The sequence below is a fragment of the Chinchilla lanigera genome, unplaced genomic scaffold, assembly GCF_000276665.1.
Source record: "Chinchilla lanigera isolate Chin_1 unplaced genomic scaffold, ChiLan1.0 scaffold00013, whole genome shotgun sequence".
Taxonomy (NCBI): Eukaryota; Metazoa; Chordata; class Mammalia; order Rodentia; family Chinchillidae; genus Chinchilla; species Chinchilla lanigera.
In genome coordinates, this window is record NW_004955414.1 from 21,383,874 (window position 1) to 21,437,911 (window position 54,038).

At 43.1% G+C, this 54,038-nt stretch overlaps 4 protein-coding genes across 4 annotated transcripts; 1 reads left to right on the forward strand and 3 right to left on the reverse strand.

The window, feature by feature from the left end:
• The first annotated feature begins 11,944 nt into the window (after nucleotides 1-11,944).
• On the forward strand, nucleotides 11,945-12,910 carry LOC102006333 (olfactory receptor 52D1). The gene has a single exon (XM_005380089.2). It carries the CDS (start codon nucleotides 11,954-11,956, stop codon nucleotides 12,908-12,910), a length of 957 nt encoding a protein of 318 aa, XP_005380146.1. The 5' UTR covers nucleotides 11,945-11,953.
• A 7,816-nt stretch (nucleotides 12,911-20,726) lies between these two features.
• Nucleotides 20,727-22,647, reverse strand: Ubqln3 (ubiquilin 3). The gene has a single exon (XM_005380090.1). It carries the CDS (start codon nucleotides 22,421-22,423, stop codon nucleotides 20,882-20,884), a length of 1,542 nt encoding a protein of 513 aa, XP_005380147.1. The 5' UTR covers nucleotides 22,424-22,647; the 3' UTR covers nucleotides 20,727-20,881.
• A 6,327-nt stretch (nucleotides 22,648-28,974) lies between these two features.
• Nucleotides 28,975-31,692, reverse strand: LOC102007003 (ubiquilin-3). The gene is made up of 2 exons (XM_005380091.1): nucleotides 31,526-31,692; nucleotides 28,975-31,262 (listed from the first exon to the last, which is right to left on the reverse strand). The coding sequence occupies exon 2, from the start codon at nucleotides 31,223-31,225 to the stop codon at nucleotides 29,267-29,269; it is 1,959 nt and encodes a 652-aa protein (XP_005380148.1). The 5' UTR covers nucleotides 31,226-31,262; nucleotides 31,526-31,692; the 3' UTR covers nucleotides 28,975-29,266.
• Nucleotides 31,693-36,789: 5,097 nt separating this feature from the next.
• On the reverse strand, nucleotides 36,790-39,095 carry Ubqlnl (ubiquilin-like). The gene is given in 4 exon segments (XM_005415254.1): nucleotides 36,790-37,241; nucleotides 37,244-37,426; nucleotides 37,429-38,050; nucleotides 38,052-39,095. Coding segments are annotated over 4 exon segments (1,830 nt in total). The 5' UTR covers nucleotides 38,826-39,095; the 3' UTR covers nucleotides 36,790-36,990.
• Between the last annotated feature and the right edge of the window lie 14,943 nt (nucleotides 39,096-54,038).

Consider the following 54,038-nt stretch of genomic DNA (forward strand, 5'->3'; position numbering starts at 1 on the left):
TGCCAGGCAGGCGCTTTTGCCGCTGACAACAGCTCATGTTTGATGGAGTTCAGCCCAATGATCCTTTGGTTACTTATGCTTTGAGTGTCATTAAAAAACACACACGCACAGTTTAATATAAGAATAGAAAAGAAGGAAGGGAGAAAAAACAAAAAATATATATATATAAGACAGCTAAGATAACTGCACTACTAATTTCTATTAGTTCATTGCCAAGAACAGCTAGTGCTTATATTGTTTGATCAATTTTGTATGCCTATATCTGGTAATCTGAGCAACTACTTTGAAGATAACAATATGCAATATAATAACCATCGTTAAGTTCCTATCATCTTGTTTTCAAATTCTGTATCATTTTTATTGTTTTTTTATTCTCTTTAAAATAAATAAATAAATAAGTGAAAAATAGATTTACACCTAAGTGTTATGTGAAAAGTGTTATACTTTTACTTCTTATGTTAGGTCTTCAATCTCTTTTAGGTTGATTTTTGTATGTAGTTTAAGGGAGTGGTCCAACTTCATTCTTTCACATGTTTAGATCCCATTAAGCCTAAAAACATCTGTAAAAATATGACTTTTTCCCCATTAAACAGTCTTGACACTGCCATATTTGACAAAATGGTTTTGGGATCAAAATGAAGTCAGTCACTTAACAGTCATGAACTCTTAAGGAACAATCTAAAGCTCAGTTATCTCAATTTTGAACTAGAAGTAGCAACATTTTAGACTTATTGGGTAGTTGTATTGAAAGGATATTTTCTGGTACTAGAGAGGAATACAGGGGCGCTCTGCCATTGACCTAAATCCATGTCTTAGTTACTTCTCTCCTTGCTGAAACAAAATACCTGACACCCAAAGTTAAAGGAGAAAAGGTTTATTTGGCTCACAGTTTGTAAAGATTTCAGTCCATAGTCGGCTGGCTCCAAAGGCAGTATGGCATGACAGGGGGGCATCGCAGAGGAGAAATAGTCCTCTGGCAGGCAGGCAGGCAAGGCACATTAGCCCTCTTTCTGCCCTTTATGTATTTTATCTAACCTATAAACTGGCTGCTTTAAAGTGATTTAGGGCAGGTTCCAAATCAATTAATGGACTAATTTAGTAATCATATACCTTTAGTGTATATGATCCTAGTACCCTTAATCTTAGCACTGCACCATGAATCAATCCCAGCAACCCACACTCTAGATCCAGCCACCTCTGAAAAAGCCCCACCTATGACAGCATGAGGCTTTGGGGAGACATGTAAACACAAGCCATACAATCTCTAGTTCCTTTAACATTTTATTTGGAAGCAAAGTCTCACAAAGTGGTGTAGTTTGGACTAGAACTTTCGGGAGCTTCATGCTTTTGGCCTTGAGAGTTGGCAGAAATGTCATAAATGTTACTAACCTTCCTTCATCTTTTTTTTCAGTAATAAGAAAGGAACTACAGGGTGAAAATCTGAAACACTGTGTCCAGTCAGTAGAGGGGCTGAGATGACAGCTTAGACATGGACACTGGAGAGCTGAAAATATTTTCTGATTTCTCTGGGGAAAGAAGGACAAAGGGCCAAACTCTTCTCTCCATGCTTTCTCATCAGAAGCACTTACATTACCAGCTATGGCTGAAAGCTTCGCATTTTTAACTATTTTCTCTCAATTATGATGTCCAGCTCTGCCACATGTTGTAACATTTCTTCAAATGATTTTGTCAGATGTCTCCTGAAATTCAGAGATTTACCCTCTAACTACCAAAGCAGACTCACAAAGGGTCCCTGTACCAGATCTCAAGCACTTAATCATCCCTCACTTCCATGAACAAAATGATTGTTAGCAATGAAAATCTTCTTGCTGATACTTCTCAGACAAATTGGCTTTTATTTAAAAATCTAAAGGAATGAAACTTATCTCTGTGCTTCCGTCCTATCAGCTTTTCAGTTGACACACCTACTCTCTTTGGTTCCTCCAGTTTTACATGGAGGAGTTCATCTCCTACGCCTAGGGTGAGTCACTGTGCAGTGGCCTGTTCACAGCTGAGTTCTTCCACAAATAGGTGTATGCTTAATAATTTGTGAAATTAAAGTGCTATAGTTTGCTTTCATCAATCCAGTGGCAGGACTGTGAGGGGTTCTGGCCAGAAGACTGATGAAATGTGATACTGTCACCCTTCAGGGTTTGCTTCAAGGGCGTGAAACCTCCAACAGCACAGGGACCCGGTCTCAAAAGAGTCCTGAGTTTGATGCAATGTTCTGCTGCCATGTTCTTATAAAATCTTAATAATTTTTTAAATGTGTTTTGTGCAGTAAAGGCTAACGTGCTTATTTCTTGCCACCCATTTTACGTATAGCAGTAGCTTTGCCCTACGTTCGTAGACAATCATGTGGAAGAAATGTATTCCCTAGTGAGATTTTAATTTTTTGTTCAAGTATTCTATGCATTCTAAAGTAAGTGTAAATGCAATGCAACAGAATTAATTTTCCGCTTGTTCAGGGCCTCCAGATAACCAGAGGGAAGGGGCACAGGGCCTGCTCTGACATTTTCTGGGGATAGGTGAGGTGCTAAACCTGCACATGGCTTTCTGTACACCCATGGATATATCAAAAATGCCCAAACCTTATATACATATTTTATTCCTCAGTTTTTCCTTTTCAGCTTTTTGGTTAGTTTCTTGTTTGTTCTGATAGGTATCTACTTTATCCAGCAGCTGCAAGGTGAATCGTGTATAACTGCTTTCAACAGTCACTCATGGGAAGAAGCTATACACACTCACTGAGATCTACATGAGCTCACATTTAGACAGAATTGAAAATGTGATGGAGACCACTGTGAAGCAGACCTGAGCAGGACTTAAATTAATCAGTTGGCTTTTCATGTCCACTTGTGAATCTGTCCAAGGCCTAGGACTTGTCTGGAAACGGACGGTAGACTCATAATAAGGGAACCTCTGTGAGTCACTAATCCCTACTAAGGCCTGTAATGGCAGATGAAGCTTGAAAAACTCAAAGGATAAGACAAGATCACAGCCAAGGACACCTGGATCCCATTTCAACTAGATAAAGACTCAGGCATCTCACTCCTGGGTGGATCAACTTAATACCTTACTTGGAGAAGTCTTTGAGCAATTCCGCCCTTCCTGAGTTCTCCCCTCCCTTCTTCTGATAACTAAATAAATACAGGCCACCCAGAGAAGGTCTTGGTCTTAGCCCTGAGAGCATCTCAAAATCTGAGAGGGCTTTGGTCCCCCTGGAGCCCTGAAATCATACCACTTTCCTCTTTCTATTTAGCCTTCACTGTACACTCATTCAGGAGATTGTGAATCTGATCAGCCCGCAATAACTGAGGAATATTACTAACCCAATAAAAATGGTGTTCTCAGAGAAACCCACTAGACCAGACAAAGAATGACAGTCTCTGAAAGGATATTTTTAAAAGTGTTCCAAGCCCAGGCTTGTCCCTCAGGATGCTACTGGGTTAAAAGTTTTCACTGTGACAGAGAGATGCTACTTCATGCATTGGCAGAGCTAGAGAGTAGCAAATGGGATCAGGGCAAGTTTCAGTGACTCAAAGCCACTGATTTTACCAGCATGCAGCCATTATTAATAAAGGCTCCCTGGATGAATGTCAATCTTTGTTTCCATAGCTAACATTCTGGAATAATTTATTTAGGCAATGTCTTGCTAGTTTTCTCATTGCTTTAATGGAAGAGAAGTTTTTCAGAGGTCTTTGCCCTCGTTACTAGGATCACCATCCTACTCTATACTATTTTGTTTGGTGGCAGATATAGAGGTTAAGTAATTTATTAAGAAAAGGAAAGAAATGTGCTAAATTAGGGAAACTAGCTTTTCGATCACACTTATAAGTACCAAGTTAGAGATTTATCAGGTATATGAGCCTAAACAATAACCTAAACTCTAGTCTGCTCAATCTTTAAAATAGAAATGATAATAGCTTACATACTACTTTCTGACTGGAAGTTGTCAGTACAAGTGGGTTTTTTACCTACCTCAGTACATGGCAACAATGCAATAAATGATATTTCTCTTTCTTTGCCAGATTCTACTAGCTTTTCAATTAAAAGGACCAGGCAGCGCCTGCCATAGGCTCTGTTTCAGTTGGGGGGAACCAAGACAATAATGCTAGGGCCAGAAGGAGCCCTCTGACAGTCCTGAGAATACTTAGGCGTTACCCATACGTTCCCTTTTATCTTGTCTCATAAAGGTATTACCATGTTTAACCCTGGACTGAAGATTTTTATTAATCTTTGACTATTTTCTCTCATCCTTGATGTCCAAGTATTTGCCAAGGCTTATCCTATTTCTTCAAACTGTTTTCCACTTTGTTGATATTGTTATGCCTAAATTTAGATCTTTAAGAGAAGCAACTTGCTAATTGTTCCTTGCACCAACTCAGCTAGACTGCATCAATTTCTTCCCTTTGTCAATGGATTATTCTAAAACCCAACTGTCCTGCCTTCAGTTCTTCAAAACATAAATATTAGCCTTTGCTTAAAACCTAAGTAGTGACCAGACAAGTTTCATCCTTCAGGAATTGCTCTGAACTCATCTCTCTAATTCTAGATGCATTGATTTTTTGGCTGGAACTCTTAAGCTTCTCATCCATTCCTTGAGAAAGAAAGAGGTAAACCTATTACAGCTGGCATCAATCAAGAACTTGCTTGTTGACCATCTGCTTTATTGAGGGCTTCTCACCTATTTCTCATTTGCCCCTAAATGTGTTTTGGTGCTATCACACTGCATACTTTCCATATTCGCCACTGAACTTGATGTAAATGAACACTGTGGAGTGCTACGAGTATTGACATGGAAGCTTTATTTCTTGATGATTCTTGAATCAGTAATATTATGCTTTCCTTGCTTTCCCCCATCTGCATTTCAACCCTTTTATCTTTACAAATGACTCTTATTCCTCCTCTCTCTCCTAAATATTAACATTCTTTATAGCTTTGAATCCTGTTTCAATTTTGATTCCATCTACTGAATGACTTTGAAAAATATTAGATTCTTCACTGTGACACTGTAATCACTCAAATTTCACTACCACTGATGATTCTCAAATGTATACCTTTAACTGTATACACTTTTGTTCTTTCCAAATGGCTACTTGAAACCTATGATAGGCTGTTTCTAGAAACTTTATCATCAACATGTCCAAAATGTGGATGTAAACGTCTTCTTTCTAGTTTCCCTTTCTTAATGAGTGGCATGATTTTGACAGCTCACTAAACAAAACTCTGGGTGTCATTCTGCATTTCTGTCATCAATCCAGCACATCCACATAAGTAGCACAAATCCTAAGTATTCTACATACTGGGTACATGTAGTGCAAGAGAGCTGCATGGGAACAATGGATGTTTGACAAAGGCACTGAGAGGAATGATAGAGAAAACTAGGGGCTGGGGATTTAGCTCAGCGGCAAAGTGCCTGCCTGGCAAGTGCAAGGCCGTGAGTTCGGTTCCCAGTACCGGAGAAAAACCAAAAAAAAAAGAAAAGAAAACTAATCAGAGCAAGGGGACTGACTCTTGGTTAAACTAAGATTTCAAGCCATGGATTTACATTATGGTAATTTGTGTATATTTATGTATATTATGTTTTGCTACATAGTATTTGCTACACATTGAATTTTATCATTTTCTGCCTAGTTTATCTGTTGAAGCCCTAACCCCCAAGGTGACTATATTTGAATACAGAGTCTTTAAGTAATTGAAGTTGAAGAAAGTCATAAAGGTAGGACACAAATTTAACAGAATTATTGCCCTTATAAGAAGAGATATCAGAGAGCTCATCCCCTCCCAACAAAAGAAATCCAATATGAGAATACAGTGACCTTCTGCAAGCCAAGAAGAGATCCTCAGTCAGAAAGTCTACTGTTCCAGAACTTGATTTTAGACCTCTAGCCACCAGCTACAACAGCCAGAAATTTCTGCTGTTTAGGTCATTCAGACTATAACGTTTTAATACAGTAGCCCTAACTCACTAACACAGTATTCAATAATACCAGTGACGGGAGCATAAAAGCTACACGGTGAGATATATACAGGATAGAAGTGAAAGCACTACTACAAAAGGAGAACAAACCCTACACCACCAAATAAAGAGATTAGTGTCTCTAACTCTTGATTTATTAAGATTGTGATTACAGGCGTAGGTATAAAAATTCTGAGGTCTTAAAAAATAATTTATATTTCCTGTATCTTACAAATTTTCTCATCTAGTGCATTACTCCTACAAGGCAGAAAGGAAAGGAGCAATTCCAATTCTTGATTTACTGCAGGCTACTTCACCATACACTTGTATAAGCCTTGCTTTCCTTGTCTTATATACATATATATATAATTTTTTTTTAAGAGTAACGTGTACCTAGACCACAGTATTAGTCTGCCAATGTTTGGAGGTTCTCCATTTAGATATATTTTTGTTGTTGTTGTTTGTTGTTGTTGTTGTTGTTGTTTTCCAGTACCAGGAATCGAACTCACGACCTCGTGCTTGCCAGGCAGGTGCTATGCCGCTGAGCTAAATCCCCAGCCCCATTTAGATATATTTTAGACAAGGTTTTGCCTCTCTGTGTGTTCTAAGTTGAATAAGTCAAAGCTATAAACGATAATTTCATGAAAGAAAAATAAAGATTCAAACATTGATAATTATTTTGTCACACATTTTACAAAGGACACTTTGTAGTTAAAATAAAAAATTATTAGTAGCTTATGTTGTTATTAGAAAAATACCCTGAACAGTTGAAGCTTTACATTAAGTAGTTGTAAATATTTTTTATTTTAAAGAAAAAGAATAAAAACAGACACAAATGAAACAACTAAAAATAATACAGAATTTCAAAACAAGGTAATAGGAAATTAAAGACCATACTCATAAGTGAAACAAATCAGACTCACATGTGTAAACATCGTATTACCTCCCTAGCTTAAGAACCTGAAAAAGTAAATAAAATCAGAAAAGTTGTAAATATTTTAATGTTTTAAAAACTATCATACTTCTCAAAACTTACTGGATGACTCTTTAGGGAAAAAAATTATGCCACATTTATATGATTATGTTTCTTTTTAGAGAATATATGCAAAAAAGATATTTATTATTCAATAAAAATTACTTTTATCAAGTGATATGAAATAGGTCCAAGTTTTAACGTGGCTTAATCTTGTAAAATGTTTCCCACTAATATATAGCTTTCCCTTACACTAAATAAAAAAGCAAAATACTTTGTGAGGCCTAACAAGATGAATTTCTGACTTTTTCACATTCATTCAATCCCCAAATACCTCACAAGTGGCAGTACACAGATGTACATGTATGTACTAAAAGATTACTGCGATGAATATTAAGCTGTTATTTTTGAGCCCCAGAACCAACGTCTGTGGTCTGCTTACAATGCAGACCCTGGAACCTCATTTTTCCTTTGCGAGTCAGCTGCTTCTTGGCTCTGCCAACAAGAAAGTATTAGAAGGTATTAGAAAGTATTAGAAAGTATTAGAAGCAGACTAGAAAACTGAAAGAGGGGTACTCATATTTTATTTTTGTCAATATCACTCATGCCTCTATTTTTTCCTTGGCAACAGCAGTTGGTTCATATAGAAACAGTTGGTTTCAAGTTGCATTTTTTTATTTGTTCCTTAGTTTTAATCAACCTTATCACATCCGTCAGATATACAAGCACCACCTCTCCTCAGGGCTCTAGATGCTGGCTGTGAGTGTACCCTCCTCTCAGATTCAGACACGCCAGAACACCTTGTTTAACAGTGTTGCTATTCAGAGCAATTACTTTCAAATAGAGCAATGGATAAAAAAGATGTGGTGTTTTTATACAATGGAGTATTACTCAGCTATAAAGAAAGATAAATTCAAGGCTTTTATAGGTAAATGGATGCCACTCGAGACCATACTCGTAAGTGAAATAAGTCGGACACACATGTGTAAACACCACATTTTCCCTAGCGTAAGAACCTAAAAAAGTAAGTAAAATATGAAAGGTGCAATAGATATTGTGAAAGCGAAAGAAACTGCTTAAAAGGAAAGAAAAAATGGGATGAGGGAAAGGAGAAAAGAAAGGAAGAAGGAAGGGAGGGAAGGAAGGGAAATTACATATATATGTGTATATATATATATACACACACACACACACACACACGATAGCTAAGATAATTGTACTACTAATTTCTATTGGTTTAGAAAGGAACAGTTAATGTTTAATATTTTTGACCAGTTTTGCATGCTTATTTCTGGTAATCTGAACAACTACTCTGAAGCTAACAATATGCAATATAACAACCAGGGTTCAATTCATATCATCTTGTTTTGTTTTGTTTTGTTTTTGAAATTCTGTATTGCCCCTAATTTTTTATTCTCTTTAAAGTTAGAAAAAAAAATAGGGCTGGGGATATAGCTCAGTGGCACAAGCCCATGCCTGGCAAGCATAAGGTCCTGAGTTCGATTCCCAGTACAAAAATTAATTAATTAAAATTTTAAAATACAAAAAAACTATTTAAAGCTGTCACTTATGAAAATAACTGCTTAGTTTACTTTTGTATAACACAAGCAAGAATAACTGAATGTAACCTATCTTATTCCATTAATGTTGGCTTTTTGATACACAAAGTGGAAGTTAAAAGAAAATTCTATCAAATTCATCAAAGTAAATATTTCCACCTAAATTGGACCTTTGTTTAATAATTTATGAAATTTAAAAATTTTCATATTGCTTTGTAATATTTCTAAGAAAATATTTTAATATATACACCCTTTTGTAGGAAATAAAGCAAATAAATTTATATATATATAGCATTATAAATAGATACTGAGATATTTAAGCAAAAAATATGAGATAATGGATAAACTTCAAGGAGACAAAGCAATAATATCATACTTCTGACAGCTAAGAAAACTTTTTCATATATTTTAAGTAAATAGTAGTCCATTGGAAATACTTAAGGTATAAAAATTCCATTGGATATTTTTTAAATCATGATATAATGTGAGTTTTACTTAATGTCAATGTTCATATATACGTAAAATTACATTCTTTTGCTACTATTTAAACTTTTAATGATAAATTTTAGATATCAACTAAAAGTGCTTGAAAGGGCATATATATTTTGAAAATTCTTTTAGAAAATACTGACATAAAGACTTTGAACACCACTGGTTTGAAACAATTTAAGAACAGACGTGTCACAGGGGAAGAGAAGGCAGTGCTCTCAAGTAAAGAAGGAGGAATTAATTACTTCTGGAAGAAGGCTTTGGTGGAAGTTAATTCTGAGGCAAGGCTCTGATGGCTGGATGACGAATAGCATGAAATATAGGAATCCGGCCAGAACACTGGTGTTATTCCCTAACAGGATTGCTTCGCAGGCATTCACCCTGGGCAGTTGCAGTGGGACATGCTCAGATAGGTCATTGTCTGTGCATGGTGTTCTGCTGGCACTGTGAGAAATCCTTAATAATTTTAAGTCTGAACACGCATTGTATGAATAAATTTGGATGGCCTGATGGTATGTGTATGTGTCCAGGGCCACTTTGTGCTACGCCACTCACATAAATGGTGTCCCGTGGGCACAGAATTCTGGTGGTTCCACAGTAAGTGAGAATCCAGGAAGACTCACAGAACAGAAGCAGAGAGAAAAAGGAGACAAAGAAGAGAGGAAGTAAGAGATCCAAATGACAATAAGACAGTAAATATTTAATTTGCACTTTGCTTGTAAAGTTACCAAAATTTTTTTCCTCACTCATTCTCCATTTGCTGACTAGTTATTTTCTTTTTCCCTCAGCAGATACACTAAGATCAAATCCCTAGAGGAAGGAGGCCACAGGGGTTTGCACACCTGAGCATCACAGACACCGTCAATAAATAACCTCACTGGCCCGGCCCCCGCACCAAGAGAGGCTGAAATACAGAGATGAGCTGAAGATATTCAGACAACGGACAGTTCAACACAAATTACACATTTAGTCCTTCCATTCTCCCATACCAAACCCATCTGGGCTTGTAAAGTAACATGGCTTTTACTTTCCTCAACCAAACTTTATTTTCAAGTGCACACCTGTTACCCAAGCCATTCCATTACCACTTTCTCTCCCACGAAGCTTTGCACCATACAATACACCTTTACTCAGAGCTCCAAAACGCAGCATCCTCCGCATGAAAATGTGTGACTCTCACACAGGTAAGTCCTTGAAATAGACTGTGTTCTGTGAGCAAACTCAGGGTTAATTGTTGTAGGTAAGTCTAGGTCTGATAGTGGGATTTCAAAAATCCTGTCATCATGGAGACTCAGAGCCATGATGCCGAGCAAGTGTAAGAAGGTGCTCCGTTGTGAAACGGAGTGGTATCCAGCTGTTTCCCAAATGAGTTAAAAGGAAGCTTGATCTTAGCCCAATCTTTCTGATCCTCACAATTGAACAGCTTACAGAGAGCAGATGCCTTACAAAGCCACTGAAATCTTCCACAGGGGCAATGATAAGCCAGGAAGGGAGAAGATAAGATGTAGTCACTCCAACTCTCCAAACTCTACCATCCAAGCTTTTTCCCCTAGTGTTGTAGGCCTGGTATAAAGGCTGAGCCCCAAATCATCCGCTGTCACCACTGAAAATCTCAATGCACATAAGAAGAGGGCTTCTTAGTTCTCTTTATCCTCTTTAGAGTGTGGTTAATGAATCCAGTCATTGTAGCACTAGGAATAAATAAAATGGTTTCTTTTAAAGAGATACAAATTCAAGTATTGACCATATTAATAGCCAGTAAGGTTAAATAAAACACCAAACTCCAGATCTGAAGATATGACACCTCATTTGAGTAGCAAAGGCTGTGGAAGAAACTGCATAAAGACATAGTCCCAGGCTTAAAGGATTTTGTAACATAGTGGAGGAATAAAAAAATCAAAGTTTAATAATTACTAAAGATCAGATTAGAAAAAGAAAGATCCCCGGAAGGCAAGAAAATTTGCCCTGAAAGGAAATGAAAATGTAAATACTAGGTGCAAGGGAAATAAAGGAGACTCCCAACATATGGGAAAAGACATGAATGAAAGATGATTTATCTTATATAAGACACCTAAGATAAAAACCAATTAAAGAGCAAAATAAAAAATAATAGGAAACATGGAGATAGATCCTTTGCAAAAAGGAAGGAGATCAAGAGATGGAGGAAGGGAAAGAGAAGGAAGGGAAAGGGGATGAAAAAAAGAATTAAGAGGTATTATATACATGTACCAACTCCCCATCATCGATGTAACCATTGTATACCGCAAACTTGTACCAAAAATATAAATGAATAAATAAATATCCCCAAAAGTAGACAGTGCAGTGGTCAGTAAATGATATAAAGGGTGTAGGAAGAGCTGTGTGAGAAGGTTCAAGTTGGGTGGACAAATAAACACCTGAGTCAATGCTTTGAATACAGAATGGAGAACTTCATATATCATGTTGAACACTATCACATCAAAGCTTTTTGGTGGTGGTAGTAGTGGGGTTTTTTGGTTGTTTTGTGGGGGCTTTGTTTGGTTATTTGTTGTTATTGTTGTTGTGGTTTGGGGGGGTTGTTTTTGTTTCCTTTCGTTTGGTTTGGTTTGGTTTGGTTTGGTTTGGTTTGGTTTGGTTTGGGGTTTTTTGTCTGTTAAAGACAGGATTTCACTACAGAGTTCAGGCTTGCCTTGAACTCATTATGTAGCCCAGGCTGGCCTCGCCTTGTAGCGATCCTCCTGCCTCAGTCCCCTGGAGTGCCAAGATTACAGATGTGCCTCACCACACCTGGCATCATACCCAAGTTTTAAGACTAAATTTTATGTGAAAGATTCTTTTTAGATGTTTGAACAAATGAGTTTTTAAAACCTCATCTAAAAAAAGATGCCTTTATAGACAAATCATCATTTTGCATGAATCAACCATGTACCTAATGTTGCAGGGCAGCCGGGCCATCCCCCCTTGGACAGAACCTTTCATCTGCCAAGAAGGATGTCAGCTTTCAACATCAGTGACGACAGACTCCCAGCCGCTTTCTTCCTGACCGGGATCCCAGGGCTGGAGTCCTTCCACAGATGGATTGCTGTCCCATTTTGTGCCATGTACCTGGTAGCCCTTGCTGGCAACGCTGCCCTCATCCTTGTCATTGGGACGGACAGTGCTCTCCATGCACCTATGTATCTCTTCCTTTGCCTTCTCTCACTCACTGATCTGGCCCTCAGCTCTACCACTGTGCCCAAAATGCTCTCCATCTTGTGGCTCCATGCTGGTGAGATTTCCTTTGGTGGCTGCCTAGCCCAGATGTTCTGTGTCCATTCTATCTATGCTCTGGAGTCCTCGGTTCTTCTAGCTATGGCCTTTGATAGATACGTGGCTATCTGCAACCCACTGAGGTACACAACCATTCTCAATCACACTGTCATAGGCCAAATTGTCTTTGTTGGGATCTTCCGTAGTGTGGCTATTGTCTCCCCCTTCATCTTCTTGCTGAGGCGACTGCCCTACTGTGGTCATCACGTCATGGCGCACACATACTGTGAGCACATGGGCATCGCTCGACTGGCCTGTGCCAACATCACGGTCAATGTTGTCTACGGGCTGACTGTGGCTCTGCTGGCCATGGGTCTGGATTCCATCCTCATTGCCATCTCTTATGGCTTCATCCTCCGTGCTGTCTTTCACCTTCCATCTCGTGATGCCCAGCACAAGGCTCTCAGTACTTGTGGCTCCCACCTCGGTGTCATTCTGGTGTTTTATATCCCTGCCTTCTTCTCCTTTCTCACCCATCGCTTTGGTCACAACCGAGTTCCCAAGCATGTACACATCTTTCTGGCCAATCTCTATGTGCTGGTGCCTCCCGTGCTCAACCCTGTCATCTATGGGGCAAGAACCAAGGAGATTAGGAGTCGACTTCTAAGGCTACTTCACTTGGGGAAGATCTCCATATGAATTCTGAACAGGAGGTGGAGAAACATAAATGGGTATGATATCCATCTAGACGCAAGTACATAGATAGAGACTCCTGGTATGAAAGGACTGGGTTTATGTGGTTAGAAAAGAGAAGATAAAAGGCAGACCTTTCATCATCACTTAAACATAATATTTTCCTTAGTCTCCTTGAAGAACTTTGAATAGCCCAGAAAGGTGATGATTTTTTCACTCGTCTCAAAAGTGCTAAGACATTCTAAGGAGCAAGTCAGTTGCTTATCGTAAGTGGATGCTGGATTCCATGATAGGAATACTTTCCTGGCAGTCCAAGTGGAAAAGAAAAATACACCGGGCAGCAGTTAAGGGCACAAAGAATAAAGTCAGGCAGTCTGAGTTTGGGACCCTGTGGGTGTCGCTAAATGTTTCTGTGCCTCCATTTGTCCAATTGTACAATAGAGACAATAATAACATCTAACGCTTGATACTCTGATAGCAAACATGTAAGTTAATAAATGCAGTAAAGACAGTGCCTTACATGTAAAGTGTTCAACAATAAATGAGAAAGTTGGGTATTCTCTTGAAACATTATCAGGCAAGATAACTTAGCTAAGACTTAAGATACTATCTCACTTCACAGAATTATGTGATAACTATGTTATATCACTGCTCTATAATATTTAAATTAAAAAGGCTATTATTATTAGTGTTTAGTGAAACTGCAGTTTCTCCCAATCTTCTTCCAGTCCTCCATTTCTTTTCATTTTAGCCATAAAATTATGCCTTATGAAGAACTCAGAGGGGCAGCTCCGAATCCAAATTCTTATTTTTTAATACTGCTGCAGTGCTTTAGTAATCTCCATTCCAAAATACACAAATCCACTGATCATTATCCAAACTCTTCAAAAGAAAAATTGTTATTTGCATTTTAGATGAAGTGCCTGTAATCCAGAGAAACCTACAGTTTAAAATTATGCCTATGATAATGACAACATATCAGACATTATCTGTCATTTGACAATGGAAAAAATATGAGGTCTGGATCCAGATGACCATGGTCTCACATCTCAGTTTCCTCTTTCATTACCTGCATGAATTAGGACGTCCTACTTAACCATCTCCAGCATTAGAAAATGCTTCCTATAGTATTTGAAGCAAAGCATTCAGTAGGGTTTGGAGTAATTGTCAATATTTAGTTAACAAACCTTAAACAATAATCCTTAAGTGTATGTCTCAATATTTGTGTGATTAAAAATAATCTGTAATAGTTATCTGTTTCTTGATTATTAGTCTAAAACCTCATCACACATTTAATGGATGCCTTACACGTATGTCAAAAGTACTCAATAAATACTCTGAAAAATTATGACTCATGCTGGTGTGTCTAATATTCTTTGTTGAATTAATAAATGAATGCATTTCATTCTACTGTTGTGATTGAGTAATGAAAACTTATGTCTAACCTAGTGTCTGGCCAATAGTAGATATTTACCCATTTGATTCTTATTTGTTTATATTACGTTAAAACTATTCAGATGGAGGCACCTCAGATGGATTTAAGGCAGAGTTTTTGCACAGGAAAGCAAACAGCAGAAATAATATCTCAGGGTCTATTGATGAGACAAGGAAAAAAGTATACAGGGAGCTCCAACTTGAGCTGTAGAGACAAATTCACACCCAAGGAGCAGTCTCAGGCCAGGGCTAGCTGATTGGCACAGAGGAGCTCGCAAGAGAAAGATGAGAGTTGGAGCGGAAATGGAAAGAGAAAGAACAGAACGACGATGCAAAAAAGGAGACAGCAGAGGGGCTTCCTGCTTAACAAAGATGGGTAAGATTAGATTTCTAGGTTTATTGGGAGTCTCAAAGGCCAGGTGCAGAACAGAGATATGGGCAGTGCTTAGAAGTTTTCTGAATCAGTCTACGCAGAAGCAGTGACAGACTGATCTCATGTGTAAGTAAAGTGTGAACTGAGGTTGGTGGTTAACAAAATAAAATAAAATTCCCTGACTGACCAGTATTCACATCAGCCTTCCCTTGGGAGGCATATATGTTGTTTATGTATGTACTCAGAAGAAATTCAACCTCTGAGAAAGGTGATTATTATAGCAAAGGATGGAAACCAGCTGGGCGTGGGGGCACATGCCTGTAATCCTAGCACTTAGGAGGCTGAGGCAGGAGGATTGTTGTGAGTTCGAGACCAGCCAGGGCTACAAAGCGAGCTCACGGATGGCCTGAACTGCACAGCGAGACCCTGTCTCAAAAAGACCAGAAAAAAAAAGGATGGAAACCAAGGGGCAGGGAGAGGGAAAGGCAATGCGGCTCACCAGGGCAAAAATGATCTGAGTATACAGTCTGCATGTATGAAACTGCCAACATGGGTGTCACTAATCTGTATAACTCTGCACTAATAAAAGAAAGAATTCAGCTTTGCAGGGTGGACAAAAGTCACCAGTGCTACAGCATGTGCAAATCCCTCAACCTGGCCCTACTAGATGAGTAAGAAACCCTTCTCCTGGACTACTTCGAGAAGTGTGCTCATACTGTTCTACCTCTAATCAGTGAAATACAGTAAGCCTTACCTTGGAACCTTGCTTTCTTGGGTACGCTTGTTTCTTCTTGTTTAAGTCTGGCTCTTTGAATTTGTGCTATGGGAAACCTCTGAAATCAATCTTAACCGATTCAGCCCTGATGGAGGCATCAAAGTTTTCCTACCAACTACTCTCAGTGACGTAGCCCATGCTGTACCCCACCACCCCCAAGTCTGTCTGTCTCTCTTACAAAACACACATAAGGCACATACACAGCTCACACACCATCACCCCGCAGTACACACTCATTTTCTTATGTATGTACAATTTGAAATGAAAAACAAATTCTTTTCTCTGATCCCAGAGGAAATTCCCACTATTATCTCTCTTCCTTCCACCCCACAGTGACATTATTTTGTTTTGTTTTCACACAGTAACAGTGATTCTCAGCAGCAGGGAGAAATTCAGTTCGCTCTATTACAAACACATAGATAACGTCTTCACTGTGATCTGGATTACTCTCTGAGGTTCTCCTCTCTGTATGAAACCTGAAACTTCTGAAGAGCTGGAAGTAATTTGCTCTTTCTTCTCTACCTGCTCCAGGCAGGATACACTTTCTGATCACTAATTCAGAGAAACTCATGCTAGCTGAGAAGCAGCATAAAGTTAACAGCACAGACTCCGGAATCCGAGAGTTTGGATGCCTGTGTCTCTGTCAATCACAAAGTGTGCAATGCTGGAAAATTATAGACCTTCTCTCTGCTTGCTTCTTCACCTTTACAGCCTTATGTCATGTCTCTTACTGTTAAAAGGGGCTAATGTAGCTGCTATGCTGAGTATATACAGAAAGATGAAGGGAAAGATAGCGGCACTATCTGGAGTGCCGTCGCAGTGGTACTGGTGGAAGGTGTTAATATCAGTATGATGTCGTGTGTGTCAAACCCAAATAATATAGAATCCAGATGTAAGAAGGGAAAGAACTCTGCACACACACCCACGATAAGGTCTATTACAAATTCCCCAAAGGGCTCATATGCACACATGCTTGTCTGCAAAGCAAGAACTTTTCAAAATGCAGCTTAGTACATGACTCACAAGGCAAAACCTAGATGCCCAAGGACACTGGCCTGACAGACTCTAATGAATTTATGTCAGCTTTTGAGATCAGCCCCTAGAGCAAATGTTTCCTTTGGCTGGAAACAACTTAGTGAGCCCTCCTTCTTTTACCTTTAAAAGCATTTGTCTTCCTCTGTATCCCTGAATATACCCATGGTTGTTCACTACAACATATGCATTCCTGTACAATGCTCTGATATTCTAATTGAACTTATCTTCAGAGAATCAGTTTATTATTTAATTTGAAAATAGTGGTTTTGGCAGAGTAATAGAAATGGTAAAAATCAGTTAAATGCTGAGTATATTTTGAAGCATCCATGGGGTTTTATAATATACTGACTCTTAGCAGGGAGAAAAAGAAGTCAAAGGTACTTGCAAGGATTTTGATCAGACTAATTAAAGAGGTGAACATATCATTCTCTATGTTTATTTTCCACTGAGGGGGAGATAAAACCAAAAAATGGAAAAGAGGATAAATTTATGAGAGAAAGTAATGAGTTCGCTATCTCTAATGTGTCCTAGAGAAATCTCAGAGGTTTGCTGTACACATCTGGGATTCTGATGGTACATGGTACTTAAAGCCAAGCAACTCGGTGAAAACCCTAAAGAAGCGAAAATAAGTAAACAAGGACTCCAAAGTTAAGATGTTAGGGAAAGGGACTGGGGGTTTAGTTCAGCAGCACAGCGCCTGCCTGGCAAGCACAAGGTCGTGAGTTCAATTCCCGGTAATGGAAAAAAAAAAAAGAACAAAAACAAAAGATGTTAGGGAAATGAGAAATAACCAACAGAAGAAACAAGAAAACCTCTCTGCAAGAAGTATTATGATGGAACTATAAGTCCAAAAATACAAGAGAATGTGTCGCAAGGTAAATATGTGATCTACTGCCATACACAAAAGTCACTCAAATATGACTGTGGCTAGTTGGATGATCGCTGAGGAATGATGACAGGATTCAGCAACAGAGCTCTTAAACTAGCTGACAAAAAAGGAGGCCAACTTTGAAGTAATATGCAAAGGCTTATTTATAGTAAATCTAGAAAGAGAACAAGGAAAGTGATGTCAATATGAACAACTCCTTTGAGGACCTACTTTTCCAAGAGAGATGAAAAAAAAAGAATATAATGGTAGATAGAGGGATGAGTTTCTTTCCTGTACGTTAGTGTGGTTTTTTTGTGATATATCAGAGAATAAACCACTAAAAAAGGAAATGTGGAGCCAGAAAGAGAGGGAGGGGAAAGTTAGGAATCAAGTATTTTAGTGGAAGCACTAAATTGAGGACGAACATGATTTAGCCATAGCAAGAGAAAAAAAGGTGGAACATATTACACAGAAGTACATAAGTGGGTAAATATGTATGAATAGACAGAAACTAGTAGATGTTCTATCTCAATAATTTTTTCTCAATTCTTTCTTACCGACATCAGAAATAAAGTCTTCAGGCAAATATAAGAATAGGAAAGGAGGTGTTATGAGTTAGATCTCAAATGTTCCCCCAAATTCTCATGTGTTCATAGGTAGGGCTTGGTTGGAAGAGACAGGCCACTGGGGTATGACCTAGAAGGGTGTGTTCTTGACCCTGGATTTCCCTTCTTTCATTGCTTCCCGGCTGCTGGGGGTGAGTGGTTTTCTTCTACCATATCTTCCCACCATGCCGTTTCTCCTTTGATAGCAGGCAGTCATGGACTGTGCCCACTGATACCATGTGCCAAAATAAACTTCCCCTATTTTCAGTTATGAATGTCAGGTATTTTGTCCTAGCAATGAGAAAGTGACTAATACAGGAGGTGTTATCATTCTGCTAAGCCAGAGAAAAAAATAATATGAGATTACTCAGGGAATGCAGTGTATATTAGAAAGTGAAAACAGATATATAGGATTTGTCAATGAAGAAACAACTGCTGACTTTAGCAAGCGTGATTCCATGGAAAAGGAAGGCAAATCCAGAAGCAGAAGGAGCTAGTTAGTTAGTGTAGAGAAACACTTCTAAAATTTCAATGGGAAGAAAAGAGTTCCTACGCAGAAGGAAGAAGGATGAGGAAGGTCTTATTTACTTCAAGATTACAAGGGATGGAAGGTACTGTATGCTCTAATCTTACCCAGCCTGCCTCCCAAACATACTGAACCTGGTCCCTCCCAGGCTACCACAGTCCTCTGGGGCTGCAGTGCTCCTCCTTCCAGGAAAAAAGTAAGCAGAGCACAGCTTCATTATTGACATATCTACTGCAACTGCAACTGATGTATCTACTACTAAGTGCAAATGATTTAATCTCTGTGCCTCTACCTTTAATATTATTAATTTATGCCTATGGCTATCACAGTTTCTACAGTATAGTAACTTCCAGTGGGCCTATTTTATATGCTCCATGCTATCTAAGTTCTTCTTTATGATACTATTGTAGGTCCCAGTGACCTTTTCTTATAGTGTGTAATAATACAGCTTGATGCATGCGCATGTGGGTATTGTGGGATTCAGCCCACCCATTCTTCCCAACATCCTTCTCCCTTTCCTAGATCCTACTCCAGTGGTGATACTGCTGAACGGACTGGTTTTAGCATAGATCAACTCTCTTCTACAATTCCGGCTTTTTCAGCAGCTCCTCACCACTGCTAGTCCTGCTAGACAGATAATCAGGAATATAGGGACCACACAGTTTCTAATGTCTTGCGGGATCTGGGTACATCCTGGACCCTGTGCTGACATCCTGTGGATATAACTCAGGGTGGTTCTTCTCAGCAGTGTCCAAGTGCCAACCAAAGCATGCTTGTTAATTGTCTGTGACTTGAGTGAAAACTGACTAGCAGGTTAGGAAATCTCTGTGGACTCTGATGCAGAAGATTCACACATTTCAGTATAGCCCCGGCAATGCAGCAACTTTGTCACTGTCTCAAAATTTTAAAAAATAGTCATTTAAAGGGCAAGGGATGAAGAAGGAGGTCAGAGAGAAAGCCCTGTGTTCCATCACCACTAAGACCAAACAAAATAAAACCCACTGATAATGTCTTCTACCTTGCTCTAGGGACATGGAAATCTACTTCTAGAGTCCCAGAATACTTCACATTCATCCTCTTCACTCCACCCCACGGACTGTCACTCCTCCCTGGGACCAAACATGGGCAACTGATCTCAGAAATTCTGACCAACATCTTAATGCTAGAGGAAAATAAAGAGTGAGCTGTACCAGGCTCATTTCTGTGAAGTGAGGCCATAGAGATATTTGATCTACAGTCCCTAAGCTGCACAACCTCGGGTCTCTAAGTTCATGGAGCACCACGGAGTTTCAGTGTCTGCCTCAGTGGTATTCATCCTCCCTAGGCCCAAGGAAGCATGAGATTCAGCTGTTCATCACCCAAATGTCACTAACTCCCAAGGCTGTCTCTGATGGTATAATTGTTTCCCCTTATGGAACTTCTCCAATGTGCTCCTCCGGCCTGATTGTTTCATCAGCCTTTATCCCACTACATGGCTGCATTAAGCCACACTTGTACTCTGAAGCATGCTCACCTGCCTAGAAGACCGGAAGTTCACAGTAGAAGTGGTCAGGTGGACAGAGAAATCAATTTTTTTATTGATGACTTTCACCAAGTTGTAAGAAACATGCAACTCTGAGTAGAATTGAGCCAGGAGAAAAATTCTGAAACGTATTTAGAAATGCTGAGCAAAAGATTTGCAAAGAAAAGGCCAGTGGACACAATACAAGTATTAGACTAAGAGATTTGAGAACTCTGGGTATAGAAGTCAGAGCTGGGGCTTCTGCTGTGAAAAACCACCAGATCCTCCGAGAGCGGAATAAAGAGTTGGGAATATATAAAAAGTAAAACAAGGGAAGCATCTTCAGAAAGCAGGAGTCAGTAGGTGAGATTCCATATAAAAATTTTGGAAGATGAGGCATGAGAAAGTTTTGAGAAAGCCTCTCCACTCTTCTGAGGTAATTAACTGCAGAGGATGGTGAAACATTGCCTCTAATGGAAGGAAGGAAGGAAGGAGGGAGGGAAGGAAGGGAGGAAGGAAGGAAGCAAGGAAGGAAGGAAGGAAGGAAAAAAACCCTCATTTTTTTTCCATCTCATTTTTTAAAATTTAAGAAGACTCTGAGGTTCTAGGAATGAGATGAAGCAAGCTCCCAAAATCATGTAACATCAGTCCCTTTCCAGGTAATATTCTATTTGCCAGCCAACTGAATTTACATCACACACGAGATCCAAGCAATCTTTTTTAATGTGGAACAGGCTGGGGCAGTGGGGGAGGGGCTGCCCAAACATACTCATGACTTGAGTAAGAGGATTCCCTAAAATAAGTGACTTCTTTCCCCCTCCCCTCCCTGGTGGTGCACTGTAAGCATCTGTTGAGGGGACCTAGGCCTGTGGCTCCCCCAGCAGCCTCTCAATGGCAGCATGGATGTCTCCATTTGTGGCTATCAGGGCCTGCAGGTTGGCACTGCGATTGGCAAAACCCAGGGCCTTCAGCTGCTCAAGTTCTTGCTGGTAGCGACTTTCTGTGAGGAAGGATGAGAATAATGGTGATTGGGTAGACTGGGAACAAGCGCTGGCCAGTTCATGGAGAAACTGAAGAATAGCCAGGGTGGAGTGCACAGGGTCTTCTCTATGCCCTTGTCTTCCAGCCCTAGATTCTGGAACTCTTCTGGCTCCACGTGGTCTAGCTGAGTCCTGTAAGAATGGTCTCAGACCAGGTACCTCCCTGGACAGTATCTGTAGACCCTGTTCTATCTGTATCAATGCCTGAAGTGCTCGTGGATTTGTCAGGATGGAAAGTAGTGGTATATGATGCCGCAGGGGGCTGCTACTCAGCTGGTGTAGCAGAGTTGGATTCTGCTGTAGGACATGCAAGGCTTGGCACAAAAGAGAAGGTAAAGGTCTTAGCTGATTTGTCAGAGAGGCTTTCTCTACAGGTTGCTGACTATCCTGGGAGGGAAGATCTTGGCCTGAGTGTAAGACTGGCACACCACTCTTACATCCCAAACTGGCCTGATTTGAGGTCATGCCCCTGCCCTGTGTAAATGCTCCCACACTGACCTCTTGTACCACTGGTCTGGCAGGTGCAGAAGTGGTGGTCGTATCAGGATAGCTGGGCACATTGGCTTCCCCTCTGCAAGAATCTGAACCTGAGATGTAGTCTTTGGAGGCAATCAATAAGGCCAGAGTAGAAAGCATGAGCTGTTGGATATCCGAGGAGACTGGACGCATAGCATTGTCCCCACACGGCACTGCCTTCAAGGCCTCCAGCCTCTGCTTGCTTGCTTCCAAGAGCTCCTGGTGCCGGGCTGGCTTCTGCAAGGTTTCCAGAGTCCTGAGAGCCAAGTCATGTTTCTGTGCTGGCCTTGAGGGCTCAGGAACGTGGCTAGCAATGGCTGGTTTCTCACTTGCTAGTCCTTGAATTAGAGGGTCTTCCAAGAACTGCACCACAGACTCTGGGGCAGTCATCAGGAGTTGTGCCAGTTGGCCAAAGAGGTCAGCGAGCTCAGGTGAGGTCCGGGCCAGCCGGCCCAGCCTAGCTAGCATCCCAGCAGCCTCAGAGGCTGATGGCTCAGAACGATGGGTGCAGTGGTCTGAGGCATTCGGCAGAGTAGCAGAACTGGCTAATGCTTTCAAACGAGTCCTTACCACCAAGTGCACTGTGGCACCATCATGGATGCCACGCTGGCTTAGTATGTCTTGATCCCGGAGGATCTTTCCAGTGAAGATGAGCACCAGTCTGTCAGTGTCACAGTGAAGGCGTTTGGAGATCTGTTTCTTAAAGTGGCGGACACTGCTATTTTCAGCTAGCAAAAATTCCTGGCAATCCTGTGGCGTCTTGACAGACACTCTGATGACGCGCGATGGTGGCTCCCGACCAGATACCAGCTGGCTATCCCCTGCTTCTTCCCTAGCCCGTGCCATTTTAAGAACAGAATGCAGAGCCACCCGAGGACACTGTTGGGCACAGACGTCTAGGATCCTAGATGAGGCACTGAGCACCTCTGGGTGCAGGGACCAATAGGTGTCCAACGATGCCCTTTCACCCGCGTCCTGCAGACGCCACCTCCCAGTGGAGCCCTGCAGTCACCTGGCTCCCATAGAGGGGGCAGCTGCTCTTCTCCTAGGCCAGCCTCAGGCGACATCAGTGATGAGGTCACAGTTGAAGGCGGACCTGAATGGAGGGAGGGTAGAGTTCACAACTACCTACCTGAGCTTGGGCTGTCTCTATGATTTGATATGACATCAATAGAAAAAAATCTTAGCGTCTCTACAGTTGAAAATCCTATCTAGAGTTAGAAATCCTAGTAGAGTTTGATAAATGAATATGCCTGAGTAAGAAAGGCAGTAGTCTAAGCCTTAGTTTAGGATTTAGTACTGATTCTGGTCATTAATCTTTCACTAAACTCCTGTACACTAACCACGGCCCAGCCAAGGGCTCAAGTCCCTGTGTCTATATGCACAGAATGAGGATGTGTGTAAATAGTCCATATAGTCTCACAGAAGTCTATAGACATCTGGTACTCTGAGACCCTTCAGCTTGAGTAGCCTACCTATAATACATGGTTCCAAAGACATCAGACCTGTAAGGTAGGTAGTTCTCAGAGAAATAAACCATGATCTCAGACTGAAAGGATCAAAGCTGAGAAAGAGAAATTATAGGAAAGTAACAACTTGAATCTAAATCAATATGATTTAACAACTATTCAAACGCAGGTAGTAACATATTTAAAGAGGAGTCTTGTAACTTGAGAGGAGAAATATTTCAACTGTAAAAGAAGGTAAGGCACAGTTCAGACCCAACCAGGCAGGAAGAGCGCTAGGTTAAAATCTAATCCCTGCAACAATTATTGGTTACTGTGGAAGGTGGATGAATCAGACCACTTTCAGTTTGTATCATTAGCCTTTGCCATTTTATATTTGATATTTTCCTCATTCTAAAATTTTCAAAGCTGGGCATGGTGGTGCATGCCTGTAATCCCAGAACTTGGAGGCTGAGGCAGGAGGATCATTGTGAGTTTGAGACCAGAACTGCTTAGCAAGACCCTGTCTCAAAAAAGACAACAAAATAAAATAAAATAAAATAAAATAAAATAAAATAAAATAAAGGACTACAAAATTAGAATTTGGCTACCTACAATGCTGCCTCCAGAAGAAACTGCTAGATGTAACATCTAGACCTTCTGCAACCACATTATTTACCATGTAGCAAGATATGTCCTTAAAGTCTGATTTGTTTAAACCAGTATCTCCAGTGTCCAATACATCCCAAGATGTGATAGGTTGCAATTTCTTTTTTTAATATAATTAAGTTTACTGGTACATTTTAGATATACATAAAGATCTTATTCATCATAGGGAAACTGTACCTGTGCAGGATATATTGTGATTCCTCATTTTCCCATTTAAAAAGCTTTGCTTCCATTTTATCCTTTTTAAAATCATTTTTCCCCTTTTCCTTTCCTTCCTTTCCTCTTCCACTACCCTAGTTTTTTCATTTTAAACACTTTCTTCCCATTTCACAGTTGCCATTTCTGAGTTTGAAAGAACTTCCTACTGCGGGGCCTTTCATTGCATCTCATGGCCAGTAGACAGCTAGACTGCTTGGATCCTCCTGATAATACCCCGATCTCAGGACAACTTTCCCATGCAAGTGTACAAGCTAAATAATACCTTGGTGAGTCTCCCTTACAGAATCAAATATTTACTGTTTCTGCTTTTCCTTAGGAAACACATTAACATATAGTAGGGATTAACGAACATTCCAGATAGCAATTATTGAGAACTACCTTTGCATATCTCATGTTGTCAGAGACTTTTCCTCTTATGTATGTGGAGATGAACTACCCCTTGTTCTCTCCTTGTAGAGATTTTATTGCCCATATCTGAACGGGGGAGGAGTAGGTTTTCCAAGGGAAATCAAGAATACTGTATTATTTTAACCATGTTTAGTTCGCAGCCCCTGTTATAGTTCAAGAGAGATGACAAATCCAGTGATGGGTGCATGCCAAAGCTGGAAATGTAAGCCTGCAGTTCCTCAGCACATAAGAATGTCACTGAAAGCTGTGAAAGCAGGTCATCAAGGCCAGTGGTGGCGAACCTTTTAGAGCTTTCGATGATAATAAACAGTTGGCTGCATGCCACAGGTTCACCACCACTGTTAAACAAACTGTTCAGACAGAAAAAGTATGACTCCTAGACCTGACCCATATCTCTAAGATTTATTTTTGTCGGGTAAATCCACAGAATTAGAATTACTTTGTGGTCAAAGAATAATCAAACTCTTAAGCTTGTTTAGCAATTTAGCGAGTGACTTTCAGAGTGGCTGCATCAGCATAGCTCCCCATTAAAATCAGACACAGTGCCACCAAGACTAATTTTTCACAAGAAGAATCTAAGAACACTTAGGTTAGAAGGTCAAGAGGTTAAAAAAGTATGACTTCTTAGCATACAACTGCTCTTTCACCTTGCATTCCATCTAGAAACTCGATCCCTAGCAGACTTGCAGCCTAGCGCTTCTGTGTTAATCAGCTTTCTGTTATTGTATCAAAGTACCTGCAGTAAACTGATAGGGATAAAAAGTTACTTTTGGCTCCTGATTCCAGAAGTTCAGTCCACGGTCACCTGGCTCCACTGTCTGGGCTGTGGCAACGAAGATCATCATGGTGGGAAGCCCATGGTGGAGCAAAACTGCTCACTGCACTGTAGCCAGGAAGCAAGCAGGGAGGTCCAATGCATCTTTTAAGGATCTAACTTGCTTCATCTGGTTCTCACCCCTGAAACTTCCCTCTGGCTCCAAATAGCACCACCATCTGGGTCTAAGCCTTTAATGTATGAGTGTCAGGGGGACACTTGAGATCCAAACTATCATTTTCTTGGGTACTTTAGGTTTAAACATGTTCCCATGTCAGGTGAGCAGGCTGCAGAGATTAAAAAAATGGAGGGATAAGCATTGAGGGAGAAAGAAATTGATTATTGTGTGATTAAGACAACTGTCTCAAGATATTGTGTCCTTTCTTCCTCCCCTTTCTTCTGGTCAGCCAGAGACAGAAGCTAAGTACCACAGTCTGAGAGGATGAAGCCTCACATATGACTAACAAAAAGCAAGGTGGAGCGATGGGGAAAGGAGGATGTACACTGCCCTAGTAGCTGCAAACTCAAGAGGAAGAAGGGAGGGAAATTTAAACCTTATGCACCTAGCAAATGACAGTTACGGTAAGCATAATATGTTACTTATTGATTTTAACTCTTGGGGGAGAAAACAAATAAATTTTGTAGACATATATAATATTTATATATAAACATGCAATGGATTAATTGCATATATCTATATAATACATAGCTAAACTAAAACAAATTTTTAACCACTGAGTAGAGCATGTTAGCCAAATCTCTCCCCCAAGTTTCAGTGGCTTTTATTGTCCCAGACACAAGCTCTGGTCCTGTGGCATCTTCTGTTTGGTTTGTGTCTACCCAGTCTCTCAAACCACTTTCTCACTGAGTCACTGCTTTCGTTATTCATAATTCGGTATTTAATCATGCAGCCGTCTATGAAGTGCTTTCCACCTGCCAGATCTTACCTCAGCCCCTAGCTAGAAGGCAGGGATCCCGCTGCCACAGGAACCTCCTTCTCCCTAATGCACTGCCAGGGAGCCAGGCATGAGGCTGAGTTCAGCCTCTCATAGAGCTGGAGCAAGGACTTCAAGCACCTAACCAACTGTGGAGGGCGCTCAAGAGTTGGCGGAGATGTAAATTAGTACAGCCATGATGGAGAACACATTGGAGGCTTCTCAGAAAACTAAAAACAGATCTACCATATGACCCAGCGATTCCACTTCTGGGTATTCATCCAAAGGAAAATGAAATCAGCATACAAAAGAAAAGCCTGCACACCCATATTTATTGTGGCATTAGTCACAATACTAAGACATGGAATCCTAGACGAATGAATAAAGAAAATATGATATACATATATAATATATAAATATATATCTATATAACATAAATTATGATGTATAATTCTTTGACTGAATAATATATATTTTATATAAATATATATTGTATTATATTACTATATATTATATTTTTACATGGTATATATTATATAATAATATATATTATTCAACCATAAAGAAGAATAAACTCTGTTATTTGCAGCAAAATAGATGGAAGTAGAGAACATTATGTTAAGGAAAATAACCCACAACTGCATGTTCTGTCTCAAATGTAGAAGGTTTAAAAAGTCAACCTAAGAGCAGTGAATACTAGAGATTGGAACAGGTGTTTGTTGGAAAGGCTGGTTAGATTTTTTTCAATGTAATGCAGGCTGTATGTATGCATGTATGAAAATATACAAATATGTATAAATGATTATAAAAATATTTTTGAAAGAGGACATATCAACAAAATAATCCATTACACTAATATTCTCTTTCTTTCCCAAGACACTTAAGCCCTTCCACTGTTTGCCACGGTGATCTGTGTTTAGCATCATATGATCGTTCAGGCTCCCTTTGGCCTACATGGAAATCAGGTAAAAGCAGTGAAATTTCTTTCCATGGAGTTTTTCTCAGATCTACCTGGCCTTCTAAAGATGGAAATTGTGGGTTGTACTGTCCATTTCCCCAGGTACAAGCAGTATGGAGGACCTGCTCTATGAGTTGCAGGATATGGAAAAGTTAGTGGTTCTTCTTCTTTTCCCCTATTACCACAAAACAGTTCTTTTGATTTGGACAAACATCCTTCCTCTGAAGAGGAATAGAATGGGAAAATGAGGGAACTGGAAAGCCTTGTGTACCTCTTAAACCAAAATGACTGGAATTAAATTATTCCCAAAAGTTGGTCTCATCTCCTTTAAGCCACACGCCAGTAGCTCACAGATAAACAGGCTACTGTGAGTGTCTCTGGCTCCCGGTGGAGGTTGTTTCTCAGATCTTATCCATACACTGAGACTCAGACACACACTACAGCCACTGTTACCAGAGGAGTGTATTCCATCTGGGGCCATGTCTTCAGCACAGAAAGAAGCTTTATCTTCACACTCACACTCTATAAAAACTCTGAACATTTGTATTGTATATATATGTATATACATGTGCATAGGTTATGCATGTGAAAGTATATTTAAGTAGATGTATCTCATATGTTTGCGCATTTCCCACCAGGATATGTTCACAGGTCTATATGTAGAACATATCCTGGTAAGAAAATATACATATTATATACATACATACATATATATATAATGGAGATATACAATGGAGATATATATACATATATATCTTCATAAGTACGTGTATGAGTACTGGGGAACATGTTACATTTGATGGGCTTGTGAATTATAACACTTTTACCCTAGAAACAGAGGAATAACAGAAAACATATCTGAAGGCTAACACAAACGCAATCTGAGATACTAGGGGCACCTGCTGTGGTTTCTGTACTTCCTACCTCAGTGCATTCCTACATAATAGCTTTTCTGCAGGAACACTTATCCCTTTCCTTTAAAGTTTTACCAACTAGCTTTTTGTTTTGTTTTGTTTTGGTTTGGTTTGGTTTGGCTTTTTTTGAGACAGGGTCTCACTCCGTAGTTCGGCTGCCCTTGAACTCATTATGTAGCCCAGGCTGGCCTCAAACTCTTGGCAGTCCTCCTGCCTCAACCTCCCAAGTGCTGGAATTCCAGGTGTGCACCACCGCATTGGGCTGTTTTACCTAATTAATTTCTACCACTTTTTCAGTGTTAGCCCTGAGTACACACAGTTTTTCCTATCAGACTAGAGTAACAACAAACCCATTTATGCTATTTTGTAGCTTCTCATTTTTTCTTTGTACCATTTATTATGTTTGTAAATATGCATAGTGATATTCACCTTGAACAGTTCCTGTTACCACGCCATGAACTCATGAAAGTAGTAGTGTGTCTATTTTAATGACAATGAATTTCTAATAGCTCACAGATGCTGAGCAGAGGGTAAGTATTTAATTTTTGAGCTAGGCATTGCAAAGAAATCAACTCTGAATCTGGCTACAAGGGATATTAAAAACTAGGTGAAATTCTGGAATCAAGGTTTGTTCTGACTCTCAACTCTTCTATCTCTGTCTATTCAAAGATTGGCATTAAATCCTGAAGATGACAGCCATCTGTAGACAAACTTCAGGGGCAATAAATGTAAGAAACCATGATGATTTTTTAGACAGGCTGGTGGAAAGGATTCTGATAGAACAGCCTACAATGGTGGCAGCTACTTGGGACATAAAACTTACAGAAAGTCACCAGCAAAGCTGTGGGCTTCAGTCTTCAAAGGGTTGCAATGACTTTCCCACCTCTGCCCCATGCTGCTGACCGACTGCTAGCTTCAAACTTTTAGTCTCCCCTCTAGACCCTCCCGCTGCTCAGAAACAGCCCTGATCACCCATCCTCCTCTCACATCCTCCCCTTCTCTCATAACCCACAAGAACCAGACTCAGGCAGCCGCTGACACTGGACATTGGATGTAATTTCATCTCAAGGTTGGCATACAGAGAGCTCAGACTGGGGCCCCATGGTAGTACAACGGGGGGAGTGATTGAGTCATATACAGCAAACCCCCCCACACACAATTTTGGCTCTTCTTGCTCATTGACTCTAGAGCAACATTGTCTCCATTGTAAAGGGCATCATAGTAAATCTGGTTTATAGTGCCACTGTATTCAACAATAGGAGAGCTAGGATAATAGGATATAGGGAAAAGGCACAGAGGAAAAGGTAAGGTCTGTAAATGAGGGCTATTATGACTGCCTCAGCTTCTCCACAGCAGCATCTACATCACCCCCTGTGGCAATTAGGGCTTGAAGATTGGCTTCAGGATTCAGAAAGCCCATGGCCCTCAGTTGCTCCAGTTGGACCCGGAAGTGAGCCTCGGGGTGGAGCTGCTGGGGATTGATGCCAGCCATGGCCTGCAGCATCGGGAGGAATGGAGTAGAATGGAAACTTTGCTCTGAAGAGCCCTGTACAGGGGAAACCTGAAGAGCTGGAGTTGGCTGGGGCTGCTCAGACATAAAGGTACCTTCTCTAGACTGTGTACCTCCCTCTGCACCACTCATGCCTGCTAGGCAAGGCATGAGCCAAAGTAGGAGGTGAGGCGCTTCAGTAGCCAGGATCTGCAGGCCCTGTTCAATCTGCAGCAGGGCTTGCATGGCACGGGGGTTTCCCGTGGCTTCCTGGAGGTTCACCAGTAGCGGGAGCTGTTGGTGCATCTCATCCTGCACCTGTGGGGCCTGATTCATACCAGCTGGTCTCAGAGATCTTGGATGATCTGGCGGTGGTAGCCAAGGAGGATGAGGGGCGCCAGGAGTAGCAGTCATAGGGGAAGACAGGGAAGAAAAGAATGGAGCCCCATTGGCAGAACTGCCTAGCCCTGACACAAGATCAGGCATGCTAGAGCTATGGCCAGTAGAGCTCTTCCCTGTAACATTCTGGCCTCCATCTTGCCCAGCACTGCTCCCTGAGGAATACCTCAGGAAAGCTGGGCAAGAGGAATTTTCCTTGACTGCTACTGACTCCTTAGGGGGAGGCTGGCCTGACCTAGGCTCCTGGGATGAGGATGAAGTTGGGGGAACTCTGTTTCCTGATGATGGCGGTTCCTGGTTTGGGCTGTGCAGAGATGCAGTCCTCTGAAGATAGGTCCCTAGAGCCTGGGGTGTCTCATGTAATCGCTGGAGATACTGATAGAGTCCCACGTTACCCAGGAAGTTTGGAACTCTATTTCTAATTTCAGATGTATCCCGGCTTCCTGGCCTTCTTCCTTGCCTGCCACCTGAGCCTGCATATGTGGAAGTCCAGGGGTTGGGGAGAGGGTCACAATTCTCTGTCCTTGAGGGTTGGCTGCTGCTGCAGCTGCCATTAGTAGTAGTAGTAGTGGCAAAAGGATTGCCGCCAAACTGCTCTTGTACTGCATTAAGCATTGGGTCCATAATATCTGTGTACATGGTGCGAAGCACATTGTAGCCACCAGGGATGCTCTCCAGGTTACTGAGAGCCCTGTCCTGGCTCCGCATCATCTCTTGCATCATGGCAGGGTTACGGAGGAACTCCAGGGTCTGTCGCATGATTTCAGGGTTGTTTAGAATATGTCCAATCTCAGGGTTGTGCTGGATCAGCTGCTGCATGTGAGGATTGTCGAGAACCAGCTGGCGCACCAGGCCTGTGTTGGACAGCAGACCCTGGATGAAGGGGTCATCGACAAGCTGAGCCAAAAACTCAGGCAGTGATACGGGCTGCCATATCAGTGAATTTGGCTGGTCAGGGAAGCTACCAGGCGCCAGGCCCAACCCACTGAGGACACCTAAACTGAAGGTGGGTGGCCCATCTGCCGTGTAAATGGAGCCTGGCTGGGGGAGTGACCCAGGACTTGGACCTGGGGGAGGGACTGAAGCAGCCGGGCACTCGGTGCCTACGGAGCGGCGCTGCATCTTGATGACCAGGTGAACAGTGAGGCCATCTCGAACTCCACACTGTGCCAGCGAGTCGGGGTCCTTGAGGATTTTGCCAGCAAAGATTAGGACTAGCTGATCAGGGTGGGCCTTGAAGCGCTGAGATATCTCTTCCTTCAGCTGCTGAATGGTGCATGTGTCTGTAACTGAGAAATCTTCCTTGTCCTTGGGCGTCTTCACCGTCACCTTGATGAGGTGAGGATCTTGGACTGGCGCTGGGAAGCCCTGGGGCAGAGCCTCTCCACTTTTGGCCATGGTGGTCAACAGAAGGCTCAGGTCTGTGGGGACACAGCTGGGGGTGGGGGTAGGAGATCAAGGTTAGCCTTAGGGCAGTGGCGAAAGTGAGAAAGATGAGCATGAAGAGGACTCAGGGTAAGGGAAGCTGTAGGGCCTACGCAGGAGGAATGGAACAGGATGCTTTGGGAGGACTATGGGTTTATGAGATTAAGAGATGTTGGGGTCAGGGAAGGAAAACCCGAGGCCCTGGGAAAGACATTATCAGTTGATGACTGAGGGCAAAGGTAGGAAGAAAGGCCCGCTCTGGAGAACACATACCAATCAGCTGTGGCCCCTCCTTCCTCTTATGCAGGGCTCCAAACCACCCTCATCTTGCTGCGCTGGCACCCGAGGCTTTCTGGACTGGAACTCACTCTGCCTGGTCACCTTTGTGACCTCAGGACTGACATCACAGCTTCACACAAGGGATTCTGGAGACTCCTCCAAGGTGGTCTAGATTCCTGGGAACTCCTTACCATCCTGCCCTACCTCTTTTACTTCCTTTACCTCAATTTCTTAGTTATGAGGGTCCTGAGCTGACCACATTCTCTCAGGCCAATAGTTCTGCTTCCATAGAACCTCATCTGTGGTACTTGGAGACCCCAGAGAGAGACTCCATTGTAAAACGTTCCTCCGTCCTTAGTGTTGTCATTAAGACCTGAATTCAGCTTCTCTCTGTTTTCTTGCAGACATCCTATGTTTTTTTCTGTCTGATTTAACTAACCATGAATTCATTTTCAAAGAATTGATTTTCTCATAGATAGAATTTAGCATATGAGAGAGGAGTCAAGGATGACTTGAAGTATTTTGCTTTTTTAAAAATATTATCTCCCAGAAAAACTCAAGTCAATGAACTGCAAATTTACTGAAATGAAATAAAATATACCAGAGAATAAGCAAATGGTTAAGCAGAAAATTACTATGTTGTTAAACAGTTTTGTTTACATTTGAGAGTCTATTTTACATCCAGATAGAGACATAGGAGGGTAACTGAATATTATGTCCAGAACTAATGAGCATTGGGAAAGCACTTAAAAATCAGTGACTGGTTATGATTAGGTAATTAGTGAATATAGAGAAATGATAGAGATTTTAAAAAATGATGCTAAAGCAATTAGAAGTATGGACTATCACAAGAATTCAGAAAAAATAAGAAGAAAAAGGCAGAAAAAGAGAAAGAAAAGGAATTTCAAAAAGGATGACAGAAAATGATGGTGGTAAATCAATAGGATGACGACAAAAAAAATGATTGCTGGAGTTGATAAAAAAGAGAGAAGTGAAGACCGTGATGAGACCGGCTTTGAAAGAGTGATGGGAGCGAAGGCAGTGATGTAAACACACTGGTTGCAGTGTGTTTACAGGTGAGTTGGAAAGCAAGTTGGTCTGATGGGAGCAGTGTGAGTGACAGAAAGGGAACAGTGGCTCTGAAGGAATGTGGGGTTTCAAACCCTTTTAGTGCTTTTTGGTTTTTTTCTTAAGATAAGAAAAATACATAATGTTGTTCTGTTCTTTGATGGAAATAGTCCACTGAGGGAGCAAAAAATGGTGCCAGAGAAAAGGAAAACTATCACAAGAGTAACTCCTTCTTTACGCAGATAGGAACAGCGGGGGTGAGTGCCACATGAAGAGCTTGATTTACGAACATGGAAAAATCTACTGTTAGGAAGAAGAGCTGAGTGTATAAGGCACAGACACACACTGGTTCTTTGTCAGTGGATGCTGGTGGAGGTCCCTTTTGGTCCTTTTTGTCTTATTAAAATAGGCAAAATATCAGCTGATATTCAGGATAGAAAAATGGGTATTGAAGATTTGAGAGAAAGGAAGGAGGGAGGGAGGGAAGGGAAGGAAGGAAGGAAGGAAGGAAGGAAGGAAGGAAGGAAGGAAGGAAGGAAGGAAGAAAGGAAGGAAGGAAGGAAGGAAAAGAAAGAGAGAGAGAAAGAAAGAAAGAAAAAGAAAGAAAGAAAGAAAGAAAGAAAGAAAGAAAGAAAGAAAGAAAGAAAGAAAGAAAGAAATTGCAATAGTCATCTCAAGGAATAAGATAATGAACTGACCAGCCAGTAGACCTCCCAGGGTGGTTTCCAGGCCAGCATCCCCCACATCACCTGGACACTTGTGAGAAATAAGAAATATGGACACCACTCTAGATCTACTGAGTCAGATATCCTTGGAACGTAGCTCAGAAAGCTGTTTTGGTATATAATTCTGCTACTTCTCATACACAATTAATAAGAATCATTGACGAAATATGTAAATAGGATTACTGAGAGTCCAGTTAAAGCCCTTGGTGATAAATTTAAATAAAACTAGTCAGCACAGTTGTGCACTTTTTTCTGCCTCCAGAGACCAGGCAGAGTTGGCTATAACCTTGGTGAGTTTACTAGGTGATACTTGTGCCAGGATGATTATATTAATGGATCAGAGATAGTCTTGAAAATGCAGCGGCTGGGGATTTAGCTCAGAGGCACAGCACCTGCCTGGCAAGCGCAAGGTCATGAGTTCAATTCTCGGTACCGGAAAAAAAACCAAAAAAAAAAAAAAAAAAGAAAAAAGAAAATGCAGACATAGAGTCAAGAAACAACAGGAAGGTACGAGAATGACACCTCACACTTCTGAGCTCACTGAGAATAAAAGAGGCAGCCACAATGCTAGAGCAGCAGTGTCCCCAGTGGACAGACATGCCAAAGGGTAGGGAACTTTCAGGAAAAAGGGCTGTGCACGTGAGGGTTGTGCACCAGTTCCAGACAGTAGGGGTGGGAAGGTTTGGAGAACTGGTAACGATGGAAAATTGAGTCCGACAATGCATTTTCAGAGCATCCTGGGGTGAAAATAAAAAGGATGACACAGGGAGTTTGGATTTTTCTATATAAAGGGAGGCAAAAAAGGTGTGAAAGTTAATCAAATTAAAAGAGATCTCTTACTGCAGAAACAATAATGCACGTGATCCATAATTTCTTTCTTGAGACATCTTTGTGGTGGGTGGTGGTTGTGAAGAGGATCTTCAGTGGGCTTGCTGGGGGCACTGGGAACTGCGTAGGACTGCCGGACATTCTTGCTGATGGTAACATCAGGGCTGGGGAGGAGTTGTCTGTGAGGATTGCACAAATCTTTATGGGTCCCCCTTAGAATCCAGAATCTATTTCTCACCAGCTCCACTAACCCCACCCCATCCTAGTCCCAGACACTGTCATCTCTCATCCGATCCTTGCGTAAACCTCCCACGTGGTTTCCTGCTGCCTTTACTTTCCTCTAGCACAGTCTGTCCCCAGTCAGAAGCCAGACTCATAAACTAAATTGCAGTATTCCTTTCCTTGGCTCAAAACCCACCAGTGACTTTTTGTTCCAGAATTTGTGTGTGTGGAGATTGAACCCACAGCCTCGCACACATGCTAGGCAAGTGCTCTACCACTGAGCTATCTTCCTAGCCTGGTGTTGTTTATAAGACTTAGAATTTTTAAAGTACAATTTTACAGTATGTTTTTTTAATTTTAAAAATAAAAGGAGGAAAACATGAACAGACAGACAACCTTTTACAAAATAGCAAAAGAACAGTACAGACAATACAGAGTTACAAACAAAGTGGTAGGAAATTAACAATGCTTGTTATATTACATATTGATATCTTCAAAGTGGTTTCTCATGAAAACAGAGACAGGCAATATTGATCAATCAAGGACTCATTAACAGTTTCTTTCAGCAAAGAAATAGAAGACAGTAAAACAACTATGTTAACTACCCTGTATATACATACATACAAAATTTCTCCTTCTTTCCCTTGTCTCTTCCCACATCCCAATTGCCCTTTACCCTTGAGTGCTTTCCTATCAATAAAGTACAACTTTAATGATTTCATCATCTCATTTTCCTTTTCAGGTAAAAAAAAAAAACCTCATGATATAATTATTAGTAGTATAATATATAACATTATATAATAATAAGCAATTATATAAAAGTTATGCTCAGATTTACATTAAAAATTAATCCAACTAAAAAGGTATTTGAAAGGTAGTAAAGAAAGTGTATCAAAGAAAAAGCGTTGATTTCTATGAGCATAAAAATGCAAAAGCAGAAACATCTAGCTCCATCACACAGAGTGCAGACAGAGGAAGCACAGAGAGAAAAGCATCAGCCCTTGGATTTCATTTTTAGTTCTGGGGGATCTTGCGATTATTTGAATGTTTACAATCAGTGTGCCAACCAGAGACTATTATATTCATAGTAAAAGGCAGTGTTCTCACCAGTCCTACAAAGCTCTTCACAATATCTCTGATGTCTATCCCTACTACTTTTAATTGTTCTTCATTCACTGTATCCTCTTTGTTATTTCAAACATTGCAGGAATAGCCCCTAATTTGCTGACTTTACTCCCATGCAGCCTTCTCTGCTTGAATCCTCCTCCCTGGGGATTACATGTTCAGCCCATTTCCTTAGGATTTCATCTTTGCAGAGGCCTTCCCTGATTGCTCTAGAGTGGTTTATCCCAGTCTCTTGCTCTTCATACCAACTGGAAACACCTAATAAATCTATAAATTAATGTGAATGCTGTATCTCTACAAATAAAGATTTCATAAGTAAGGGATCTTTATTTTGTCATTATTGCTTCAGTACCTAAAACTATGTAGACATTAAATCACAGTGAAGCCAGGCATGGTGGGACACACCTGTAATCCCAGTAGTTGGGAGGCTGAGGCAGGAGGATCGTTGCGAGTTCGAGACCAGCCTGGGCTACAAAGTGAGCTCAAGGCCATCCTGAACTGCATAGTGAGAACTTGTCTCAAAAAAGACAATCAATCAACCAATGAATCAATAAATAAGCCACAGCAAAAGCAAATTAAAATATTAATCTTTGGATAGGGAGCCACACTGTGCAGCCTGTTGGGCTAGGATACTCTGGGTGAGGCAGGAAGAGAAAGTGGGCAGGGTGCTTGTGGGAAGCACAAGCTATAGCGATGAGATGTGGCCAAGGCTGAAACTCCTGTGGAAGGAGCCCTGTGTGCTGCAGAAGGCTTTCTGACAAATAGAACGCGCAGTGAACGGGGCGGCCGCTGCATCTCTGTGTCCTGCAGAAAGAGTGGTAGTGACCCCTCCGAGTCCTATAGTTGTGGGAATGGCAATGAATAAGAGGCCCTGACTCTAAGTAGTTCTCAAAATCAGCTCACTACGTGAGCTCTACTCACTCTGATCCATCAGGACAATCAGTCCGTTCTTTTGTCACTTTCGAACTTAAACAATGTGAGGTTGAGAAATATGAGACTAAATGTCAGTCTTTATGACTAGTGTCTGACTCTAATGCCTCTCTTTCTGTGTGCTTATTTTATGATTGTCTTCTCCTACATGTAATCACAGGTATTTGTGTGTGTTCCCAAGTCTCAGGCTATGCATGCATACTCCTGGATTTTTAAGCATATGTGCAATAGTAATTCTATTTATTTCTATATCAATATTCACATGTGGTGTGTGTGTGTATTTTCATGTATGTACAAAGATAAGACAAAAATATCAAACCCATTTAGTCTTCTGGAAAAGAAACAAAGTCAAACCTCAGATGAGGGCAAGTAGGTGTAGCCATTTTATTGATAGATGTTCCAGCCATGACCAATTGTCTACTACGCAGTGGAGACAGCATCGGTTGGTTTCTCTGTTTCAGGACTTCTCCTAGTTGGAAGCATCAGGAGAGAAGGAAAATGCAGATGGGGTGGTCAGTTATGACACTAGGCAGGTGGAAAGCAGACAAGTAGATGTGGAGGTTAGAATCCCTGGGATTTCTTCAGCTTGCAAATAGCAGCATTTGTGTTGCCTTCAGTAGCAATGAGTGCCTGGAGATTGGCATGGTAATTCCCAAACCCCAGAGTCTGGAGAAATTTCATCTGCTTTGTGAAACGAATCTCAGGAGCCTGTGGAGGTTGGGAAGGGTTTCCAGCTTGGGGATGCAGCCTGTGCAAAACTGCTCCAGATTTGTAGCAACACTCAGCCTTCTTGGGCTCAGCCACATCTGGGTATTCCAGGTCCTGGGCACTGTATCAGGGTAGCTGCAGCTGAGGCCAGGCAGCCAATGTAAGTCTGGTAGGTAAGGTGCAAAACAGGACAGAAGAACAGGCGCCTCTGGGGCCAACAGCTGGAGGCCCTGCTTGATCTGTAATATTGCTTGTGATGCTTTAGGATTGTCCAGGGCTAAAAGCAGATAGAAAGTATTGACTGTTGCGGGAACGTGGGCAGCTGCTGCCTAAGCTGTTCACTCAGCTGGGTCATGAACAACGTTATTTGAGCTGCCAGGTGAGGGTGGTTCATAAGCAACTGTGCCATGCCTCCTGTGATCTGGGAGCTGGCCTGCCTATCTGACAGCTGGGGATCATCCTCTGACCTCTGGTCTGAACTACACACGGAGATGCTGCTTTCTTCGTTTTCTTCCTGGAGCTGCTGCATGACTTCTATGCTAGGTAAGGCTGGTATCCCAGCTGGCTGCTCAGTGGCACAGACACAGCTTTGGCCCTTGGTGGAGATTGTGGCAGTGTTGGCTCTAAAAGTATGGTTCAGCCTGTTGGGGGTCGCACTGGTTGAGGTGACTGAGGATAAACCACAAGAATTAGTACAGATGACTCGGGTTGCTTTGAGATGTGGGTGCTGGTCTTGCTGCTCCTGGAATGATGGTGGAGGTGGGGGTGAGGGTTGGACTTGTCTTGTTACTTGTCCTGCCAGAAGAACAGTAAAGGGGTTGCCCCCCAAAGGATCTTGCATGCTGTAAAACATCTGGTCACTGAAATCGGCATAGCTCTGCTCCAGGTCACTGTTCCCACCTGGAATTGCCTCTTAAGTCCAGGTAAGGCCATAGGTTCAGCAAATGCTCCAAGTTCTGGGCAGGTTTCTGGGTCTGCACTATCTCCTGAATTATGGCAAGGTTCCTGATCAGCTCCAGAGTCTGCCACAGGCTCTCAGAATTGTCAAGGAGGTGGGCAACCTCTGGGTTCTGCTGTATTAACTCTTGTTTATCCAGATGCTTTGAGATGAATTGTTGTATGAACTCCACATTGGACAGAAGCTGCTGGGTGCGAAGATTCCCCAGCATCTGTGCTGCGTGCTGTGAACTGTCCACTCCCAGATTCTGGTTCTGCACCTGGGGTGCGTCAGACTCAACAAAGAGAGCAGATTTCACGGGGGTCTGACTCACGCTGGCAGGTCGGCACACTCCACTGCTGTTTCCTTCGGTGTTTCTGTCCTGGTGGCAGCGGTCCTTGGTTGGCAGGTTCTGGGAGGTATGGGCCAGGGATCTGGAGCCATTCTTGGACTTAATGACCAGATAGATGGTGTGGCCATGCGTAATGCCCCTCTGACTCAGTGTGTCCTGGTCTTTGAGAAGGCGGCCCATGAAGACCAGCACTAGTTGGTCCACTTGGCATTTGAAGTGAGCCGAAAGCTTCTCCTTGAACTGCCTCACGGAGATGTCACCAGCTACAGTAAAGTCTTTCTGTTTGGTTGGTGTCTTCACTATCACTCGGATGAAACTTGAAGAGATATTCCCGTTTGCAGGAAAATACGGACGCCTGTTCTGGGGCGTCCTGGGTGCTCCAGAGGTGACATGAGGCATGGACTGTAGCAGGTGGGCAGAGGAGAGCAAGTACAATCAGGGGCAGCTGGGTGAGGGCAGACAAATATTTCTTCTGGGCTTCGTTGCAGGTGTTGCGTTCTCCAGCCCGAAAAGAGCTGGGGTCTTTATTTTGTGATGTTGTACCCCTCACCCCAGTTCTCCAGATGTGGCCCAATTGAGGCCTGCTATGGCTACTGATTCATACTTGGTACAGGGTAGACTAAGTAGTGACAATGCCCTCTCACCGTTGCCCCTCCTCCTGTCACACCTGCACAGGGCATGACCTATTCAGAAAAGGGATATTGTGATGTCAACTTAAATCACAATATGTCAGGACTAGGTGGGGAAGGAAGACAAATTTGGAGGGGCCCAAGTTTCTATTATAAAATTAAAAAATTTTCCAGAAAAATGGAGACCAAATTCCCTAGATAAAAGTCAGATTTTTTTTAAATGTAGGATGAGTGTTTCTGAGTGGTGCTACGTGTAGGTCCTGTAAATGGATGTTGGGCATGTTGACAAAATCTTCAATCTACTGAACCTGTTAATAAAACCCCATTCTTGAGATTATGCATACAGCCTAAGCCAGCAGTGGCAGACTTAAGGCAAGCATGCTGCAGTGGACTGTCTGTATCACTGAATGCTCTAAAAGATTCACCATCACTGGCCTAACCCTTGGGAAAGAGCTTATTAATTTTAATAGTGATCTGGGGAAGTGGGCCTTAGAAAAGGAAAGGTAACAAGAACAAGGAAGGGGAGGTCATGTACTTTTCTCTAGGGTTGAGATTTTTGGATTCTACACTTAATTGAGAGCACTCCCATGTTTTTTTATTTATTTATTTTGGGGGGGGGGGTTTCTCCGGTACCGGGAACTGAACTCACGACCTTGTGCTTGCCAGGCAGGCGCTTTGCCGCTGAGCTAAATCCCCAGCCCCGAGAGCACTCCCATGTGATAAGCAAAATATCCTGTTCTCTCAGAAGCAGCGGTGGGGTTACCCAGGAAGGATCCCCACAGGAGCCATTCCAACTCCTGACTAAAGGGGGGTGGGCTACTATTTGCAATATGCTTTTTATTCACACAGTTCACACACTGTTTCATTCTTTCTACATGCCATTCTAACAGACCTTTTAGAATGATTTCATTCAGTGTCCTCACTTAGCCGTAAGTGGCCACCTTTGCATCAAAAACTGAAGAGAGGGAGAGACATCTATAAATCAAGAAGTGGGAGTGGAAGAGGTTCCTTGTGCCATTCCTTAAGGGACAGCTTCAGACAACTGAAAAACCAGATATACGCTACCATACAAATTTGAAGATGGTGTCTGACTTTTTTATTTGGGGAGATGAATTAACTATCAATGCGTATGTTAAAATGCCTATGTTGATATTTGGGTGAAGACAGAACTACTATATATACAGGAGTGAGAATGCACACGTCTTACTGGATGTATATTGTGAAAGTGTTCGCATACTTTGTGTGATTGGGAAGCCTTCAGGATCTGCACATTTCATACTCCTGCCTAGCCTTTCTGTGTGGTGCTATGTGTAGGTCCTGCAAATGGATGTTGGGCATGTTGAGAAAACATGGCCTGGGAGGACCACTACACAGTCAGTTAAGGGACACAAAAAAAGTCTAAGTCCAGATGTTCTCGATGTGCTAAAGACTAGCAAAGAAGCTGCAGGCAGGCAAGCAGGAGGCTTCCTACAGCCACACTGAGGATTCTCTATTGAGAATGTGGAACCTCCAGCCCAATCCATATGAAATTCATCTTCAAATTCTTATGCCCACCAATTCAGTTACCAGTTACAAGTTGCTGAATTCCTAGAGGAGGACTCCAGGTTAAGCACTTCTTTTCAAATGTTTTCAAAAGTGAGACTGATGCCCAGGGAAGGACTGCTTCATTTCTCTTTAGGGTCCCCACAAGAGTGTAGCGCTGAGAGGAAACTTCCTTCTCACACTCCACTGACCAGCAAGGACATTTAAGTCAAATAGAATTGATTTTTAATCCATCTTTTACTACATAGTATGACAAAATAAGTAATTGTTTTAAGAATAACAGTGCAGTTATAAAAATAAATACCAATAGCTATATGTTAGGTACTATACATGCATTATATCATTTAACTATGATAAAAAAAAAAAAAACCACTATAAAAGCCAGGCACAGTGGCACACACCTGTCATCCCAGCACTTGAGAGGCTGACAGGTAGGAGGACTGCCGCAAGTTGAAAACCAGCCCGGACTACGTACCAAGACACTGTCTCAAAAAAAAAAAAAAAAAAAAAAAAAAAAAAAAACACTGTGAAGTTTTATCTTTACAGATCAGGGGGCTACCCTAACTTTAATCAGAAAGATTAAGTAATTTGCTTAAAGTCACAAAGTTTATAAGTAAAATCTGAAAAGGGAATAATAAAATACTTCTTTGTCAAGACTGGCCAAGATTATGCAAAAATGCAGTGTATCTACATGAGCAATCAATAAATAGTGGCAATTGTTTCCTTGGTTATGAGAACTGCCTGTGCCTAGAATCTCCTGCCTCCATCTGCCCTTGAAGTATCAGTGTCCTGTAGAAGGCACAGAGCTGCAGCTGGTGGAGATCACCCCTCAAGACTGTCTACCTCGTGTCAGACAGCACCAAAGCTGCGCTGGTCGCAGTCACAGTCAGCCAGAAGCCAAGGGTGAGGCAGGCATTCATCACCTAAGGAAGTAAGATGCAAAGGATGCAGATCACAGAGTGTTCTCAAGAACTGAACGCAGGCTCTCATATTTCTCAGTTCAGAGTCTTCTTCCCATGAAGGAAGTGATGTCAGAAACTGTCATATATATGAGGTTAGATCAGAAAGGCGGCCATGAAAGGAAGGGAGGGGTCTTTCATCTGTCCACGTGCCAGGTCCTGGAGTTGGTGGAGGAGGCCTGTGGTCCCACGAACTCTGCCGTTGGGCATAAGCTGCCTCCCCAACTCCTGCATTCTTTCGAGCTCCAGGCGCAGCAGATTAAAGGCTGGGTTTTCATGGGAGGGAACAACCACACTGGGATTCTTGGGCCCCTGCGTGCCGTTCATCTCCAGGGCCTGGCTGTCTTCATCTTCGGCGGCACGTATGCACTCACTGGCCCAAGCATGGGGGGTGGGTAAGCTGTTCCTTCAAATGTCAACTTCTACACGTTTTCCTATCCGTTTACATCCCCCCAGGGACATACAGCTTGCAAAACACTCTCATATTTTTTGATTTGCTTCTATTAACGTAGTGTTTCTGTTAAGGCCTTGATACGGATTTTAGTGTTATCCCTATTTCACAGTTTAAGGCCTCATCTCCTTTTTTACGCTGTAGAAGAAGTTTTTTTATGCTTACACCACCTATGCCTTTTTTCTCCCTTCCTAATTATAGACACCCTCAGGACTGGCTTATGAGTGGGAGAAGGAAGGGACAGACTCCCAGCTGCCAGTCTGGCCGCATCTCTCCCAGCTCTCTAAGGAAAGAAACACTAAGCAACTGAGCATATTCAATGGGCTCATATCCAATAATTAAGCTGTTAATGTAGGAAGCACCCCACACAAGTCTCTCTATACTATTACTGCCATTAGACACCCCAAAAACTGTTCCTCGTTTCCCCTTCATTCTAAGGTTTATAGCTAAGATAAGTCTGCAGTTCTTAAAGCATGTGCTGTACTATCAGGACTCATCCCTCACTGGACAGAGCACAGGCCATGCCTGGGTAACTCCAGTTCCTGGCCCCAGCACTCACGCTGGACAGCGCCTGCTCATACTTGCCAAAGAGCTCCTGCACTGCACTTTGCAGCTCCTCCAGCTGCCGCAGAGCTGTTGGGCAGGTGGACCACGCACTGGCTGAAGACAATCTCGTCCACCAAGTCTGACACTCTTCTCACCAGCTGCAAAAGCATGGCCAGAGGCACACTAAGTATAACAGAGTATGCTGAACTGCAACGCAGTGTTTGCAGCCACGAGACAGAGAAGGGCTGGCCCTGCTCTGGAGTGCGTGAGAAGCGGCACGGCACAGGACCCACTGCTGGGGCTCCTTCTGGTCACCTATTCACCCCTCCCCCAGGGGTTTCAGTCATCCTTCTTCTAATTTCCCATAACTAAAGTGGAGCTCTGTGTAACTCCTATAGTTTGGGTCACCTTCACCCTACCTCATGGACTGGCCAGGTCTGCCTGTAGTTCACAGAGATGGAAGCTGACTTTCCCTTAAGGCTCCATGAAAGACAGCAAAGCTTGTCCGCAGAGAAGTTTTCAGGGGGGCAGGGGGACAGGCTTAAGGAGCTTCAGTTTTCCCACAGTATCCCTGTCCTGGGGGATTGTAGATTCCTACCAAGTCAGTTTGTCTTGAACACAGCCGAGAATCCCTAATTATCAAAGGAGGGAATTAGCTGTAATAGCAGCATAGGTCATAAGAGTCTGGAAACACTCATACAGTCCTTAACATTCACAAAAACATGGCTGTTCTACTGTCTTGTATTTCTTTGCTGAAAAAAACTGTCAATGAGTCCTTGGTTGATAAGCATTGCATGTCTATATCTGTTTTCATGAGAAACCACTTTGAAGATATCAATATGTAATACAACAAGCATTGTTAATTCCCTACCACTTTGCAACTCCGTACTGTCTTAACTGTTCCTTTGCTATTTTGTAAAATGTTGTCTGTTAATATTTTCCTCCTTTTAATTTTAAAATAAAAAAATAAAAATAAACATTCACAAAAACATTACTCGTTGGGAATCTGAATCTGTATTTCACATGCCAAAAAAAATCTGAGACCTTAAAAATATCCAGTGAAGTCAGATGATCAACAAGCAACAGGCTGCAAGCTGCCCCGGGTTACACACTGTTTTGATCCTCTGCTCTTACACCCTCAAGAGCAGCAGAGCTCAAGCAGTGCCGAAGCAACCCTGCAGCACAGGCCGAAGAGGAGAAGTAAAACCAGCCAGTGCCCCCTTGCCTCAGCTCCTTATAGCAATGAGGAAGTTTCTGGGGCTAAGAGATGCGCAACGTGGGTTCTTCTTCTTCTTCTTGCTTATCAAGACTTTCACACTCACATCGACCCCAACCCGCTGATTCTACAGTCAGATTTCCTGAGTTCTGATTTTGGCTCTTGCCACTGGGTAAATTACTTAGCCTCTTTCGTGTCCTAGTGTCTAATAGTGGAAATTGTGGTATTTATATTATAGCTTCACACAGAGACACACACACAGAGATTGATTGATGGAGTGATTGATTGAGAGAGCAGAAATGGTGCTCGAGTGGCTGTCGCTGTACAGTGGAATCGTTTGTACCAGTTGTCCTAGTTCTCTCAGACCATCTTGCCAGTTGCACTTGAAAGCTAGATGAGTGTGCACTAGAAGGAAGATGCCTTCCAAATTTTTCAAGCCAGCCTATGTATAGTACCAACTGGAATTTCCTTACAGAGCATTCAGGAATTCAATGTGTTGCCCCTGTACTTCCCTCACGAGTCTCGCCTGGAACTTTTGTGGGCCCAGCACACATAGCTTAGCCTGGCTATGTCTTTCCTCCACAACTGCAGTGAAATAGTCAGCTTTGCAGCCAAGATGGACTCTGTGACAGCCTGGGCAGGTCATCCTTAGCTCTAGGAAGAAGTTAGCAGACTTTGTGCACAAAATGAGGCCTCATAAGTGAGCAGAGTATAATCAGAGTTCTTTTCTTTATTGTTTTCTCTTTTTTACTTTATCCCCATCTAAGGAGAGAGAAACACAAAGCAAAAGTGTCCCAGGCTCCTTCCTTTCCTTCCCAGTTCTCTGTACCTTTACCATCTCCCAGAACCAGACAGTTCTTGACCAGAACTGAAGTAGGGATGGAAGCCAACTCCAAGCACAGGCCCATCTTCCCAAGCTCATGGGGGCTCCTCTGCCCTCTCCTTGTACCTGAGGCTCTCTTGTGAGCACCAGAGCAGCAGCAGGAGAGTGGCCAGAAGAGTTGAGACAGGCTGCATCTTGCCCAGGCTGCAGAAGTGGAGTAAGACCTTGGGGCTCCCCTGGCCTTTTATCTCCAGTGCAAATGAATGGTCTCAGCTGTGGGGCACAGAATTCAACATGTGAAAGAGCTGAGAGTGGTTTTCCCACTACAAACTAGCTCATCCTTGTCCATCCCCAGACTGAGATCTCTCCCTGCCCCACCAGGCCTGCTTATCTAAACAGACTAACGCAAACTTGAGACATCTTGTAGGGGCCTTGCAATGGGGCTCTTTCAGCAGGGATTATGGTCTTTCTCTCAACTTTGAGGAAAGGAAGGCTCTAGAAGGAAATGCAACCCTACCTGTTCAATCTCGAGGACAGAAGCCCTTTACTTCACTCTGTGTCCCTGAACAAGATGCAGAAGGTACACCTGGGGGGACTGTTTCAGCAATGCTCCATGGACTGCTGTGTTATACACCCACCCTTGCTGCTAGTAATCTGCCTTCTCCACTGTCCTTGGTCCTCTAAACTTGTCCATCCCACTCCACTATCAAATGCTCCCCCTGCTTCCCCAAGTCTTGCTGCCTGGTCACTGCTGGTCCTTGAAGAAATCCTCCACCCAATATTCTTTTATCTGCCATAAAAAGCTGTACAGCTTCAATTCCTCTGACCTCAGAAATGGATATTCCTATAGAGAGAGAAGGAATGCCTTGTTTCCTGAATCCTAGACAAGGCATTACAACTCAGTGTCACTAGTACCAGGCACCTTAAAATACTTTCTGCCTCTGCTGTGTCACTTGAGTACTTCTCAGGCAATGAGGAGTCTTATATCCACCCAGGTGCCTAGGAAAGGCCAGATTTCCTGTCTGTCTGTATGATTCCCTAATGACACTGTGTGACCCCATTGTCCTATAGCTTGACTCTCCGTATCCTTTGCTGTTTCTCTACTTCTTATAGCACCTCTGATTTCAGATACTGTGGCCATATAACATTAAGGTCATCTCTTGCTCAGCTCATCTTCTGGGACTATTTCCCTGGTGTATTCCTAGTGCAGTAAGCCACAGGAAGCCTCTAGAAGAGTCTGGCACAGGGCTTTGTTGGGGAATCCTTGATAAGATGTCACATTTAATGACTCTCTCCCTGCCCAAAGCCAGAGATTCATTCTCCATCAACTACTCTCACTGCCCTTCCTGTGATCACGAGTTCCAGAGAAAACTGAGATCAGGAAAATAACAGAAATGGGGGTTAAAAAACATAAAGTGCATAGAGTAGAAAATGAGTCCAAGAGCAGTGCCTGGGCGGGTGTCACTAGCTCCACAGCATCTTAGGGAGGAAGGGAGAGAGAAGGGCAGGTGGGAGAAGAGAGCATGAAGCATGGCAACGGTGCTTGAGTCATCTTCCCGTATATTACCAACTACAGCTCACCAGTGGAAGCAGGAGTAGCCTCAGCATCTGGTCAAAGCTGGGAACCAGCCTAGGGAAGTGGCCACAACATGGTCCGCTGTCTCCCAAGGTAGAGTCCTAGATAACAATCACCCAGGTCAGAAAACAACTCACTTTCCAGAGTTCTGTTCTACTTTATTCACATCGTACCATTTCCTTAGAGCCTCCTGTTTTCGTGCCTTTAGCGAGCATGGAGTTCCTGCCAGGCACTGTACCATACCCCCTGAGAGCCACCTTTCACTAAGCTGGCTCTGTCTGTCCGGGAAGAGTCATGGAGGAAAACAAGATCGCAGTCCCCAGGCTGTGTCCTGGGCCTCCCTGTCTGTCATAGGCCAGTTCCAAGCTAATTGACATGTGTGTGATATAACTATGCAGGTCGATACAGAGGTGTAAAGAGCAGGAGTGGACAGTACAGGTAGAGCAATGCAGAGAGGCCAGTTCAGCATATTCGTCCTATGTGACAGGAATAGTACAGATCAGAGTGAACATGGGGCCACACAGCAGGGGCATATGGTGGCGCCGTGGTCAGAGCTCTACCCAGATGAGTCCTGCAACATCACTTGCACTTCAAAGAGCTCACACTGAAGAAAACGCACAGTACATTCATTGCCGTGAGGAAGCCCTCAGAGCCCACCTTCCTCCATGCTCCTGCCCAGAAGAGCCGAAGCAACTGCCTAAGTCTCTAAGCAATCTGCTGGGTCTGTACTCCATAGACCACAGGATTGAGGGCCGGGGGAACCACCACGTAGAGGTTAGCCAGGAGGATGTGGATATGGCCGGGCACTGTGTGGAGGCTGAAACGATGAGCTAGGAAGGAGAAGAGGGCAGGTGTGTGGAAGAGAACAATGACAGTGGTGTGGGCCCCACAGATACCCAGGGCCTTATGAAGGGCACCATGAGATGGCAGGCGACAGACAGCACGGAGTATGAGGACATAGGAGGCACCTATGAGCCCCAGGTCCAGGCATGGAGACAGCAGCGTGGTGGCCAGCCCGTACCAGACATTGGGGCGTGTGTCACCACATGCCAGGCAAGCCACACCCATATGCTCACAGTAGGGGTGGGGTAGGGCTGTCTGCCCACAGTAAGGCAGTCTCTGGAGTAGGACCACCAAGGGTGTAATGACACAGGCACCACGAGTCAGGGTGGCTACAGCCACTCTACCCACCACGCGCTGGGTCAGCAAGGCCCCAGAGCGCAGAGGCTGACAGATAGCCACACAGCGGTCCACAGCCATGGCCAGCAGTACAGAGGACTCAGCAATGAAGGCCACATGGGCAACAAACAGCTGGGCTAGACAGGATCCAAAGGAGATCTCGCTCGACAAGCCCCACAGTACCGCCAGAGTTTTGGCACCGTGGCTGTGGCCAGAATCAGGTCAGCAGTTGCCAGAAGCCCCAGCAGCTGATACATGGGAGTCCGAAGTGCCTTGTCTGTTGCCACCAGCCCCAGGAGAAGAGAATTCCCTACCAAAGCTGCCATGTACAGCAGGCACACAGGCACAGAGAGCCAGGCGTGCAGGGCCTCGAGCCCTGGCACCCCCCGCAGGACAAATGGCCCAGGCCCAGAGAGCAGCAGAACAGTCTGATTGAAAGCAGGAAGTGCAGGATCTAGCTCCATCTCCCGGTTCCACCTGGCTCTGTCCCTGCAGGACATAAATGGGGCCCGTGAGAGGAGAGATTTTCTAGAGAGATTTTAGTAAGGTGAGGGTGTGGATCAGAGGTTAGGACACGATAGCATTTTCAGATCAGACGTGGCTGTCCCAATAGTCTTCTGTCTGCCCACTTTCCCACATGATGGATCCGAGAATTTGGCTTCTGAGAGACTAACAAACTCTTGGTCACACCACTGGTAAGCAAAAGAGGAGCTAAAATTTGAGTCCAAATCCATCTGGCTGAACACCATGCTTTTCTCCTCTGGATGGAATGTTTCTGCATCAATCCAGATGCATGAGAATTCATCTGTGTTGTCTAAGCCCAATCTCTCCATTGGTGCTACAGCATCTGCACTGGAGTGGGGATGTCAGCCAGAGGAAGAAACTCTGGAAGGACTATTTTCCAACCCATTCACTAACACATGCCCAAAGTTCCCATTCCATAATCCATTTCTGACAGCTTTTTCGTGAAGCTCAGTTGTTTCAGCAACGCTCTATGGACTGCTGTGTTATACACCATTTTTCTAAGTTTCCATACTCCTTGTCTGTCCAGTACACTTCCCCACTACACCTGGTATCTGTCCTTCTAGCTCTGGTCTACCATAGTTCTAGATGCTTGGTTCATGGAACTGAATCCCTTCTTGGATTAGTACAGACACCCATCTCTGACCCAGCTTTGTGGATCCTTTTTCCTCTGTCCTTTACTCATAGAAAGATTCTTTGGGGTGTGGAATTCAATCTAGGAAAACCTGACACCCACCAAGGATCACCAAGTCTGGGTTATAGTAGAAGGAACTATGATCACGTGGCCAGTGATGTACCACTGGTGTCCAGGTTAAAATGGTGGTGGTAGCATGGGCAGATAGATTTTACTTACCTGGATTTAAGGAGATAAAAAGCACCCTGAAAGAAGGACCTAAGGTAAGTGAACCTTCTGTGTTCTACGTGAGGACCATAGTTGAATTTCTTGATATAGAGTCTGGTATTCTAATCTGGTCCTGGAGACTAAAGAATCTAGGGCCATCAGATTCCCACAGAAGCCCTCTCTGCAGCAAGGCCTCCTGGAATCTTACTGCTTTAGTGACCAGAGCTTCCTTCTAAAGGATGAGTCTTTGTCAAATCATGGAGATTACCAATGACGTAACCCTCTTCACCATCAGGGCCCCGCTGGCTCCTCTGGACCCTGGGAACATCGGATCAGGGCCCAACTTACCATAAGGCAGGCCCAGCTTTTACACAGTAGGAGAATACCAACTGCCTCGGCAGCTGGGGACGTCTCTCCCAAAACCACAGGGTAAGCACAACCGCTACCCGGGCAAGGGCCTCTTAAGAAAGTGTTGTATACAGAGTGTGGGCTCTACTTGCACACTTCCTCTGGCAAAATTCCAGGAATGACTACCCTAGTTCCTCCAACTCCATACCACATACATACTTTCCCATCCCTTTCCTATGTAGGCTAAGAGAAAAGGAGGGGGCAGAGGCTGGGGACCCTCTTAGGACACTGCAGTTCCAGCTGGGTCCTCTACCTGTTTTTGCATAGGCACAGCTACGTGCTTTGCGCCTTCCACCTGCCTGCTCTACACTCTTGCCCCCCCCAGATCCGTGCCCCATATCCAGGCCTCACTAGCTCAGCTTCCTCTGCGAGCCACGGTTCACAAGGGGCACTCAGAGGGACGGGAAGTTGGCATCTGTGCTCCCAAGCACAGGACTGGCAGAGGGCTGAGCACGGAGACCTGGAGCTTCCCCGTGGTGTTTTTACTACCACAGGTGTGTTACATGTGCTTGTAGGCCTATGCTCAAAAAACTCAAATATAAAAAAAGGAATGGGGGCTGGGGATTTAGCTCAGCGGCAAAGCGCCTGCCTGGCAAGCGCAAGGTCATGAGTTCGGTTCCCGGTACCGGAGAAAAACCAAAAAAAAAAAAAAAGAATGGAGTCGCATAGAGTGGAAGCCAAAAACAAGAACTCCTGGGTCCTAGTCCACAACTGCTTCTTCTCTCAGGCTGTTAGCCTTATTCCTCAGGTGACAGCACTTTCTTCTTGGCTGCAGAAGCTGTCTGTGCTACCCACATAGACCCTAAAACTGTTGGCTCTGAGTCTCCATTTCTACTCTAAGGCTTAGCTTTGTTCTGACTCCAGTTACACAGGAACTACTCTGCCAGCAGAGGTCCATGGGGCAGCACTGTTGCTACAGACCTGCAGGGGCCAGTTGCATGCTGGGACTTGTTTTTCCGCCATCCATGACCTCCTCCCCCAAGAGCTCCAGGGCAGAACTCACAACCAGGTCAAGATGTCCCTCATCCTTTTCTCTTCCTTCTCAGAGCGAACTTGGCTCCTCAGCAACATCCTCCACGGAGTGGCATAGACTCAGTCCTCCCTAAAAGACCTGAGGAACAAGGTATCCATCCCCTCTCAGTCTGAGTAAACCAGCAAGGAACATAATAAGCGCAGCTGTGGGCACTGGGGGTGGAGGGGAGTCATAGCTAAAAGAGTCCAAGAAATTAATTTGGACAACCTGTATTCAGTCTCATTTTTCCTGTATGGTTTGAATTGAATAGGATAGTAATTGGACCATAGGTTAATTACCTTACCTAGTCTTCACCCTGATTCTGAAAGGGGTAGGTATCAGATGGAAGCTGAGTACCCAGTTATGTTTCCCTTGTTCTTGTTTCTTCTCATTCCAGCACAGGGGTAAAATCTAGAGTGGGCTCTGAAGCCACATTATCTAATTATTAAATTCGAATACTAGGTTTGCTACAGAAAAGCTGAGCAACTTCAGGTAACATTCTCACCTTCTCTGTGGCTCAACTTTTGTGCCTCTAAGTTGAGGATTACAGGGCTTGTGATGTAGGGCAGAGTATGTGTGCTTAGCATGCGTGAGCCCTGGGTTTGGTTTCCACCACTGCAAAGAAAATAAGCAAGCAAACAAAAAGAGCTACTAAATTGAAGGTAGTCAAAACAAAAAAGATAATCATAAATGCATCTACTTTATATGGAACACTACAAAGATTAAATAAGATAATATACTGTAAAACAACTAATTATACAGGACTCAGAAGTTCCTGTAACACAGTAAATGTCCAATGCGTATTAAAGGTTGTTATTATTAGAACATTCTTTACCCCTTGACCTCATCCTCTCTGACAGCATCTGCATCGAATTCTTAGTTCTGAACAACATACACTGATGACTGACACTTTAATGTATCTTAATTTTTACAAAGATAAGCTGGGGGCTGATGTAAGGCTATGTGGAAGCAGAATAGCCCCAAATACATATATTTTTACATGTGGCACAAAGGCAGGAAGACCGACTTCAATGAGATCAAAGAAAGAACTTGAGACTGTTTAGAACAAGGCTGTTTCTGAGTAAAACAGGACCTGTGGTGGTCCCGCCCCTCGCCCCCCATCCTTGTTCCTCTCTGAGACAGTGAGACAGAGAAAGGGAATAGCGACATCCCGCCTTGCTTCTCAAACGTGACAGTGCCCTGGCCTTCTACTTCCTGCTCTGCTTTGTGCAGGGGAGAGATGAAGCTCAGAGGGGTTAAGGAGAGAGTGCAAGCACCACAGCAGTGCAGCTCTATGCAAAATCTCCAACAGCTCGTTTCATTTCAGAGCCCTCCTGGGGCATCTTCCTGAGTATCGGCACTTTTGCCCTTCAGAGTTGGGCTCGATGTGGAATTAATCTCTGTAGAGCTTAGGGGGGACATTTGAGGAGTCCCCAAAATTGTTGTCTAGGATGATGGGTTGTGATGCTGACTAAGGAGCTGCTGCAGCTGATGGGAAAGGACTCCTCACCTCTGTGCCGTGGATAGAGGGAGATTAAGGACAAGGCGCAGGCGTCCTGTTTCCATCTACCCCGCCCTGTGTCAGCCCTTGCTCCTCCAGCTCTGCCACACTGATGGTGCACCCAGGCCCTAGGAGATTCCAAATCTATCCCGTGGCAAGCCTGAGCAAAGCAGGTGTGATCAAATTTATGGACTTCTTCTGAGCACAGCAGGGAGGAAGAACACTCAGCCCTTGGAAGGATGGAGAAAGGAACTGCTAGTCTCAGCTGTGAACTGTTAACGAGGAATGAGCAGAGATCCAAAGTTACCCCTAGGGACTTTCCCAGGTCCCCAGTTTATGTGCCTGGCTGCTGAGGACCTGGGGAGAGGTAGAGGCTGATCAGAAAGGTCTCTGTAGCACCACTGCCTGGGATAAAAGCAAACTCAGATAGAGATCAGCCTCACTGTACGTAAGTGACAAACTCGGTTGCCACGTGGAAATTGACAGCTATCATTCTTCAGTATCAGTCTCAACCCTTAGTCTTATAAGAGGCAAAGCACCTTAGTGTAAAGAGCCTGGGCTCTTGAATAGAACTTCCCTACTCTGCAGTCTTGTGTACTCTCTATAAGCTTGCTGAGTTCTTTTTCTTTTTTTCCTGTCCTGTACAATGAAGATTCCCTAAAAGCTGCTGAAAGAAGGCCTTGAGCTCAGGAAGATTAATGCAATATTATACAAGCTTATGTGACTTGAAAAGAGACAGCGTAAAGATGCTCTGCCTGTCTGGGGTGAACACTGCTAAAGCCACACAGAGAAACTCTTGTGTCCTAATAATAGTCACTGTCCATTTCCCAACACCACCCCTCCCTCAAAGCACACACCATCTCTCACTTAGAGCAACTGAATACATTTCACAATATGTCACCCTCACATTACTAGTCCCTAATTTGAACGAAACATATATTTTTTTCACAGAACAAACTCACAATTTATCAAACAACAACGAAATATTCTTATACAAATAGTCATGAGTTTTGATATTCCAGAATAATCCCAAACCCCTTCTCATGTTGGGCTTTTTCCTTCTAGGGAGAGAGAGAGGGAGAGAAAAAGAGAGAAAAAGAGAGAGAAAGAGAAAGAGAGAAAGAGAGAGAGAGAGAGAGAGAGAGAGAGAATTATCCTCCAGGGTCTGTTAGAGTCTATGAGGACAGCTACTGTGGTATAGCCTTGACAGCAAGAGCAGCCCCTATGGAGTGTGAGGGCTCAGTCCTGGAGTTCTCTGTGAGAACCATTTTTATGGTACACTTTATTGCAGGCTTGTTGCCTATTTTCCAAAGACAACATAACTTCTCATATCTACAAACTAGTTCTTGATGTGAAAGCCCAACTCACAGAACAATTAAAGCTCCCAAAGCATTTTTCTTTGCAATTTGATGAATACAATGACAGCGCTAGTATGATTACTATCTGTGTGATATGAACTGGGCGGTGAAGTGAAGACTTAACTTTTACAACTTGCTTGTTTGCTTGCTGACTCTGAACCTTATCTAAAGTTAGAAATGAGGCAGTACCAGCAAATGCAGCTTTTAAGTTTGCTATACAAGTACACTGTGATGGGACAGTGCTAGACACAGGAAGTACATATTCTTCAATAGTTAGCTAGCAAAATTAAAGAGTTTATACCAAAATGTAAATCAAAAGCTTTGGTATAAAAATGGTACGCCAATTAAACCTAGTGTGTTTCATGCTATAATAAAAGCGGATAATTATATAAAGCCTAATGTATTGAACTAAAAATTATTCCCTTTGTTGTGTGGTAATACAGTTGCCAATCAAAAACAAGAAGTTGCTACCTAATAAAGAAGGATAGTTATTAAAGAGAAAATTAGGCCCCCAGAGGGAGGGCCTCTGGCGCACGGGGAGCGACGGGTAGGGAGTGCCGGTCTTCCCACGGGCAGCTCGCTCCCTGCCTCGTAGGCCCCGGGAGGGAAGGCCCCCGGTGCACAGGGAGCCACGGGTGGGTAGTGCCCGTCTTCCAACCGGCACCTCGCTCCCTGCCTTGTAGGCCCCCAGAGGGAGGGCCCCCCGCGCTTGGGGAGCCATACAGCCACGAGCGCTGTTGTGTGCCGGCCTTCAGGCCAGCCGCTGCTGCTCAATGGAGAACTATCATGACACAGAGAAACAATGACACAATTGGCCCACCATGCACCAGCTGCAGATGCCCACTTATGGACATGTGTGAATCATTCAAACATGGAAAAAACCCTGGGAATACATGCTATACAAAGGGCCACTCTTGCTCTTGCCATTGAGAACCAGAAAGGTCTAGTCAGCAGAGGAGCAGCTGCTGAACAAGGACTTGGAGAACATGAGAATGCAGACTAAGCCTGAGGGGTTAGAGGTCCTGTGGACTGGGGTCATGAGAGCCGCT

Excerpts from the sequence above, each read along its gene's own strand:
- LOC102006333 (XM_005380089.2), top strand. The coding sequence starts at position 11,954 with ATGTCAGCTTTCAACATCAGTGACGACAGACTCCCAGCCGCTTTCTTC.
- Ubqln3 (XM_005380090.1), bottom strand. The coding sequence starts at position 22,423 with ATGGCACGGGCTAGGGAAGAAGCAGGGGATAGCCAGCTGGTATCTGGT.
- LOC102007003 (XM_005380091.1), bottom strand. The coding sequence starts at position 31,225 with ATGGCCAAAAGTGGAGAGGCTCTGCCCCAGGGCTTCCCAGCGCCAGTC.